Source organism: Haliotis asinina, chromosome 16 (genome assembly GCF_037392515.1).
Source record: "Haliotis asinina isolate JCU_RB_2024 chromosome 16, JCU_Hal_asi_v2, whole genome shotgun sequence".
Classification (NCBI taxonomy): Eukaryota; Metazoa; Mollusca; class Gastropoda; order Lepetellida; family Haliotidae; genus Haliotis; species Haliotis asinina.
In genome coordinates, this window is record NC_090295.1 from 28,258,964 (window position 1) to 28,331,052 (window position 72,089).

Consider the following 72,089-nt stretch of genomic DNA (forward strand, 5'->3'; position numbering starts at 1 on the left):
TGAAAGTCAACTTTGACACCCCAGGAAGGGTAATTCCGTGAAAGGGTAATGGTGGATATATCATGGTTTGGAAATAAGCATAAAGGTTAATCGGAGCTATAGGTTTTAAAACCAGCTGAAATGATAGAGGAGGTTTTCCTGGTGGAGTGCTAGATTGTCCAAACACCGTTTCGCGAAAGTCAACTTTGGCACCCCAGGAAGGGTAATCCCGTGAAAGAGTATTAGTGGATACATCATGGTTTGGAAATAGGTAAAAAGGTGAATCGGAGCTACAGGTTTTCAAACCACCTGAAATGATACAGGAGGGTTCCTGATGGAGTACTAGAGAGTGAAAACACAGTTTCATGAAAGTCAACTTTGACACCACAGGAAGGGTAGTTCTGTGAAAGGGTGATAGTGGATACATCAAGGTTAGCAAATACGCATAAAGATGATTCGGAGCTAGAGGTTTTGAAACCAGCTCAAATGATAGAGGAGGGTTCCTGATGGAGTGCTAGACGGTGAAAACAGTTTCATGAAAGTCAACTTTGGCACCCCAGGAAGGGTAATGCCGTGAAATTGTAATGGTGGATACATCATAGTTTGGAAATAAGCAGAAAGGTTGATCGGAGCTACAGATTTTCAAACCAGCTGAAATGATAGAGGAGGTCTCCTGATGGAGTGCTAGAGGGTGAAAACACAGTTTCATGAAAGTCAACTTTGACACGCCAGGAAGGGTAATTCCGTGAAAGGGTAATAGTGGATACATCATGGTTTGGAAATAAGCATAAAGGTTAATCGGAGCTATAGGTTTTAAAACCAGCTGAAATGATAGAGGAGGTTTTTCTGGTGGCGTGCTAGAGGGTCCAAACACAGTTTCGCGAAAGTCAACTTTGGCACCCCAGGAAGGGTAATCCCGTGAAAGAGTATTAGTGGATACATCATGGTTTGGAAATAGGTAAAAAGGTGAATCGGATCTACAGATTTTCAAACCAGCTGAAATAATAGAGGAAGGTTCCTGATGGAGTGCTAGAGGGTGAAAACAGTTTCATGAAAGTCAACTTTGGCACCCCAGGAAGGGTAATCCCGTGAAAGGATAATGGGGGATTCATCATAGTTTGGAAATAGGTAAAAAAGTGAATCCGAGCTACGGCTCTTAAAACCAGCTGAAATGATAGAGGAGGGTTCCTGATGGAGTGCTAGAGGGTCCAAACACAGTTTCGTGAAAGTCAACTTTGGCACCCCAGGAAGAGTAATCAATTGAAATGGTAATATGGGATACATCATGGTTTGGAAACACGTAAAAAATTGAATCGGAGCTACAGATTTTCAAACCACCTGAAATGATAGAGGAGGGTTCCTGATGGAGTGCTAGAGGGTCCAAACACAGTTTCATGAAAGTCAACTTTGGCACCCCACAATTGGTAACACCGTGAAAGAGTGATAGTGGATACATCATGGTTTGGAAATAGATAAAAAGGTGAATCGGAGCTACAGCTCTTAAAACCAGCTCAAATAATAGAGGAGGGTTCCTGATGGAGTGCTAGAGGGTCCAAACACAGTTTCATGAAAGTTTTCTTTGGCACCCCATGATTGGTAATACCGTGAAAGGGTAATAGTGGATACATCATGGTTTGGAAATAAGTAAAAAAGTGAATCCAAGCTTCGACTCTTAAAACCAGCTGAAATGATAGAGGAGGGTTCCTGATGGAGTGCTAGAGGGTCAAAACCCAGTTTCATGAAAGTCAACTTTGGCAGCCCAGGAATTGTAATCCAGTGAAAAGATAATAGTGGATACATCATGGTTTGGAAACACGTAAAAAATTGAATCGGAGCTACAGATTTTCAAACCACCTGAAATGATAGAGGAGGGTTCCTGATGGAGTGCTAGAGGGTCCAAACACAGTTTCATGAAAGTCAACTTTGGCACCCCAGGATTGGTGATACCGTGAGAGAGTGATAGTGGATACATCATGGTTTGAAAAAAGATGAAAAGGTGAATCGGAGCTATAGGTTTTTAAACCAGCTAAAATGATAGAGGATTGTTCCTGATGGAGTGCTAGAGGGTCCAAACACAGTTTCTTGAAAGTCAACTTTGGCACCCCAGGAAGGGTAGTCCCGTGAAAGGGTAATAGTGGATACATCATGGATTGCAAATAGGTGAATACGTGAATCGGATTTACAGCTCTTAAAACAAGCTGAAATGATAGAGGAGGGTTCCTGATGGAGTGCTAGAGGGTCCAAACACAGTTTCGTGAAAGCCAACTTTGGCGCCCCAGGAAGGGTAATCAATTGAAATGGTAATAGGGAATACATCATGGTTTGGAAATAGGTAAAAAGGTAAATCGGAGCTACAGATTTTCAGACCAGCTGAAATGATAGAGGAGAGTTCCTGATGGAGTGCTAGAGGGTCCAAACACAGTTTCGTGAAAGTCAACTTTGGCACCCCAGGAAGGGTAATCAATTGAAATGGTAATAGTGGATACATCATGGTTTGGAAATAGGTAAAAAGGTGAATCGGATCTACAGGTTTTCAAACCAGCTGAAATGATAGAGGAGGGTTCCTGATGGAGTGCTAGAGGGTGAAAACAGTTTGATGAAAGTCAAAATTGGCACCCCAGGAAGGGTAATCCCGTGATAAGATAATGGGGGATACATCATGGTTTGGAAATAGGTAAAAAATTGAATCGGAGCTACGGCTCTTAAAACAAGCTCAAATGATCGAGGAGGGTTCCTGATGGAGTGCTAGAGGGTCCAAACACAGTTTCGTGAAAGTCAACTCTGGCACCCCAGGAAGAGTAATCAATTGAAATGGTAATAGGGGATACATCATGGTTTGGAAATAGGTAAAAAATTGAATCGGAGCTACAGATTTTCAAACCAGCTCAAATGATAGAGGAGGGTTCCTGATGGAGTGCTAGAGGGTCCAAACACAGTTTCATGAAAGTCAACTTTAAAACCCAACAATTGGTAACACCGTGAAAGAGTGATAGTGGATACATCATGGTTTGGAAATAGATGAAAAGGTGAATCGGAGCTACAGCTCTTAAAACCAGCTCAAGTGATAGAGGAGGGTTCCTGATGGAGTGCTAGAGGGTCCAAACACAGTTTCATGAAAGTTTTCTTTGGCACCCCAGGATTGGTAATACCGTGAAAGGGTAATAGTGGATACATCATGGTTTGGAAATAAGTAAAAAAGTGAATCCAAGCTACGACTCTTAAAACCAGCTGAAATGATAGAGGAGGGTTCCTGATGGAGTGCTAGTGGGTCAAAACCCAGTTTCATGAAAGTCAACTTTGGCAGCCCAGGAATTGTAATCCAGTGAAAAGATAATAGTGGATACATCATGGTTTGGAAATACGTAAAAAATTGAATCGGAGCTACAGATTTTCAAACCACCTGAAATGATAGAGGAGGGTTACTGATAGAGTGCTAGAGGGTCCAAACACAGTTTCATGAAAGTCAACTTTGGCACCCCAGGATTGGTGATACCGTGAGAGAGTGATAGTGGATAGATCATGGATTGAAAATAGATAAAAAGGTGAATCGGAGCTACAGCTCTTCAAACCAGCTAAAATGATAGAGGATTGTTCCTGATGGAGTGCTAGAGGGTCCAAACACAGTTTCATGAAAGTCAACTTTGGCACCCCAGGAAGGGTAATCCCGTGAAAGGGTAATAGCGGATACATCATGGATTGCAAATAGGTGAATACGTGAATCGGATTTACAGCTCTTAAAACAAGCTGAAATGATAGAGGAGAGTTCCTGATGGAGTGCTAGAGGGTCCAAAAACAGTTTCGTGAAAGTCAACTTTGGCACCCCACGAAGGGTAATCCCGAGAAAGTGTAATAGCGGATACATCATGGTTTGGAAATAGGTAAAAAGGTGAATCGAAGCTACAGATTTTCAAACCAGCTGAAATGATAGAGGAGGGTTCCTGATGGAGTGCTAGAGGGTCCAAACACAGTTTCGTGAAAGTCAATTTTGGCACCCCATGAAGGGTAATCAATTGAAATGGCAATTGATGATACATGATGGTTTGGAAATAGGTAAAAAGGTGAATCGGAACTATAGGTTTTCGAACCAACTGAAATGATAGAAGAGGGTTCCTGATGGAGTGCTAGAGGGTCCAAACACAGTTTCGTGAAAGTCAACTTTGGCACCCCAGGAAGGGTAACCCTGTGAAAGGGTAATAGTGGATACATCATGGTTTGGAAATAGGTATAAAGGTGAATCGGAGCTACAGATTTTCTAACCAGCTGAAATGAAAGAGGTGGGTTCCTGATTGAGTGCTAGAGGGTTAAGACACTTTCCTGAAAGTCAACTTTGGTACCCCAGGAAGGGAAATGCCGTGAAAGGGTAATAGTGGATACATCATGGTTTGGAAATTGGTAAAAAGGTGAATCGGAGCTACAGATTTTCAAACCAGCTGAAATGATAGAGGAGGGCTCCTAAAGGAGTGCTACAGGGTGAAAACACAGTTTCATGAAAGTCAACTTTGACACCCCAGCAAGGGTAATTCCGTTAAAAGGTAATGGTGGATACATCATGTTTTGGAAATAGGTAAAAAGGTGAATCGGATCTACAGATTTTCAAACCAGCTGAAATGATAGAGGAGGGTTCCTGATGGAGTGCTAGAGAGTGAAAACAGTTTCATGAAAGTCAACTTTGGCACCCCAGGAAGGGTAATATCGTGAAAGGATAATGGGGGATACATCATGGTTTGGAAATAGGTAAAAAATTGAATCGGAGCTACCTCTCTTAAAACAAGCTCAAATGATAGAGGAGTGTGCCTGATGGAGTGCTAGAGGGTCCAAACACAGTTTCGTGAAAGTCAACTTTGGCACCCCAGGAAGAGTACTCAATTGAAAGGGTAATAGGGGACACATAATGGTTTGGAGATAGGTAAAAAGGTGAATCGGAGCTAGAGGTTTTAAAACCAGCTCAAATGATAGAGGATTGTTCCTGATGGAGTGCTAGAGGGTCCAAACACAGTTTCATGAAAGTCAACTTTGGCACCCCAGGAAGGTTAATCCCGTGAAAGGGTAATAGCGGATACATCATGGATTGCAAATAAGTGAAAACGTGAATCGGAGCTACAGCTCTTAAAACAAGCTGAAATGATAGAGGAGGGTTCCTGATGGAGTGCTAGAGGGTCCAAACACAGTTTCGTGAAAGTCAACTTTGGCACCCGAGGAAGAGTAATCAATTGAAATGGTAATAGGGGATACATCATGGTTTGGAAATAGGTAAAAAGGTAAATCGGAGCTACAGATTTTCAAACCAGCTGAAATGATGGAGGGGGGTTCCTGATGGAGTGCTAGAGGGTCCAAACACAGTTTCATGAAAGTCAACTTTGGCACCCCAGGAAGGGTAGTTCTGTGAAAGGGTAATGGTAGATACATCATGGTTTCCAAATAGGCATAAAGGTGAATCGGAGCTACAGATTTTCAGACCAGCTGAAATGATGGAGGGGGGTTCCTGATGGAGTGCTAGAGGGTCCAAACACAGTTTCATGAAAGTCAACTTTGGCACCCCAGGAAGGGTAATTCTGTGAAAGGGTAATGGTAGATACATCATGGTTTCCAAATAGGCATAAAGGTGAATCGGAGCTACAGATTTTCAGACCAGCTCAAGTGGTAAAGTAGGGTTCCTGATGGACTGCTCGAGGGTGAAAACAGTTTCATGAAAGTCAACTTTGGCACCCCAGGAAGGGTAAATCTGTGAAAGGGTAATGGTGGATACATCATGGTTTGGAAATAAGTAAAGAAGTGATTCGGAGATACGGCTCTTAAAACCACCTAAAATGATAGAGGAGGGTTCCTGATGGAGTGCTAGAGGGTCCAAACACAGTTTCGTGAAAGTCAACTTTGGCACCCCAGGAAGAGTACTCAATTGAAAGGGTAATAGGGGACACATAATGGTTTGGAGATAGGTAAAAAGGTGAATCGGAGCTAGAGGTTTTAAAACCAGCTCAAATGATAGAGGATTGTTCCTGATGGAGTGCTAGAGGGTCCAAACACAGTTTCATGAAAGTCAACTTTGGCACCCCAGGAAGGTTAATCCCGTGAAAGGGTAATAGCGGATACATCATGGATTGCAAATAAGTGAAAACGTGAATCGGAGCTACAGCTCTTAAAACAAGCTGAAATGATAGAGGAGGGTTCCTGATGGAGTGCTAGAGGGTCCAAACACAGTTTCGTGAAAGTCAACTTTGGCACCCCAGGAAGAGTAATCAATTGAAATGGTAATAGGGGATACATCATGGTTTGGAAATAGGTAAAAAGGTAAATCGGAGCTACAGATTTTCAAACCAGCTGAAATGATGGAGGGGGGTTCCTGATGGAGTGCTAGAGGGTCCAAACACAGTTTCATGAAAGTCAACTTTGGCACCCCAGGAAGGGTAGTTCTGTGAAAGGGTAATGGTAGATACATCATGGTTTCCAAATAGGCATAAAGGTGAATCGGAGCTACAGATTTTCAGACCAGCTGAAATGATGGAGGGGGGTTCCTGATGGAGTGCTAGAGGGTCCAAACACAGTTTCATGAAAGTCAACTTTGGCACCCCAGGAAGGGTAATTCTGTGAAAGGGTAATGGTAGATACATCATGGTTTCCAAATAGGCATAAAGGTGAATCGGAGCTACAGATTTTCAGACCAGCTCAAGTGGTAAGGTAGGGTTCCTGATGGACTGCTCGAGGGTGAAAACAGTTTCATGAAAGTCAACTTTGGCACCCCAGGAAGGGTAAATCTGTGAAAGGGTAATGGTGGATACATCATGGTTTGGAAATAAGTAAAGAAGTGATTCGGAGATACGGCTCTTAAAACCACCTAAAATGATAGAGGAGGTTTTCCTGGTGGAGTGCTAGAGGGTCCAAACACAGTTTCGCGAAAGTCAACTTTGGCACCCCAGGAAGGGTAATACCGTGAAAGGGTAATAGTGGATACATCATGGTTTGGAAATAAGTAAAAAAGTGAATCGGAGCTACAGATTTTCAAACCAGCTGAAACGATAGAGGAGGGTTCCTGATGGAGTACTAGAGGATGAAAACACAGTTTCATGAAAGTCAACTTTGGCACCACAGGAAGGGTAATTCAGTGAAATGGTGGTAGTGGATACATCATGTTTTGCAAACAGGCATAAAGGTTTTTCGGAGCTATAGGTTTTAACATCTCAAATGATAGAGAAGGGTTCCTGATGGAGTGCTAGAGGGTCCAAACACAGTTTCATGAAAGTCAACTTTGGCACCCCAGGAAGGGTCTTTCCGTGAAAGGGTGATGGTGGATACATCATAGTTTGGAAACAAGCATGAAGGTTCATCGGAGTTTTAGGTTTTAAAACCAGCTCAAATGATAGAGGATTGTTCCTGATGGAGTGCTAGTGGGTCCAAACACAGTTTCGTGAAACTCAACTTTGGCACCCCAGGAAGGGTGATCCCGTGAAAGGGTAGTTGGGGAGACATCAGAGTTTGGAAATAAACATAAAGGTTAATCGGATCTATAGGTTTTCAAACCTGCTCAAGTGATAGAGGAGTTTTAATGATGGAGTGCTAGAGGGTCGAAACAGTTTCATGAAAGTCAACTTTGGTACCCCAGGAAGGGTAATTCCGTGAAACGGTAATGGTGGATACATCATAGTTTGGAAAGAAACATGAAGGTTAATCGGATCTATAGGTTTTCAAACTAGCTGAAATGATAGAGAAGGGTTCCTGATGGAGTGCTAGAGGGTCCAAACAGTTTCATGAGAGGCAACTTTTGTACCGCAGGAAGGGTAATTCCGTGAAAGGGTAATGGTGGATACATCAGAGTTTGGAAAGAAACATGAAGGTTAATCGGATCTATAGGTTTACAAACCAGCTAAAATGATAGAGGAGGTTTCGTGATGGAGTGCTAGAGGGTCGAAACAGTTTCATGAAAGTCAACTTTGGTACCCCAGGACGGGTTATTCTGTGAAAGGGTAATAGTGGATACATCATGGTTAGCAAATAGGCATAAAGGTGAATCGGAGCTATAGGTTTTAAAACCACCTGAAATGATAGAGGAGGGTTCCTGATGGAGTGCTAGAGGGTGAAAACAGTTTCATGAAAGTCAACTTTGGCACCCCAGGAAGAAAAATTCCGTGAAAGGGTAATAGTGGATACATGATGGTTTGGAAATTAGGAAAAAGTTAAATCGGAGCTACAGATTTTCAAACCAGCTGAAATGAGAGAGGAAGGCTCCTGATGGACTGCTAGAGGGTGAAAACACAGTTTCATGAAAGTCAACTTTGACACCCCAGGAAGGGTAATTCCGTGAAAGGGTAATGGTGGATATATCATGGTTTGGAAATAAGCATAAAGGTTAATCGGAGCTATAGGTTTTAAAACCAGCTGAAATGATAGAGGAGGTTTTCCTGGTGGAGTGCTAGATTGTCCAAACACAGTTTCGCGAAAGTCAACTTTGGCACCCCAGGATTGGTGATACCGTGAGAGAGTGATAGTGGATAGATCATGGATTGAAAATAGATAAAAAGGTGAATCGGAGCTACAGCTCTTCAAACCAGCTAAAATGATAGAGGATTGTTCCTGATGGAGTGCTAGAGGGTCCAAACACAGTTTCATGAAAGTCAACTTTGGCACCCCAGGAAGGGTAATCCCGTGAAAGGGTAATAGCGGATACATCATGGATTGCAAATAGGTGAATACGTGAATCGGATTTACAGCTCTTAAAACAAGCTGAAATGATAGAGGAGAGTTCCTGATGGAGTGCTAGAGGGTCCAAAAACAGTTTCGTGAAAGTCAACTTTGGCACCCCACGAAGGGTAATCCCGAGAAAGTGTAATAGCGGATACATCATGGTTTGGAAATAGGTAAAAAGGTGAATCGAAGCTACAGATTTTCAAACCAGCTGAAATGATAGAGGAGGGTTCCTGATGGAGTGCTAGAGGGTCCAAACACAGTTTCGTGAAAGTCAATTTTGGCACCCCATGAAGGGTAATCAATTGAAATGGCAATTGATGATACATGATGGTTTGGAAATAGGTAAAAAGGTGAATCGGAACTATAGGTTTTCGAACCAACTGAAATGATAGAAGAGGGTTCCTGATGGAGTGCTAGAGGGTCCAAACACAGTTTCGTGAAAGTCAACTTTGGCACCCCAGGAAGGGTAACCCTGTGAAAGGGTAATAGTGGATACATCATGGTTTGGAAATAGGTATAAAGGTGAATCGGAGCTACAGATTTTCTAACCAGCTGAAATGAAAGAGGTGGGTTCCTGATTGAGTGCTAGAGGGTTAAGACACTTTCCTGAAAGTCAACTTTGGTACCCCAGGAAGGGAAATGCCGTGAAAGGGTAATAGTGGATACATCATGGTTTGGAAATTGGTAAAAAGGTGAATCGGAGCTACAGATTTTCAAACCAGCTGAAATGATAGAGGAGGGCTCCTAAAGGAGTGCTACAGGGTGAAAACACAGTTTCATGAAAGTCAACTTTGACACCCCAGCAAGGGTAATTCCGTTAAAAGGTAATGGTGGATACATCATGTTTTGGAAATAGGTAAAAAGGTGAATCGGATCTACAGATTTTCAAACCAGCTGAAATGATAGAGGAGGGTTCCTGATGGAGTGCTAGAGAGTGAAAACAGTTTCATGAAAGTCAACTTTGGCACCCCAGGAAGGGTAATATCGTGAAAGGATAATGGGGGATACATCATGGTTTGGAAATAGGTAAAAAATTGAATCGGAGCTACCTCTCTTAAAACAAGCTCAAATGATAGAGGAGTGTGCCTGATGGAGTGCTAGAGGGTCCAAACACAGTTTCGTGAAAGTCAACTTTGGCACCCCAGGAAGAGTACTCAATTGAAAGGGTAATAGGGGACACATAATGGTTTGGAGATAGGTAAAAAGGTGAATCGGAGCTAGAGGTTTTAAAACCAGCTCAAATGATAGAGGATTGTTCCTGATGGAGTGCTAGAGGGTCCAAACACAGTTTCATGAAAGTCAACTTTGGCACCCCAGGAAGGTTAATCCCGTGAAAGGGTAATAGCGGATACATCATGGATTGCAAATAAGTGAAAACGTGAATCGGAGCTACAGCTCTTAAAACAAGCTGAAATGATAGAGGAGGGTTCCTGATGGAGTGCTAGAGGGTCCAAACACAGTTTCGTGAAAGTCAACTTTGGCACCCGAGGAAGAGTAATCAATTGAAATGGTAATAGGGGATACATCATGGTTTGGAAATAGGTAAAAAGGTAAATCGGAGCTACAGATTTTCAAACCAGCTGAAATGATGGAGGGGGGTTCCTGATGGAGTGCTAGAGGGTCCAAACACAGTTTCATGAAAGTCAACTTTGGCACCCCAGGAAGGGTAGTTCTGTGAAAGGGTAATGGTAGATACATCATGGTTTCCAAATAGGCATAAAGGTGAATCGGAGCTACAGATTTTCAGACCAGCTGAAATGATGGAGGGGGGTTCCTGATGGAGTGCTAGAGGGTCCAAACACAGTTTCATGAAAGTCAACTTTGGCACCCCAGGAAGGGTAATTCTGTGAAAGGGTAATGGTAGATACATCATGGTTTCCAAATAGGCATAAAGGTGAATCGGAGCTACAGATTTTCAGACCAGCTCAAGTGGTAAAGTAGGGTTCCTGATGGACTGCTCGAGGGTGAAAACAGTTTCATGAAAGTCAACTTTGGCACCCCAGGAAGGGTAAATCTGTGAAAGGGTAATGGTGGATACATCATGGTTTGGAAATAAGTAAAGAAGTGATTCGGAGATACGGCTCTTAAAACCACCTAAAATGATAGAGGAGGGTTCCTGATGGAGTGCTAGAGGGTCCAAACACAGTTTCGTGAAAGTCAACTTTGGCACCCCAGGAAGAGTACTCAATTGAAAGGGTAATAGGGGACACATAATGGTTTGGAGATAGGTAAAAAGGTGAATCGGAGCTAGAGGTTTTAAAACCAGCTCAAATGATAGAGGATTGTTCCTGATGGAGTGCTAGAGGGTCCAAACACAGTTTCATGAAAGTCAACTTTGGCACCCCAGGAAGGTTAATCCCGTGAAAGGGTAATAGCGGATACATCATGGATTGCAAATAAGTGAAAACGTGAATCGGAGCTACAGCTCTTAAAACAAGCTGAAATGATAGAGGAGGGTTCCTGATGGAGTGCTAGAGGGTCCAAACACAGTTTCGTGAAAGTCAACTTTGGCACCCCAGGAAGAGTAATCAATTGAAATGGTAATAGGGGATACATCATGGTTTGGAAATAGGTAAAAAGGTAAATCGGAGCTACAGATTTTCAAACCAGCTGAAATGATGGAGGGGGGTTCCTGATGGAGTGCTAGAGGGTCCAAACACAGTTTCATGAAAGTCAACTTTGGCACCCCAGGAAGGGTAGTTCTGTGAAAGGGTAATGGTAGATACATCATGGTTTCCAAATAGGCATAAAGGTGAATCGGAGCTACAGATTTTCAGACCAGCTGAAATGATGGAGGGGGGTTCCTGATGGAGTGCTAGAGGGTCCAAACACAGTTTCATGAAAGTCAACTTTGGCACCCCAGGAAGGGTAATTCTGTGAAAGGGTAATGGTAGATACATCATGGTTTCCAAATAGGCATAAAGGTGAATCGGAGCTACAGATTTTCAGACCAGCTCAAGTGGTAAGGTAGGGTTCCTGATGGACTGCTCGAGGGTGAAAACAGTTTCATGAAAGTCAACTTTGGCACCCCAGGAAGGGTAAATCTGTGAAAGGGTAATGGTGGATACATCATGGTTTGGAAATAAGTAAAGAAGTGATTCGGAGATACGGCTCTTAAAACCACCTAAAATGATAGAGGAGGTTTTCCTGGTGGAGTGCTAGAGGGTCCAAACACAGTTTCGCGAAAGTCAACTTTGGCACCCCAGGAAGGGTAATACCGTGAAAGGGTAATAGTGGATACATCATGGTTTGGAAATAAGTAAAAAAGTGAATCGGAGCTACAGATTTTCAAACCAGCTGAAACGATAGAGGAGGGTTCCTGATGGAGTACGAGAGGATGAAAACACAGTTTCATGAAAGTCAACTTTGGCACCACAGGAAGGGTAATTCAGTGAAATGGTGGTAGTGGATACATCATGTTTTGCAAACAGGCATAAAGGTTTTTCGGAGCTATAGGTTTTAACATCTCAAATGATAGAGAAGGGTTCCTGATGGAGTGCTAGAGGGTCCAAACACAGTTTCATGAAAGTCAACTTTGGCACCCCAGGAAGGGTCTTTCCGTGAAAGGGTGATGGTGGATACATCATAGTTTGGAAACAAGCATGAAGGTTCATCGGAGTTTTAGGTTTTAAAACCAGCTCAAATGATAGAGGATTGTTCCTGATGGAGTGCTAGTGGGTCCAAACACAGTTTCGTGAAACTCAACTTTGGCACCCCAGGAAGGGTGATCCCGTGAAAGGGTAGTTGGGGAGACATCAGAGTTTGGAAATAAACATAAAGGTTAATCGGATCTATAGGTTTTCAAACCTGCTCAAGTGATAGAGGAGTTTTAATGATGGAGTGCTAGAGGGTCGAAACAGTTTCATGAAAGTCAACTTTGGTACCCCAGGAAGGGTAATTCCGTGAAACGGTAATGGTGGATACATCATAGTTTGGAAAGAAACATGAAGGTTAATCGGATCTATAGGTTTTCAAACTAGCTGAAATGATAGAGAAGGGTTCCTGATGGAGTGCTAGAGGGTCCAAACAGTTTCATGAGAGGCAACTTTTGTACCGCAGGAAGGGTAATTCCGTGAAAGGGTAATGGTGGATACATCAGAGTTTGGAAAGAAACATGAAGGTTAATCGGATCTATAGGTTTACAAACCAGCTAAAATGATAGAGGAGGTTTCGTGATGGAGTGCTAGAGGGTCGAAACAGTTTCATGAAAGTCAACTTTGGTACCCCAGGACGGGTTATTCTGTGAAAGGGTAATAGTGGATACATCATGGTTAGCAAATAGGCATAAAGGTGAATCGGAGCTATAGGTTTTAAAACCACCTGAAATGATAGAGGAGGGTTCCTGATGGAGTGCTAGAGGGTGAAAACAGTTTCATGAAAGTCAACTTTGGCACCCCAGGAAGAAAAATTCCGTGAAAGGGTAATAGTGGATACATGATGGTTTGGAAATTAGGAAAAAGTTAAATCGGAGCTACAGATTTTCAAACCAGCTGAAATGAGAGAGGAAGGCTCCTGATGGACTGCTAGAGGGTGAAAACACAGTTTCATGAAAGTCAACTTTGACACCCCAGGAAGGGTAATTCCGTGAAAGGGTAATGGTGGATATATCATGGTTTGGAAATAAGCATAAAGGTTAATCGGAGCTATAGGTTTTAAAACCAGCTGAAATGATAGAGGAGGTTTTCCTGGTGGAGTGCTAGATTGTCCAAACACAGTTTCGCGAAAGTCAACTTTGGCACCCCAGGAAGGGTAAACCCGTGAAAGAGTATTAGTGGATACATCATGGTTTGGAAATAGGTAAAAAGGTGAATCGGAGCTACAGATTTTCAAACCACCTGAAATGATACAGGAGGGTTCCTGATGGAGTACTAGAGAGTGAAAACACAGTTTCATGAAAGTCAACTTTGACACCACAGGAAGGGTAGTTCTGTGAAAGGGTTATAGTGGATACATCAAGGTTAGCAAATACGCATAAAGGTGATTCGGAGCTAGAGGTTTTGAAACCAGCTCAAATGATAGAGGAGGGTTCCTGATGGAGTGCTAGAGGGTGAAAACAGTTTCATATAAGTCAAATTTGGCACCCCAGGAAGGGTAATGCCGTGAAATTGTAATGGTGGATACATCATAGTTTGGAAATAAGCATAAAGGTTGATCGGAGCTACAGATTTTCAAACCAGCTCAAATGATAGAGGAGGTCTCCTGATGGAGTGCTAGAGGGTGAAAACACAGTTTCATGAAAGTCAACTTTGACACGCCAGGAACGGTAATCCCGTGAAAGGGTAATAGTGGATACATCATGGTTTGGAAATAAGCATAAAGGTTAATCGGAGCTATAGGTTTTAAAACCAGATGAAATGATAGAGGAGGTTTTTCTGGTGGAGTGCTAGAGGGTCCAAACACAGTTTCATGAAAGTCAACTTTGGCACCCCAGGAAGGGTCTTTCCGTGAAAGGGTGATGGTGGATACATCATAGTTTGGAAACAAGCATGAAGGTTCATCGGAGTTTTAGGTTTTAAAACCAGCTCAAATGATAGAGGATTGTTCCTGATGGAGTGCTAGTGGGTCCAAACACAGTTTCGTGAAACTCAACTTTGGCACCCCAGGAAGGGTGATCCCGTGAAAGGGTAGTTGGGGAGACATCAGAGTTTGGAAATAAACATAAAGGTTAATCGGATCTATAGGTTTTCAAACCTGCTCAAGTGATAGAGGAGTTTTAATGATGGAGTGCTAGAGGGTCGAAACAGTTTCATGAAAGTCAACTTTGGTACCCCAGGAAGGGTAATTCCGTGAAACGGTAATGGTGGATACATCATAGTTTGGAAAGAAACATGAAGGTTAATCGGATCTATAGGTTTTCAAACTAGCTGAAATGATAGAGAAGGGTTCCTGATGGAGTGCTAGAGGGTCCAAACAGTTTCATGAGAGGCAACTTTTGTACCGCAGGAAGGGTAATTCCGTGAAAGGGTAATGGTGGATACATCAGAGTTTGGAAAGAAACATGAAGGTTAATCGGATCTATAGGTTTACAAACCAGCTAAAATGATAGAGGAGGTTTCGTGATGGAGTGCTAGAGGGTCGAAACAGTTTCATGAAAGTCAACTTTGGTACCCCAGGACGGGTTATTCTGTGAAAGGGTAATAGTGGATACATCATGGTTAGCAAATAGGCATAAAGGTGAATCGGAGCTATAGGTTTTAAAACCACCTGAAATGATAGAGGAGGGTTCCTGATGGAGTGCTAGAGGGTGAAAACAGTTTCATGAAAGTCAACTTTGGCACCCCAGGAAGAAAAATTCCGTGAAAGGGTAATAGTGGATACATGATGGTTTGGAAATTAGGAAAAAGTTAAATCGGAGCTACAGATTTTCAAACCAGCTGAAATGAGAGAGGAAGGCTCCTGATGGACTGCTAGAGGGTGAAAACACAGTTTCATGAAAGTCAACTTTGACACCCCAGGAAGGGTAATTCCGTGAAAGGGTAATGGTGGATATATCATGGTTTGGAAATAAGCATAAAGGTTAATCGGAGCTATAGGTTTTAAAACCAGCTGAAATGATAGAGGAGGTTTTCCTGGTGGAGTGCTAGATTGTCCAAACACAGTTTCGCGAAAGTCAACTTTGGCACCCCAGGAAGGGTAAACCCGTGAAAGAGTATTAGTGGATACATCATGGTTTGGAAATAGGTAAAAAGGTGAATCGGAGCTACAGATTTTCAAACCACCTGAAATGATACAGGAGGGTTCCTGATGGAGTACTAGAGAGTGAAAACACAGTTTCATGAAAGTCAACTTTGACACCACAGGAAGGGTAGTTCTGTGAAAGGGTTATAGTGGATACATCAAGGTTAGCAAATACGCATAAAGGTGATTCGGAGCTAGAGGTTTTGAAACCAGCTCAAATGATAGAGGAGGGTTCCTGATGGAGTGCTAGAGGGTGAAAACAGTTTCATATAAGTCAAATTTGGCACCCCAGGAAGGGTAATGCCGTGAAATTGTAATGGTGGATACATCATAGTTTGGAAATAAGCATAAAGGTTGATCGGAGCTACAGATTTTCAAACCAGCTCAAATGATAGAGGAGGTCTCCTGATGGAGTGCTAGAGGGTGAAAACACAGTTTCATGAAAGTCAACTTTGACACGCCAGGAACGGTAATCCCGTGAAAGGGTAATAGTGGATACATCATGGTTTGGAAATAAGCATAAAGGTTAATCGGAGCTATAGGTTTTAAAACCAGATGAAATGATAGAGGAGGTTTTTCTGGTGGAGTGCTAGAGGGTCCAAACACAGTTGCGTGAAAGTCAACTTTGGCACCCCAGGAAGGGTAATCCCGTGAAAGAGTATTAGTGGATACATCATGGTTTGGAAATAGGTAAAAAGGTGAATCGGATCTACAGATTTTCAAACCAGCTGAAATAATAGAGGAACGTTCCTGATGGAGTGCTAGAGGGTGAAAACAGTTTCATGAAAGTCAACTTTGGCACCCCAGGAAGGGTAATCCCGTGAAAGGATAATGGGGGATTCAGCATAGTTTGGAAATAGGTAAAAAAGTGAATCCGAGCTACGGCTCTTAAAACCAGCTGAAATGATAGAGGAGGGTTCCTGATGGAGTGCTAGAGGGTCCAAACACAGTTTCGTGAAAGTCAACTTTGGCACCCCAGGAAGAGTAATCAATTGAAATGGTAATATGGGATACATCATGGTTTGGAAATAGGTAAAAAATTGAATCGGAGCTACAGATTTTCAAACCACCTGAAATGATAGAGGAGGGTTCCTGATGGAGTGCTAGAGGGTCCAAACACAGTTTCATGAAAGTCAACTTTGGCACCCCACAATTGGTAACACCGTGAAAGAGTGATAGTGGATACATCATGGTTTGGAAATAGATAAAAAGGTGAATCGGAGCTACAGCTCTTAAAACCAGCTCAAATAATAGAGGAGGGTTCCTGATGGAGTGCTAGAGGGTCCAAACACAGTTTCATGAAAGTTTTCTTTGGCACCCCATGATTGGTAACACCGTGAAAGGGTAATAGTGGATACATCATGGTTTGGAAATAAGTAAAAAAGTGAATCCAAGCTACGACTCTTAAAACCAGCTGAAATGATAGAGGAGGGTTCCTGATGGAGTGCTAGAGGGTCAAAACCCAGTTTCATGAAAGTCAACTTTGGCAGCCCAGGAATTGTAATCCAGTGAAAAGATAACAGTGGATACATCATGGTTTGGAAATACGTAAAAAATTGAATCGGAGCTACAGATTTTCAAACCACCTGAAATGATAGAGGAGGGTTCCTGATGGAGTGCTAGAGGGTCCAAACACAGTTTCATGAAAGTCAACTTTGGCACCCCAGGATTGGTGATACCGTGAGAGAGTGATAGTGGATACATCATGGTTTGAAAAAAGATAAAAAGGTGAATCGGAGCTATAGGTTTTTAAACCAGCTAAAATGATAGAGGATTGTTCCTGATGGAGTGCTAGAGGGTCCAAACACAGTTTCTTGAAAGTCAACTTTGGCACCCCAGGAAGGGTAGTCCCGTGAAAGGGTGATAGTGGATACATCATGGATTGCAAACAGGTGAATACGTGAATCGGATTTACAGCTCTTAAAACAAGCTGAAATGATACAGGAGGGTTCCTGATGGAGTGCTAGAGGGTCCAAACACAGTTTCGTGAAAGCCAACTTTGGCGCCCCAGGAAGAGTAATCAATTGAAATGGTAATAGGGAATACATCATGGTTTGGAAATAGGTAAAAAGGTAAATCGGAGCTACAGATTTTCAGACCAGCTGAAATGATAGAGGAGAGTTCCTGATGGAGTGCTAGAGGGTCCAAACACAGTTTCGTGAAAGTCAACTTTGGCACCCCAGGAAGGGTAATCAATTGAAATGGTAATAGTGGATACATCATGGTTTGGAAATAGGTAAAAAGGTGAATCGGATCTACAGGTTTTCAAACCAGCTGAAATGATAGAGGAGAGTTCCTGATGGAGTGCTAGAGGGTGAAAACAGTTTCATGAAAGTCAAAATTGGCACCCCAGGAAGGGTAATCCCGTGATAAGATAATGGGGGATACATCATGGTTTGGAAATAGGTAAAAAATTGAATCGGAGCTACGGCTCTTAAAACAAGCTCAAATGATAGAGGAGGGTTCCTGATGGAGTGCTAGAGGGTCCAAACACAGTTTCATGAAAGTCAACTCTGGCACCCCAGGAAGAGTAATCAATTGAAATGGTAATAGGGGATACATCATGGTTTGGAAATAGGTAAAAAATTGAATCGGAGCTACAGATTTTCAAACCGCCTGAAATGATAGAGGAGGGTTCCTGATGGAGTGCTAGAGGGTTCAAACACAGTTTCATAAAAGTCAACTTTAAAACCCAACAATTGGTAACACCGTGAAAGAGTGATAGTGGATACATCATGGTTTGGAAATAGATAAAAAGGTGAATCGGAGCTACAGCTCTTAAAACCAGCTCAAATGATAGAGGAGGGTTCCTGATGGAGTGCTAGAGGGTCCAAACACAGTTTCGTGAAAGTCAACTTTGGCACCCCAGGATTGGTGATACCGTGAGAGAGTGATAGTGGATACATCATGGTTTGAAAAAAGATAAAAAGGTGAATCGGAGCTATAGGTTTTTAAACCAGCTAAAATGATAGAGGACTGTTCCTGATGGAGTGCTAGAGGGTCCAAACACAGTTTCTTGAAAGTCAACTTTGGCACCCCAGGAAGGGTAGTCCCGTGAAAGGGTGATAGTGGATACATCATGGATTGCAAATAGGTGAATACGTGAATCGGATTTACAGCTCTTAAAACAAGCTGAAATGATAGAGGAGGGTTCCTGATGGAGTGCTAGAGGGTCCAAACACAGTTTCGTGAAAGCCAACTTTGGCGCCCCAGGAAGAGTAATCAATTGAAATGGTAATTGGGAATACATCATGGTTTGGAAATAGGTAAAAAGGTAAATCGGAGCTTCAGATTTTCAGACCAGCTGAAATGATAGAGGAGAGTTCCTGATGGAGTGCTAGAGGGTCCAAACACAGTTTCGTGAAAGTCAACTTTGGCACCCCAGGAAGGGTAATCAATTGAAATGGTAATAGTGGATACATCATGGTTTGGAAATAGGTAAAAAGGTGAATCGGATCTACAGGTTTTCAAACCAGCTGAAATGATAGAGGAGAGTTCCTGATGGAGTGCTAGAGGGTGAAAACAGTTTCATGAAAGTCAAAATTGGCACCCCAGGAAGGGTAATCCCGTGATAAGATAATGGGGGATACATCATGGTTTGGAAATAGGTAAAAAATTGAATCGGAGCTACGGCTCTTAAAACAAGCTCAAATGATAGAGGAGGGTTCCTGATGGAGTGCTAGAGAGTCCAAACACAGTTTCGTGAAAGTCAACTCTGGCACCCCAGGAAGAGTAATCAATTGAAATGGTAATTGGGGATACATCATGGTTTGGAAATAGGTAAAAAATTGAATCGGAGCTACAGATTTTCAAACCGCCTGAAATGATAGAGGAGGGTTCCTGATGGAGTGCTAGAGGGTTCAAACACAGTTTCATAAAAGTCAACTTTAAAACCCAACAATTGGTAACACCGTGAAAGAGTGATAGTGGATACATCATGGTTTGGAAATAGATAAAAAGGTGAATCGGAGCTACAGCTCTTAAAACCAGCTCAAATGATAGAGGAGGGTTCCTGATGGAGTGCTAGAGGGTCCAAACACAGTTTCATGAAAGTTTCTTTGGCACCCCAGGATTGGTAATACCGTGAAAGGGTAATAGTGGATACATCATGGTTTGGAAATAAGTAAAAAAGTGAATCCAAGCTACGACTCTTAAAACCAGCTGAAATGATAGAGGAGGGTTCCTGATGGAGTGCTAGTGGGTCAAAACCCAGTTTCATGAAAGTCAACTTTGGCAGCCCAGGAATTGTAATCCAGTGAAAAGATAATAGTGGATACATCATGGTTTGGAAATAGGTAAAAAGGTAAATCGGAGCTACAGATTTTCAAACCACCTGAAATGATAGAGGAGGGTTCCTGATGGAGTTCTAGAGGGTCCAAACACAGTTTCATGAAAGTCAACTTTGGCACCCCAGGATTGGTGATACCTTGAGAGAGTGATAGTGGATAGATCATGGATTGAAAATAGATAAAAAGGTGAATCGGAGCTACAGCTCTTCAAACCAGCTCAAATGATAGAGGAGGGTTCCTGATGGAGTGCTAGAGGGTCCAAACACAGTTTCATGAAAGTCAACTTTGGCACCCCAGGAAGGGTAATTCTGTGAAAGGGTAACAGTGGATACATCATGGTTTGGAAATAGGCTTAAAGGTGAATCGGAGCTATAGGTTTTATAACCAGCTAAAATGATAGAGGATTGTTCCTGATGGAGTGCTAGAGGGTCCAAACACAGTTTCTTGAAAGTCAACTTTGGCACCCCAGGAAGGGTAATCCCGTGAAAGGGTAATAGTGGATACATCATGGTTTGGAAATAAGTAAAAAAGTGAATCCAAGCTACGACTCTTAAAACCAGCTGAAATGATAGAGGAATGTTCCTGATGAAGTGCTAGAGGGTCAAAACCCAGTTTCATGAAAGTCAACTTTGGCACCCCAGGAATTGTAATCCAGTGAAAAGATAATAGTGGATACATCATGGTTTGGAAATACGTAAAAAATTGAATCGGAGCTACAGATTTTCAAACCACCTGAAATGATAGAGGAGGGTTCCTGATGGAGTTCTAGAGGGTCCAAACACAGTTTCATGAAAGTCAACTTTGGCACCCCAGGATTGGTGATACCTTGAGAGAGTGATAGTGGATAGATCATGGATTGAAAATAGATAAAAAGGTGAATCGGAGCTACAGCTCTTCAAACCAGCTCAAATGATAGAGGAGGGTTCCTGATGGAGTGCTAGAGGGTCCAAACACAGTTTCATGAAAGTCAACTTTGGCACCCCAGGAAGGGTAATTCTGTGAAAGGGTAACAGTGGATACATCATGGTTTGGAAATAGGCTTAAAGGTGAATCGGAGCTATAGGTTTTTTAACCAGCTAAAATGATAGAGGATTGTTCCTGATGGAGTGCTAGAGGGTCTAAACACAGTTTCTTGAAAGTCAACTTTGGCACCCCAGGAAGGGTAATCCCGTGAAAGGGTAATAGTGGATACATCATGGTTTGGAAATAAGTAAAAAAGTGAATCCAAGCTAAGACTCTTAAAACCAGCTGAAATGATAGAGGAATGTTCCTGATGAAGTGCTAGAGGGTCAAAACCCAGTTTCATGAAAGTCAACTTTGGCACCCCAGGAATTGTAATCCAGTGAAAAGATAATAGTGGATACATCATGGTTTGGAAATACGTAAAAAATTGAATCGGAGCTACAGATTTTCAAACCACCTGAAATGATAGAGGAGGGTTCCTGATGGAGTTCTAGAGGGTCCAAACACAGTTTCATGAAAGTCAACTTTGGCACCCCAGGAAGGGTAATTCTGTGAAAGGGTAACAGTGGATACATCATGGTTTGGAAATAGGCTTAAAGGTGAATCGGAGCTATAGGTTTTTTAACCAGCTAAAATGATAGAGGATTGTTCCTGATGGAGTGCTAGAGGGTCCAAACACAGTTTCTTGGAAGTCAACTTTGGCACCCCAGGAAGGTTAATCCCGTGAAAGGGTAATAGCGGATACATCATGGATTGCAAATAGGTGAAAACGTGAATCGGAGCTACAGCTATTAAAACAAGCTGAAATGATAGAGGAGGGTTCCTGATGGAGTGCTAGAGGGTCCAAACACAGTTTCGTGAAAGTCAACTTTCCCACCCCAGGAAGAGTAATCAATTGAAATGGTAATAGGGGATACATCATGGTTTGGAAATAGGTAAAAAGGTAAATCGGAGCTACAGATTTTCAAACCAGCTGAAATGATAGAGGAGAGTTCCTGATGGAGTGCTAGAGGGTCCAAACACAGTTTCGTGAAAATCAACTTTGGCACCCCAGGAAGGGTAATCAATTGAAATGGTAATAGTGGATAGATCATGGTTTGGAAATAGGTAAAAAGGTGAATCGGAGCTACGGCTCTTAAAACAAGCTCAAATGATAGAGGAAGGTTCCTGATGGAGTGCTAGAGGGTCCAAACACAGTTTCGTGAAAGTCAACTTTGGCACCCCAGGAAGGGTAATCCCAAAAAAAGGGTAATAGTGGATATATCATGGTTTCGTGAAAGTCAACTTTGGTAGATGTTGTGGTGTACATATGTATGTCGTTGGCGGTGCACCATGCATTGGTGGATGTTATGGTGTACTCATGTATGGCGGTTGTGGTGCACCATGCATTGGTGGATGTTGTGGTGTACTCATGTATGTCAGTGCCGGTGTGCCATGCATTGGTGGATGTGATGGTTATGTCTCATGTATGCCTCTGGCGGTGCACCATGCATTGGTGGATGTTGTGGTGTAGTAATGTATATCAGTAATGTGGTACCATTTATTGGTGGATGTGATGGTTGTGTCTCTTCTATGAGACTGGAGGTGCGCCATGCATTGGTGGATGTGATGGTGGTGTACTCATGTATGTCGGTGGAGGTGCCCCATGTCGGTGGTCGTGTGTCATCCATTGGTGGATGTGATGGTTTTCTCTCATGTATGCATGTGGTGGTGCTCCATGCATTGGTGGATGTTATGGTGTACTCATGTATGCCGGTGGTGCACCATGCATTGGTGGATGTTGTGGTGTACTCATGTATGTCAGTGCCGGTGTGCCATGCATTGGTGGATTTGATGGTTTTGTCTCATGTATGCCTGTGGAGGTGCACCATGCATTGGTGGATGTTGTGGTGTAGTCATATATATGAGTGGTTAGGTACCATTCATTGGTGGATGTGATGGTTGTGTCTCTTGTATGAGACTGGAGGTGCGCCATGCATTGGTGGATGTGATGGTGGTGTACTCATGTATGTCGGTGGAGGTGCCCCATGTCGGTGGGGGTGTGTCATCCATTGGTGGATGTGATGGTTTTCTCTCATGTATGCATGTGGTGGTGCTCCATGCATTGGTGGATGTGATGGTGTACTCGTGTATGCCGTTGGCGGTGCGCCATGCATTGGTGGATGTTGTGGTGTAGTAATGTATATCAGTAATGGGGTACCATTTATTGGTGGATGTGATGGTTGTGTCTCTTGTATGAGACTGGAGGTGCACCATGCATTGGTGGATGTGATGGTGGTGTACTCATGTATGTCGGTGGAGGTGCCCCATGTCGGTGGGGGTGTGTCATCCATTGGTGGATGTGATGGTTTTCTCTCATGTATGCATGTGGTGGTGCTCCATGCATTGGTGGATGTTATGGTGTACTCATGTATGCCGTTGGCGGTGCGCCATGCATTGGTGGATGTTGTGGTGTACTCATGTATGCCGGTGGTGCACCATCCATTGGTGGATGTTGTGGTGTACTCATGTATGTCAGTGCCGGTGTGCCATGCAGTGGTGGATGTGATGGTTATGTCTCATGTATGCCTGTGGAGGTGCACCATGCATTGGTGGATGTTGTGGTGTAGTCATGTATATCAGTGGTGGGGTACCATTCATTGGTGGATGTGATGGTTATGTCTCTTGTATGAGGCTGGAAGTGCACCATGCATTGGTGGATGTGATGGTGGTGTACTCATGTATGCCGTTGGTGGTGTGCCATGCATTGGTGGATGTTGTGGTGTGCTCATGGATGCCGGTGGTGGTGCACCATGGATTGCTGGATGTTGTGGTGTAGTGATGTACGTCAGTGGTGGTGTGCCATTCATTGGTGGATGTGATGGTTTTGTCTCTTGTATGAGGCTGGCGGTGCACCATGCATTGGTGGATGTTGTGGTGAACTCATGTATGCCGTTGGTGGTGCCCTATGCATTGGTGCATTTTGTGGTGTACTCATGTATGAAGGTGGCAGTGCGCGATGGATAGGTTGATGTTATGGTGTACTCATGTATGCCGGTGGTGGTGCGCCATGGATTGGTGGATGTTGTGGTGTAGTCATGTATATCAGTGGTGGGGTACCATTCATTGGTGGATGTGATGGTTATGTCTCTTGTATGAGGCTGGAGGTGCGCCATGCATTGGTGGATGTGATGGTTTTCTCTCATGTATGCATGTGGAGGTGCTCCATGCATTGGTGGATGTTATGGTGTACTCATGTATGCCGGTGGCGGTCCACCATGCATTGGTGGATGTTGTGGTGTACTCATGTATGCCGGTGGTGCTACACCATGCATTGGTGGATGTTGTGGTGTACTCATGTATGTCAGTGCCGGTGTGCCATGCATTGGTGGATGTGATGGTTATGTTTCATGTATGCCTCTGGCGGTGCACCATGCATTGGTGGATGTTGTGGTGTAGTCATGTATATCAGTGGTGGGGTACCATTTATTGGTGGATGTGATGGTTATGTCTCTTGTATGAGGCTGGAGGTGCCCCATGCATTGGTGGATGTGATGGTTATGTCTCATGTATGGCTGTGGCTTTGCACCATGCATTGGTGGATGTTGTGGTGTAGTCATGGACATCAGTGGTGGAGTACCATTCATTGGTTGATGTGATGGTTATGTCTCTTGTATGAGGCTGGAGGTGTGTCATGCATTGGTGGATGTGATGGTGGTGTACTCATGTATGTCGGTGGAGGTGCCCCAAGTCGGTGGGGGTGTGCCATGCATTTGTGGATGTGATGGTTTTCTCTCATGTATGCATGTGGCGGTGCACCATGCATTGGTGGATGTTGTGGTGTACTCATGTATACCAGTGGCGGTGTGCCATGCATTGGTGGATGTTATGGTGTACTCATGTATGCCGGTGGTGGTGCACCATGCATTGGTGGATGTTGTGGTGTACTCATGTATGTCAGTGCCGGTGTGCCATGCATTGGTGGATGTGATGGTTATGTTTCATGTATGCCTCTGGCGGTGCACCATGCATTGGTGGATGTTGTGGTGTAGTCATGTATATCAGTGGTGGGGTACCATTTATTGGTGGATGTGATGGTTATGTCTCTTGTATGAGGCTGGAGGTGCCCCATGCATTGGTGGATGTGATGGTTATGTCTCATGTATGGCTGTGGCTTTGCACCATGCATTGGTGGATGTTGTGGTGTAGTCATGGACATCAGTGGTGGGGTACCATTCATTGGTTGATGTGATGGTTATGTCTCTTGTATGAGGCTGGAGGTGTGTCATGCATTGGTGGATGTGATGGTGGTGTACTCATGTATGTCGGTGGAGGTGCCCCATGTCGGTGGGGGTGTGCCATGCATTGGTGGATGTGATGGTTATGTCTCTTGTATGAGGCTGGCTGTGCCCCATGCATTGGTGGATGTTGTGGTGTACTCATGTATGGCTGTGGCGGTGCGCCATGGATTGGTGGATGTTATGGTGTACTCATGCATGTCAGTGCCGGTGTACCATGCATTGGTGGATGTGATGGTTATGTCTCTTGTATGAGGCTGGCGGTGCCCCATGCATTGGTGGATGTTGTGGTGAACTCATGTATGCCGTTGGTAGTGCCCCATGCATAGGTTGATGTTGTGGTGTACTCATGTATGTCGGTGGTGGTGCGCCATGCATGGGTGGATGTTTTGGTGTCCCATGTAATGCCGGTGGTGGTGCACCATGTATTGGTGAATGTTATGGTGGTGTCTCATTTACATGTATTGTGGTGTACGATGTTGAGATGATCGTTTTTACTTTAAACAAAACGTAAACCAGTCTTAGTGAAATTAATGTTTCGAATCCACGTCATTTTATCTTGCAACTGAAAGTTTAAGTCTTAGAATTTTATTCAACTTAGGATAAAAGTTGTTTAACAAACGATTATAGATTCAAATCGTTATTACCAGTTTGTATTGCAAGGAGGTAAGCGCAACAGTTAGAACAGTGAAACAAGTGCACGTGCGGTACGTGATGAGCGTTAACTTAGACCAACCCAATTTCTCGACGTTTTATTTAATGTGCACCCCAAACCCCCGGTAATACAAACAAAGAAAGTGATTTGAAATTACGATCGTTTGTTTAACAACTTTCATCTTAAGTTGAATAAAATTCTCACAATTAAATGTTCAATTGGCAAGGTATAAAATTATAAGAAATTTGCCATCGTAATTTCATTTAATTCGATTTACGTTTTTGTTTAAAGAGACATTCATCGGTACGCTTTCGCGGCAAACGGACTGTAATCACGAATAACACGAGTGAGTCACGAAAGCGATGAGCAGTGATAAGCACATCACAATTTACAACATTCCCACCCACGGACGACAGTTTGTTTTAATTCAGTTACATTGAATGTTCCATACCCCTATGTCACTTTGGGTTTAACTTGTAATTTTAAATTTACAATGGGTTATACCTGTATTGTATTAGCCGTTGATTATGTTTTAGCTATATTGTCTTACATAAATAAATCTGTAATTAATAAAAGAAAAGTTTGTTTCGTTTTGTTTCAGTAATGAATATTATCAGGTCTTACTTGGCTCACGCTAAATAAGAAAACATGCCTCTGTGCAAACACTTGTGATTGAGGTGCTGTCAGTAGCTCTAATCCTTTGTTTCGGGTTCGGCGACTGGGATTAGGTTACGTAAGCGAGCGACCCGAAGCGAGCGACTGAAGCCCGCTTGGAGTTTGAGCACCCACCTATAGTGATGTGAAATATTCGTCGTGGGGACAGAAAGTCTTGAAATCCTGTAGAGGTAGGACGACTTCAAGGATTCTTCGGAAGGGCGACAGAGGACCATACAGGTAGGTGTTTCCATATCTATTTGGAAGAAAATATGCATTTTCATGGATATTTGTTTAATATACAGTGCACACTCATTCTCTCATAGTACACAGCCATTTAGGTATAGATGGGAAAGGTTGATACTGGTTTCTGCATGTAAACGGAGTGGTAGTGTAGCCTAGTTGTTCAAGTGTTGGCACGTCATGTTCAGTACCATTGTTCGAGTCCTCACTTAAATATTATGTCCAACGCACACTTATGGGGCAAGTCGTAGGAATATTCCCCAAAGCGGCAGAAAACCACACTTACTCGCTGTTGTTAATCCAATCTACAAACGCGAGAAATGTGATTACTAATGCTTATGCATGGCTCATTTCTTTCAGACGCAGGAACCCTGGCACACTCTGGATTTGGTGTTGTGTCACTCTAAACCCTTCCACCTGGACTTTAGTACACTGACTTTCCGAGGGTCCGATGGGATGAGCTTTTGTCTCATGGTGGCTCCATTGTGCGTCTGCTCTCCGCGTAGCTCCCTGCCGAGCGCACATGGAGTAGGTTCGGTGCTAGGGCCTGACTGTACAGTCAGGATGGTTGTTACAGCAACCCAGCTAGTTTAGGGTTGGCACACTCTGTGGCCCCAGTCTTTTCAGCACCCCCAGTAGACCCAATGCTGACTGCACTTGACTGGTAGATTAGGGGTTAGTGTAGATAGGGCCCCCTTCGTGCATGCCCTGTACGATGCTATCTATAGATAGTATAACTTAGTGTTAACCCACCATTCCGTCCTTCAATAGGTAGTTCGAGGCAAAGCAAGTCCCGGATGGTCACTTTGAAAGTCAGTGTACTGGCCACCTGCTGGTAAAGCATTCACTATTTCAGTTTAAAACTTCAATTAAATTTTGTTTTTCACGTCCCGACATATTTGCTTTGCATTTAAATGTAAGGGGATCGTCGAATAACCGAATGGTTAAAGCGTTCGCTCATGACGCTCCAAACAACCCTATTTCGATTTCCCATATCTGAATGATGTGTGAAGCATCTATTTGTAGTTACTCACCGTGATATAGCTAGTATATTGCTGAACGCGGTGTAAAAAGTACACTCATGCAGTCATAATCTGTGTGACAAGCATAAATTATGTAAGGTGTTCTTTGCCTTTTTAAGTAGAACCGTTGCTTACGCATGCAACTGTTCCTTTCAAACAATCTTTTGAATAAACCATAACATGCAATGCATCCTTGTTTATCATGACGTCTACTGCAAAATTACAACTTGAGTTTCATGTTTGAGATTTTACGTGTAAGCATATAAGTTGCATTTATGCACACAGTAAGTGCCAGCGATGTAAACTATATTCTCTTTACTGTTATGAGCAGGGATGCCATCTACCTGGGGGCGGAAATGGACCCTGAAGTCCCCCAGAGGCAGGACGACTGCCGAGAAGATATTCCGTGGACAGAAGTGGATCAAGGTCTCTTCTGGCGGCAGGACAACGACCACAAAGCCGTCAGACTACCAGGAAGGCAAGTTCTCCAAACTATCTTTTGAAGACAACATACAATATATTCTTGTTGACAATGACGTCATGAGCAAGTTACAACTTGTGTTTCAGGTTACAGCGTTTTCCTGACCAAAAAGCATATGCTTTTAATATTTATTATCCATGTAGTAAGTATCAGTGATATGAAACATTAACCTATTCGTTATCGTTACTATTAGGAACGTGGATACCATCGTCCTGGGGGCGGAAATGGACCCTGAAGTCCCCCAGAGGCAGGACGACTGCCAAGAAGATATTCCATGGATAGACGTGGACCATGGATTCTTCGGAGGGGTGACAGAGGACCAGACAGGCAGGTGTTTTCAACTCATTTTGGAAGAAAATATTTGCTTCATACAGTATGGTTCAAAATTATTGAGAATAGCTAAAGCATTTCATATTATTAAACGAGAACAAATCAGATAAAATTGAATGTATTGTGAAAGTGAACTGACCTATTCATGTTGTGTAGGTAACAATTTAATATTTTATCAAGTCTCCTTGAGCTTCACGGCACAGTCTAAGACGGGTAGGCATACTTCCTATCAGAGAGGTTAGTGTCTCGTGAGTTATGCTGTCCCAGTATCGGACCACTTCTCTCTTCATGTTTTCAATTTTTGTCAACCCCTTTTGATTCACACATTCCTTCATCATCCCCCAAATGTTCTCAATGGGATTTAAGTCAGGACTATATACAGGAAATGGTAATGCAGTCACATTTTTCTCCTGAAACCACTGCTTGGCATGTTTTGCGGTGTGTTTAGGATCATTATCTTGCTGCAAAATCCAGTCATTTCCATAACACACATGTGCACTTGGAAGGCGAAAATTATCTAATATGTTAGTGTAGCGTTGACTTGTCAGATTTCCCTCAAACACACACAGCGGGGTCGTTCCTAATAAGGATATCCCTCCCCATACATGAAACTTTGGGCTGTATTTAGGTCGTCGATACAACGGTGCTGACGCAGACTTTGTCCATATTTTCACATTATTGGGATATACCCATATTGAGCTTTCATCAGTAGAAATCACATTTTCCCAGTCAAAGTTTTCATGTGCCAAACACCACTGAACACGCCTGTCTTTATGTTCTTGTTTCATGAGAGGAGAAGGAATTCCAGTCTTTTTCTCCCATCCAAGATCAATCAAATTTCTTCTAACTGTAGATTTTGATACAACTGTTGATCCCCTTTCTATCATTTCATACCTGATGTTGGAGATGCTTGCCCTTTGCGTTTTAGACGCTAAAACTCCCAGCCGGACGCGATCTGAGAAGTCCAATTTTCTGGGTCTCCCTGCTCCTTTCTGGTGCCCAAAATCCTTTCCCTCTTTAAAATTCTTCCTAATCCTATACACAGTAGAAAGAGGAGTTCCTGTTCTCTCTGCCAATGTATTTACATCATCAATTCCTTGATAACACAACTCAAAAATCAACCTTCTTTTATCTTCTGCAGACATTGTTGACAGTGCTGAGGAAAATGACGTCTGCTACAAATTCAGGGGAGTTAACTCTAATTGTACTATACTCAGTAGGCCAAGATGAGTTACCTCCCTTATACCATTACTTAGTTTTAAGTATCAGTGAATCAGTTGAGGTGTTAGGATAGCTCAAAGTAAGAAGAAAAATTCTCAATAATTATGAACCAGACTATATATAGTGCACACTAATTCTCTCATACTATACAGCCATTTAGGAGTGAGTGAGTTTAGTTTTACGCCGCACTCAGCAATATTCAGCTATAAGGTGACGGTCTGTAAATAACCGAGTCTGGACAACACAATCCAGTGATCAACAACACGAGCATCGATCTGCGCAAATGGGAACCGATGACATGTTTCAACCAAGAAGTCAGCGAGTCTGACCACCCGATCCCGTTAGTCGCCTCTTACGACCAGCATAGTCACAGCCATTTAGGTATAGATGGGACAGGTTGATACTGGTTTCTGCATGTAAACGGAGTGGTAATGAAAACCACACTTACTCGCTGTTGTTAATACAATCTACATCCGAGAGAAATGTGATTACTGATGCTTATGCATGACTCATTTCTTTCAGACGCAGGAACCCTGGCACACTCTGGATTTGGTGTTGTGTCACTCTAAACCCTTCCACCTGGACTTTAGTACACTGACTTTCCGAGGGTCCGATGGGATGAGCTTTTGTCTCATGGTGGCTCCATTGTGCGTCTGCTCTCCGCGTAGCCCCCTGCCGAGCGCACATGGAGTAGGTTCGGTGCTAGGGCCTGACTGTACAGTCAGGATGGTTGTTACAGCAACCCAGCTAGTTTAGGGTTGGCACACTCTGTGGCCCCAGTCTTTTCAGCACCCCCAGTAGACCCAATGCTGACTGCACTTGACTGGTAGATTAGGGGTTAGTGTAGATAGGGCCCCCTTCGTGCATGCCCTGTACGATGCTATCTATAGATAGTATAACTTAGTGTTAATCCACCATTCCGTCCTTCAATAGGTAGTTCGAGGCAAAGCAAGTCCCGGATGGTCACTTTGAAAGTCAGTGTACTGGCCTGGCCACCTGCTGGTAAAGCATTCACTATTTCAGTTTAAAACTTAGATGAAATTTTGTTTTTCACGTCCCGATATATTTGCTTTGCATTTAAATGTAAGGGGATCGTCGAATAACCGAATGGTTAAAGCGTTCGCTCATGACGCTCCAAACAAACCTATTTCGATTTTCAAGATCTGAATGATGTGTGGAGCCGATATTTGTTGTTTCTCCCCGTGATATAGCTGCTATGCTGGTAAGACGACACTCATGCAGTCTTAATATGTGCTGGAAGTATAAATTATGATACATAATACTGTTTACTTTTATTAACAGAAGCCACTGTGTTCTTCCAAACGATCTTTTAAAGAAAACATAAAGTGCCTCCTTGTGTACAATGGCGTCTACTGCTAAGTCACAACTTGATTTTTGTGTTTGAGATATGTTCTCGTGGAATCATATGTTTTGCATTTATGCACACAGTACACATGATGTAAAATATGTTTACCTTTATTATCAGGAGCGTGGATGCCATCTACCTGGGGGCGGAAATAGACCCTGAAGTCCCCCAGAGGCAGGACGACTGCCGAGAAGATATTCCGTGGACAGAAGTGGATCAAGGTCTCTTCAGGAGCAGCATGTTGATGTTTTACTGTTCGGACAATTTGTGACAATGTACTCTGCGTGTCTACTACTGTAAACCCTCCAGTAGATTAGGTAGCGTTGCATACGTTGAGGGAACACGGTTCCAGAGTTTTTTTTCTCAAAAATGTTTTTTATCTCTGGTTTTACGTGTCGGGCTTCAGTTACCTTTGACCTTGTTCAAATCTCAAATTTGATCAAGATCAATTTAGACACACAATCTGCGACAACAACGTTGGTGTTTATGTTCGAGGATTTGGTACTGTTCCATGTTGGGAATGATGACATTAATAAAACATAATCCGCACAGCTGGTCCAATTGTACTTGTTTGTTTTGCTGTTTTGTTTGTGAAACTTGTGAACTCGAGAAGAATTGTTTTTGTCCATGGAAATCGGATGTACACGACTTTATCGCCTTGTAGGAGTGCTTGTTTTTAGCCATACACTGCCATGCACTGCTAAACACCGCCAACACAGAAACACATCCCGAAACAAGTCCAACGTTAAAACAATAGATCAATACACGGGGGTATTCTAATGTCTACAAACCAGAACTTACAATACAAAAGCCTATCAACATTACTAGATCACATCGCACAGACCTTTAGTTCAATGTATTTACTAAACAATCCAGTGGTGTCTGTAGATGAGACAAGACATTAAATGAAAAGCTCCCACCAACATCCAACAGTCTAGAATATTACATTGCGCAAGTAAACAACCAAGGGCATGTTTGCCAATCATATTCCTTTACCAGTTGACCATGGTTAGAGCATTTGTGATGGTCAGCGTATCCCTATTCTGGTGTTCTGATGTCGAGAGATGCTGCTCTCCATGGATTGGTTGAACTGACACAGAGTAAATGCAGTAAAGTCAGTATGCCATCAGAGAGAGATCTATATCAAAGCAGATAAACTGAACAAATTGTAAGCTTCTGAATGTATCAAAAGTGATTAACAGTTATCTGACAGACCATTTGAATAGCTACTACGAGAGCTTAGAGGCAGTTATCGATCGTGAAGCATAGTTTTCTAATACTTTGGATACTGCTATTTCATCAAATAGTTAAGGAATGTATAGCTTTTATTAACCATAACATTGAAGTTTGTTTTTTTCTAAACTGAGTTAAACATGTGACACCAAATGAATTGTTTGTTAGTTCTCTGCTCTGTATAGGCACTAAAACTACAATGGTGGCCATCTTGGCAGCCATTTTTGAATTCTGGGTAATATCAAGTTGTTCCATGTAGAAGTAAACAGGAAACAAAATCTCGTCTCAAAGAGTAAGCTGTGAAACATTATAATATCACGACATGACCATACAAAATCACCTGTTTTGTGCCCGAGTCACCACTCTAGAAGATACAAGTGTCAAAAAAACATAAAAAGTATCAACATTGGCCGTAAATGGACACATTCGGTGTTAATTTTTGTGTAAATGTAACTGCCGAGAAGACAATTCAAAATGGCGGTCATTTTCATTATTTTCAAAAGCAAATATATGTCACAAAACATATACACCCTTTAGCAATACACAAAAGTCACAATGACAGTTATCAGATTGATATTAGTAAAACTATCCATGATTAACTTTGAGATGTTGTCGGCCAGCAAACCAAATGTCATGAAAATGCTCACAGACCTCCACCACATAAAATGGCCTGTGAAAACCTGAGTATTAAAGGCCTTTTCATGAGCCAAAGACATCATACTAACTGAAGATAGTGTCAAAAAAAAGTCAGTACTGGGGAGACTACGACATCAGATTTTTCAGCTGCCTCCTCCTGTACTACTTCAATACCCTTGGATACAGCAAAGGGGTTCACCTTTTACGGTGTCTTGTCAGGAGTCTCAATCACAAGGAAAAGAGGCCAATACTCAATCGATGCAGAAGGTCTGTATCAGTAGGGTCAATTTCAAGTGGACATTTTTGGCTTTTGGGCGGAATTTCATAGGTGTAAGCCATGGTTAGTGTAATATGGTTCATCATCCGAGCCACCCACCCACCACGGAGTATCACAAGGACAATGCTAAAAGCATGTGGGTCTCCAACTTACAGCACCAAGGATACCCGGATGATCTACTCCAGCAGAATAATTAATAGTAATATTTCTACCAGATTGGCCCATGAGCCATATTAACTACGAGGTCGAAAATATCGGGGTTCATATTTTTCATACGACGACCTAGGGGAAAATATTACTTTCGCATGGTGAGGTGATGTCGAGAGCAATGCAAGGACGCCACGTCTCCTCTATAACGTTGCGTTCTAAATGAGGCCATTGTGGAAAACCAGCCCATATTTGAAAGTTGAGTTTGATAATAGATAGGCACACGCGTGCCTAAATATCTGTATATCCTTAGCTTCCGTTCGGGAAATACCAACATTCCAAATTGTGTCGTAAACATAGTTTCACATTAATTAGCAACAGCCTTATCAATAATAAACGTATTGCATCGTGCTTACGTCAACTTTCAGGGTGTACTGCACTCTGTAGACAGGTGTATGTTGGCACCCCAGAAAGGGTAATCCCGAGAAAGGTGAATCGGAGCTACAGATTTTCAAACCAGCTGAAATGATAGAGGAGAGTTCCTGATTGAGTGCTAGAGGCTGAAGACAGTTTCATGAAAGTCAACTTTGGCACCCCAGGAAGGGAAATGCCGTGAAAGGGTAATAGTGGATACATCATGGTTTGGAAATTGGTAAAAAGGTAAATCGGAGCTACAGATTTTCAAACCAGCTGAAATAATGGAGGAGGGTTCCTGATGGAGTGCTAGAGGGTCCAAACACAGTTTCGTGAAAGACAACTTTGGCAGCCCAGGAAGGGTAATCAATTGAAAGGGTAATAGGGGATACATCATGGTTTGGAAACAGGTAAAAAGGTGAATCTGAGCTACAGATTTTCAAACTAGCTGAAATGATAGAGGAGGGTTCCTGATGGAGTGCTAGAGGGTCCAAACACAGTTTCATGAAAGTCAACCTTGGCACCCCAGGAAGGGTATTTGTTTCAAAGGGTGATAGTGGATACATCATGGTTTGAAAATTGGAACAAAGGTGAATCGGAGCTATAGGTTTCAAAACCAGCTGAAATGATAGAGGAGGGTTCCTGATGCAGTGCTAGAGGGTCCAAACACAGTTTCATGAAAGTCAACTTTGGCAGCCCAAGAAGGGTAATCAATTGAAGTGGCAATAGGGGATACATCATGGTTTGGAAATAGGTAAAAAGGTAAATCGGAGCTATAGATTTTCGAACCAAATGAAATGATAGAGGAGGGTTCCTGATGGAATGCTAGAGGGTCCAAACACAGTTTCGTGAAAGTCAACTTTGGCAGCCCAGGAAGGGTAATCAATTGAAGTGGCAATAGGGAATACATCTTGGTTTGGAAATAGGTAAAAAAGTGAATCTGGGCTACAGCTCTTAAAACCAGCTGAAATGATAGAGGAGGGTACCTGATGGAATGGTAAAGGGTCCAAACACAGTTTCGTGAAAGTCAACTTTGGCACCCCAGGAAGGGTAATCCCGTTAAAGTGTAATAGTGGATACATCTTGGTTTGGAAATAGGTAAAAAGGTGAATCGGAGCTACAGATTTTCAAACCAGCTGAAATGATAGAGGAGGGTTCCTGATGGAGTGCTAGAGGGTCCAAACACAGTTTCGTGAAAGTCAACTTTGACAGCCCAGGAAGGGTAATCAATTGAAGTGGCAATAGGGAATACATCATGGTTTGGAAATAGGTATAAAGGTGAACCGGAGCTATAGGTTTTCGAACCGACTGAAACGATAGAGGAGGGTTCCTGATGGAATGCTAGAGGGTCCAAACACAGTTTCGTGAAAGTCAACTTTGGCACCCCAGGAAGGGTAATTCTGTGAAAGGGTAATAGGGGATACATCATGGTTTGGAAATAGGTAAAAAGGTGAATCGGAGCTACAGATTTTCAAACCAGCTGAAATGATAGAGGAGGGTTTTTGATGGAGTGCTAGAGGGTGAAGACAGTTTCATGAAAGTCACCTTTGGCACCCCAGGAAGGGAAATGCCGTGAAAGGGTAATAGTGGATACATCATGGTTTGGAAATTGGTAAAAAGGTAAATAGGAGCTACAGATTTTCAAACCAGCTAAAATAATGGAGGAGGGTTCCTGATGGAGTGCTAGAGGGTCCAAACACAGTTTCATGAAAGTCAACTTTGACACCCCAGGAAGGGTAATCAATTGAAATGGTGATAGGGGATACATCATGGTTTGGAAATAGGTAAAAAGGTGAATCGAAGCTACAGCTCTTAAAACCAGCTGAAGTGATAGAGGAGGGTTCCTGATGGAGTGCTAGAGGGTCCAAACACAGTTTCGTGAAAGTCAACTTTGGCACCCCAGGAAGGGTAATCAATTGAAGTGGCAATAGGGGATACATCATGGTTTGGAAATAGGTAAAAAGGTAAATCGGAGCTATAGATTTTCGAACCAAATGAAATGATAGAGGAGGGTTCCTGATGGAATGCTAGAGGGTCCAAACACAGTTTCGTGAAAGTCAACTTTGGCACCCCAGGAAGGGTAATTCTGTGAAAGGGTAATAGGGGATACATCATGGTTTGGAAATAGGTAAAAAGGTGAATCGGAGCTACAGATTTTCAAACCAGCTGAAATGATAGAGGAGGGTTCCTGATGGAGTGCTAGAGTGTGAAGACAGTTTCATGAAAGTCAACTTTGGCACCCCAGGAAGGGAAATGCCGTGAAAGGGTAATAGTGGATACATCATGGTTTGGAAATTGGTAAAAAGGTAAATCGGAGCTACAGATTTTCAAACCAGCTGAAATAATGGAGGAGGGTTCCTGATGGAGTGCTAGAGGGTCAAAACACAGTTTCGTGAAAGTAAACTTTGGCAGCCCAGGAAGGGTAATCAATTGAAAGGGTAATAGGGGATACATCATGGTTTGGAAATAGGTAAAAAGGTGAATCTGAGCTACAGATTTTAAAACCAGCTGAAATGATAGAGGAGGGTTCCTGATGGAGTGCTATAGGGTCCAAACACAGTTTCATGAAAGTCAACTTTGGCACCCCAGGAAGGGTATTTGTTTCAAAGGGTGATAGTGGATACATCATGGTTTGAAAATTGGTACAAATGTGAATCGGAGCTATAGGTTTCAAAACCAGCTGAAATGATAGAGGAGGGTTTCTGATGGAGTGCTAGAGGGTGAAGACAGTTTCATGAAAGTCACCTTTGGCACCCCAGGAAGGGTAATCACGTCAAAGGGTAATAGGGGATACATCCTGGTTTGGAAATAGGTAAAAAAGTGAATCTGGGCTGCAGCTCTTAAAACCAACTGAAATGATAGAGGAGTGTACCTGATGGAATGGTAGAGGGTCCAAACACAGTTTCGTGAAAGTCAACTTTGGCACCCCAGGAAGGGTAATCCCGTGAAAGTGTAATAGTGGATACATCATGGTTTGGAAATAGGTAAAAAGGTGAATCGGAGCTACAGATTTTCAAACCAGCTGAAATGATAGAGGAGGGTTCCTGATGGAGTGCTAGAGGGTCCAAACACAGTTTCGTGAAAGTCAACTTTGGCACCCCAGGAAGGGTAATCAATTGAAGTGGCAATAGGGGATACATCATGGTTTGGAAATAGGTAAAAAGGTAAATCGGAGCTATAGATTTTCGAACCAAATGAAATGATAGAGGAGGGTTCCTGATGGAATGCTAGAGGGTCCAAACACAGTTTCGTGAAAGTCAACTTTGGCACCCCAGGAAGGGTAATTCTGTGAAAGGGTAATAGGGGATACATCATGGTTTGGAAATAGGTAAAAAGGTGAATCGGAGCTACAGATTTTCAAACCAGCTGAAATGATAGAGGAGGGTTCCTGATTGAGTGCTAGAGGGTCCAAACACAGTTTCGAGAAAGTCAACTTTGGCAGCCCAGGAAGGGTAATCAATTGAAGTGGCAATAGGGGATACATCATGGTTTGGAAATAGGTAAAAAGGTGAACCGGAGCTATAGGTTTTCGAACCAACTGAAATGATAAAGGAGGGTTCCTGATGGAGTGCTAGAGCGTGAAAACACAGTTTCGTGAAAGTCAACTTTGGCAGCCCAGGAAGGGTAATCAATTGAAGTGGCAATAGGGGATACATCATGGTTTGGAAATAGGTCAAAAAGGTGAATCGGAGCTACAGATTTTCAAACCAGCTGAAATGATAGAGGAGGGTTTCTGATGGAGTGCTAGAGGGTGAAGACAGTTTCATGAAAGTCACCTTTGGCAGCCCAGGAAGGGAAATGCCGTGAAAGGGGAATAGTGGATACATCATGGTTTGGAAATTGGTAAAAAGGTAAATCGGAGCTACAGATTTTCAAACCAGCTAAAATTATGGAGGAGGGTTCCTGATGGAGTGCTAGAGGATCCAAACACAGTTTCGTGAAAGTCAGCTTTGGCACCCCAGGAAGGGTAATCCCGTGAAAGTGTAATAGTGGATACATCATGGTTTGGAAATAGGTAAAAAGGTAAATCGGAGCTATAGATTTTCGAACCAAATGAAATGATAGAGGAGGGTTCCTGATTGAATGCTAGAGGGTCCAAACACAGTTTCGTGAAAGTCAACTTTGGCAGCCCAGGAAGGGTAATCAATTGAAGTGGCAATAGGGAATACATCTTGGTTTGGAAATAGGTAAAAAAGTGAATCTGGGCTACAGCTCTTAAAACCAGCTGAAATGATAGAGGAGGGTACCTGATGGAATGGTAAAGGGTCCAAACACAGTTTCGTGAAAGTCAACTTTGGCACCCCAGGAAGGGTAATCCCGTTAAAGTGTAATAGTGGATACATCTTGGTTTGGAAATAGGTAAAAAGGTGAATCGGAGCTACAGATTTTCAAACCAGCTGAAATGATAGAGGAGGGTTCCTGATGGAGTGCTAGAGGGTCCAAACACAGTTTCGTGAAAGTCAACTTTGGCACCCCAGGAAGGGTAATCAATTGAAGTGGCAATAGGGAATACATCATGGTTTGGAAATAGGTATAAAGGTGAACCGGAGCTATAGGTTTTCGAACCGACTGAAACGATAGAGGAGGGTTCCTGATGGAATGCTAGAGGGTCCAAACACAGTTTCGTGAAAGTCAACTTTGGCACCCCAGGAAGGGTAATTCTGTGAAAGGGTAATAGGGGATACATCATGGTTTGGAAATAGGTAAAAAGGTGAATCGGAGCTACAGATTTTCAAACCAGCTGAAATGATAGAGGAGGGTTTTTGATGGAGTGCTAGAGTTTGAAGACAGTTTCATGAAAGTCACCTTTGGCACCCCAGGAAGGGAAATGCCGTGAAAGGGTAATAGTGGATACATCATGGTTTGGAAATTGGTAAAAAGGTAAATAGGAGCTACAGATTTTCAAACCAGCTAAAATAATGGAGGAGGGTTCCTGATGGAGTGCTAGAGGGTCCAAACACAGTTTCATGAAAGTCAACTTTGACACCCCAGGAAGGGTAATCAATTGAAATGGTGATAGGGGATACATCATGGTTTGGAAATAGGTAAAAAGGTGAATCGAAGCTACAGCTCTTAAAACCAGCTGAAATGATAGAGGAGGGTTCCTGATGGAGTGCTAGAGGGTCCAAACACAGTTTCGTGAAAGTCAACTTTGGCACCCCAGGAAGGGTAATCAATTGAAGTGGCAATAGGGGATACATCATGGTTTGGAAATAGGTAAAAAGGTAAATCGGAGCTATAGATTTTCGAACCAAATGAAATGATAGAGGAGGGTTCCTGATGGAATGCTAGAGGGTCCAAACACAGTTTCGTGAAAGTCAACTTTGGCACCCCAGGAAGGGTAATTCTGTGAAAGGGTAATAGGGGATACATCATGGTTTGGAAATAGGTAAAAAGGTGAATCGGAGCTACAGATTTTCAAACCAGCTGAAATGATAGAGGAGGGTTCCTGATGGAGTGCTAGAGTGTGAAGACAGTTTCATGAAAGTCAACTTTGGCACCCCAGGAAGGGAAATGCCGTGAAAGGGTAATAGTGGATACATCATGGTTTGGAAATTGGTAAAAAGGTAAATCGGAGCTACAGATTTTCAAACCAGCTGAAATAATGGAGGAGGGTTCCTGATGGAGTGCTAGAGGGTCAAAACACAGTTTCGTGAAAGTAAACTTTGGCAGCCCAGGAAGGGTAATCAATTGAAAGGGTAATAGGGGATACATCATGGTTTGGAAATAGGTAAAAAGGTAAATCGGAGCTACAGATTTTCAAACCAGCTGAAATGATAGAGGAGGGTTCCTGATGGAGTGCTATAGGGTCCAAACACAGTTTCATGAAAGTCAACTTTGGCACCCCAGGAAGGGTATTTGTTTCAAAGGGTGATAGTGGATACATCATGGTTTGAAAATTGGTACAAATGTGAATCGGAGCAATAGGTTTCAAAACCAGCTGAAATGATAGAGGAGGGTTTCTGATGGAGTGCTAGAGGGTGAAGACAGTTTCATGAAAGTCACCTTTGGCACCCCAGGAAGGGTAATCACGTCAAAGGGTAATAGGGGATACATCCTGGTTTGGAAATAGGTAAAAAAGTGAATCTGGGCTGCAGCTCTTAAAACCAACTGAAATGATAGAGGAGTGTACCTGATGGAATGGTAGAGGGTCCAAACACAGTTTCGTGAAAGTCAACTTTGGCACCCCAGGAAGGGTAATCCCGTGAAAGTGTAATAGTGGATACATCATGGTTTGGAAATAGGTAAAAAGGTGAATCGGAGCTACAGATTTTCAAACCAGCTGAAATGATAGAGGAGGGTTCCTGATTGAGTGCTAGAGGGTCCAAACACAGTTTCGAGAAAGTCAACTTTGGCAGCCCAGGAAGGGTAATCAATTGAAGTGGCAATAGGGGATACATCATGGTTTGGAAATAGGTAAAAAGGTGAACCGGAGCTATAGGTTTTCGAACCAACTGAAATGATAAAGGAGGGTTCCTGATGGAGTGCTAGAGCGTGAAAACACAGTTTCGTGAAAGTCAACTTTGGCAGCCCAGGAAGGGTAATCAATTGAAGTGGCAATAGGGGATACATCATGGTTTGGAAATAGGTCAAAAAGGTGAATCGGAGCTACAGATTTTCAAACCAGCTGAAATGATAGAGGAGGGTTTCTGATGGAGTGCTAGAGGGTGAAGACAGTTTCATGAAAGTCACCTTTGGCAGCCCAGGAAGGGAAATGCCGTGAAAGGGTAATAGTGGATACATCATGGTTTGGAAATTGGTAAAAAGGTAAATCGGAGCTACAGATTTTCAAACCAGCTAAAATTATGGAGGAGGGTTCCTGATGGAGTGCTAGAGGATCCAAACACAGTTTCGTGAAAGTCAACTTTGGCACCCCAGGAAGGGTAATCCCGTGAAAGTGTAATAGTGGATACATCATGGTTTGGAAATAGGTAAAAAGGTGAATCGGAGCTACAGATTTTCAAACCAGCTGAAATGATAGAGGAGGGTTCCTGATTGAGTGCTAGAGGGTCCAAACACAGTTTCGAGAAAGTCAACTTTGGCAGCCCAGGAAGGGTAATCAATTGAAGTGGCAATAGGGGATACATCATGGTTTGGAAATAGGTAAAAAGGTGAACCGGAGCTATAGGTTTTCGAACCAACTGAAATGATAAAGGAGGGTTCCTGATGGAGTGCTAGAGCGTGAAAACACAGTTTCGTGAAAGTCAACTTTGGCAGCCCATGAAGGGTAATCAATTGAAGTGGCAATAGGGGATACATCATGGTTTGGAAATAGGTAAAAAGGTGAATCGGAGCTACAGATTTTCAAACCAGCTGAAATGATAGAGGAGGGTTTCTGATGGAGTGCTAGAGGGTGAAGACAGTTTCATGAAAGTCACCTTTGGCAGCCCAGGAAGGGAAATGCCGTGAGAGGGTAATAGTGGATACATCATGGTTTGGAAATTGGTAAAAAGGTAAATCGGAGCTACAGATTTTCAAACCAGCTAAAATAATGGAGGAGGGTTCCTGATGGAGTGCTAGAGGATCCAAACACAGTTTCGTGAAAGTCAACTTTGGCACCCCAGGAAGGGTAATCCCGTGAAAGTGTAATAGTGGATACATCATGGTTTGGAAATAGGTAAAAAGGTGAATCGGAGCTACAGATTTTCAAACCAGCTGAAATGATAAAGGAGGGTTCCTGATTGAGTGCTAGAGGGTCCAAACACAGTTTCGTGAAAGTCAACTTTGGCAGCCCAGGAAGGGTAATCAATTGAAGTGGCAATAGGGGATACATCATGGTTTGGAAATAGGTAAAAAGGTGAACCGGAGCTATAGCTTTTCGAACCAACTGAAATGATAAAGGAGGGTTCCTGATGGAGTGCTAGAGCGTGAAAACACAGTTTCGTGAAAGTCAACTTTGGCACCCAGGAAGGGTAATCAATTGAAATGGCAATAGGGGATACATCATGGTTTGGAAATAGGTAAAAAGGTGAATCGGAGCTACAGATTTTCAAACCAGCTAAAATAATGGAGGAGGGTTCCTGATGGAGTGCTAGAGGATCCAAACACAGTTTCGTGAAAGTCAACTTTGGCACCCCAGGAAGGGTAATCCCGTGAAAGTGTAATAGTGGATACATCATGGTTTGGAAATAGGTAAAAAGGTGAATCGGAGCTACAGATTTTCAAACCAGCTGAAATGATAGAGGAGGGTTCCTGATTGAGTGCTAGAGGGTCCAAACACAGTTTCGTGAAAGTCAACTTTGACACCCCAGGAAGGGTAATCAATTGAAGTGGCAATAGGGGATACATCATGGTTTGGAAATAGGTAAAAAGGTGAACCGGAGCTATAGGTTTTCGAACCAACTGAAATGATAAAGGAGGGTTCCTGATGGAATGCTAGAGGGTCCAAACACAGTTTCGTGAAAGTCAACTTTGGCACCCCAGGAAGGGTAATTCTGTGAAAGGGTAATAGGGGATACATCATGGTTTGGAAATAGGTAAAAAGGTGAATCGGAGCTACAGAGTTTCAAACCAGCTGAAATGATAGAGGAGGGTTCCTGATGGAGTGCTAGATGGTCCAAACACAGTTTCGTGAAAGTCAACTTTGGCAGCCCAGGAAGGGTAATCAATTGAAGTGGCAATAGGGAATACATCATGGTTTGGAAATAGGTAAAAAGGTGAACCGGAGCTATAGGTTTTCGAACCGACTGAAATGATAGAGGAGGGCTCCTGATGAAATGCTAGAGGGTGCAAACACAGTTTCGTGAAAGTCAACTTTGGCACCCCAGGAAGGGTAATTCTGTGAAAGGGTAATAGGGGATACATCATGGTTTGGAAATAGGTAAAAAGGTGAATCGGAGCTACAGATTTTCAAACCAGCTGAAATGATAGAGGAGGGTTTCTGATGGAGTGCTAGAGGGTGAAGACAGTTTCATGAAAGTCACCTTTGGCAGCCCAGGAAGGGAAATGCCGTGAAAGGGTAATAGTGGATACATCATGGTTTGGAAATTGGTAAAAAGGTAAATCGGAGCTACAGATTTTCAAACCAGCTAAAATAATGGAGGAGGGTTCCTGATGGAGTGCTAGAGGGCCCAAACACAGTTTCATGAAAGTCAACTTTGACACCCCAGGAAGGGTAATCAATTGAAAGGGTAATAGGGGATACATCATGGTTTGGAAATAGGTAAAAAGGTGAATCGAAGCTACAGCTCTTAAAACCAGCTGAAATGATAGAGGAGGGTTCCTGATGGAGTGCTAGAGGGTCCAAACACAGTTTCATGAAAGTCAACTTTGACACCACAGGAAGGGTATTTGTTTCAAAGGGTGATAGTGGATACATCATGGTTTGAAAATTGGTACAAATGTGAATCGGAGCTATAGGTTTCAAAACCAGCTGAAATGATAGAGGAGGGTTCCTGATGGAGTGCTAGAGGGTCAAAACACAGTTTCATGAAAGTCAACTTTGGCACCCCAGGAAGGGTAATCAATTGAAAGTGTGATAGGGGATACATCATGGTTTGGAAATAGGTAAAAAGGTGAATCGAAGCTACAGCTCTTAAAACCAGCTGAAATGATAGAGGAGGGTTCCTGATGGAGTGCTAGAGGGTCCAAACACAGTTTCATGAAAGTCAACTTTGACACCCCAGGAAGGGTATTTGTTTCAAAGGGTGATAGTGGATACGTCATGGTTTGAAAATGGGTACAAATGTGAATCGGAGCTATAGGTTTCAAAACCAGCTGAAATGATAGAGGAGGGTTCCTGATGGAGTGCTAGAGGGTCAAAACACAGTTTCGTGAAAGTCAACTTTGGCACCCCAGGAAGGGTAATCACGTGAAAGGGTAATACGGGATACATCATGGTTTGGAAATAGGTAAAAAAGTGAATTTGGGCTGCAGCTCTTAAAACCAGCTGAAATGATAGAGGAGGGTACCTGATGGAATGGTAGAGGGTCCAAACACAGTTTCGTGAAAGTCAACTTTGGCACCCCAGGAAGGGTAATCCCGTGAAAGTGTAATAGTGGATACATTATGGTTTGGAAATAGGTAAAAAGGTGAATCGGAGCTACAGATTTTCAAACCAGCTGAAATGATAGAGGAGGGTTCCTGATTGAGTGCTAGAGGGTCCAAACACAGTTTCGTGAAAGTCAACTTTGGCACCCCAGGAAGGGTAATCCCGTGAAAGTGTAATAGTGGATACATCATGGTTTGGAAATAGGTAAAAAGGTGAATCGGAGCTACAGATTTTCAAACCAGCTGAAATGATAGAGGAGGGTTCCTGATTGAGTGCTAGAGGGTCCAAACACAGTTTCGAGAAAGTCAACTTTGGCAGCCCAGGAAGGGTAATCAATTGAAGTGGCAATAGGGGATACATCATGGTTTGGAAATAGGTAAAAAGGTGAACCGGAGCTATAGGTTTTCGAACCAACTGAAATGATAAAGGAGGGTTCCTGATGGAGTGCTAGAGCGTGAAAACACAGTTTCGTGAAAGTCAACTTTGGCAGCCCATGAAGGGTAATCAATTGAAGTGGCAATAGGGGATACATCATGGTTTGGAAATAGGTAAAAAGGTGAATCGGAGCTACAGATTTTCAAACCAGCTGAAATGATAGAGGAGGGTTTCTGATGGAGTGCTAGAGGGTGAAGACAGTTTCATGAAAGTCACCTTTGGCAGCCCAGGAAGGGAAATGCCGTGAAAGGGTAATAGTGGATACATCATGGTTTGGAAATTGGTAAAAAGGTAAATCGGAGCTACAGATTTTCAAACCAGCTAAAATAATGGAGGAGGGTTCCTGATTGAGTGCTAGAGGATCCAAACACAGTTTCGTGAAAGTCAACTTTGGCACCCCAGGAAGGGTAATCCCGTGAAAGTGTAATAGTGGATACATCATGGTTTGGAAATAGGTAAAAAGGTGAATCGGAGCTACAGATTTTCAAACCAGCTGAAATGATAAAGGAGGGTTCCTGATTGAGTGCTAGAGGGTCCAAACACAGTTTCGTGAAAGTCAACTTTGGCAGCCCAGGAAGGGTAATCAATTGAAGTGGCAATAGGGGATACATCATGGTTTGGAAATAGGTAAAAAGGTGAACCGGAGCTATAGGTTTTCGAACCAACTGAAATGATAAAGGAGGGTTCCTGATGGAGTGCTAGAGCGTGAAAACACAGTTTCGTGAAAGTCAACTTTGGCACCCAGGAAGGGTAATCAATTGAAGTGGCAATAGGGGATACATCATGGTTTGGAAATAGGTAAAAAGGTGAATCGGAGCTACAGATTTTCAAACCAGCTGAAATGATAGAGGAGGGTTTCTGATGGAGTGCTAGAGGGTGAAGACAGTTTCATGAAAGTCACCTTTGGCAGCCCAGGAAGGGAAATGCCGTGAAAGGGTAATAGTGGATACATCATGGTTTGGAAATTGGTAAAAAGGTAAATCGGAGCTACAGATTTTCAAACCAGCTAAAAAAATGGAGGAGGGTTCCTGATGGAGTGCTAGAGGATCCAAACACAGTTTCGTGAAAGTCAACTTTGACACCCCAGGAAGGGTAATCAATTGAAGTGGCAATAGGGGATACATCATGGTTTGGAAATAGGTAAAAAGGTGAACCGGAGCTACAGATTTTCAAACCAGCTGAAATGATAGAGGAGGGTTTCTGATGGAGTGCTAGAGGGTGAAGACAGTTTCGTGAAAGTCAACTTTGGCACCCCAGGAAGGGTAATCCCGTGAAAGTGTAATAGTGGATACATCATGGTTTGGAAATAGGTAAAAAGGTGAGTCGGAGCTACAGATTTTCAAACCAGCTGAAATGATAGAGGAGGGTTCCTGATTGAGTGCTAGAGGGTCCAAACACAGTTTCGTGAAAGTCAACTTTGACACCCCAGGAAGGGTAATCAATTGAAGTGGCAATAGGGGATACATCATGGTTTGGAAATAGGTAAAAAGGTGAACCGGAGCTATAGGTTTTCGAACCAACTGAAATGATAAAGGAGGGTTCCTGATGGAATGCTAGAGGGTCCAAACACAGTTTCGTGAAAGTCAACTTTGGCACCCCAGGAAGGGTAATTCTGTGAAAGGGTAATAGGGGATACATCATGGTTTGGAAATAGGTAAAAAGGTGAATCGGAGCTACAGAGTTTCAAACCAGCTGAAATGATAGAGGAGGGTTCCTGATGGAGTGCTAGAGGCCCAAACACAGTTTCGTGAAAGTCAACTTTGGCAGCCCAGGAAGGGTAATCAATTGAAGTGGCAATAGGGAATACATCATGGTTTGGAAATAGGTAAAAAGGTGAACCGGAGCTATAGGTTTTCGAACCGACTGAAATGATAGAGGAGGGCTCCTGATGAAATGCTAGAGGGTGCAAACACAGTTTCGTGAAAGTCAACTTTGGCACCCCAGGAAGGGTAATTCTGTGAAAGGGTAATAGGGGATACATCATGGTTTGGAAATAGGTAAAAAGGTGAATCGGAGCTACAGATTTTCAAACCAGCTGAAATGATAGAGGAGGGTTTCTGATGGAGTGCTAGAGGGTGAAGACAGTTTCATGAAAGTCACCTTTGGCAGCCCAGGAAGGGAAATGCCGTGAAAGGGTAATAGTGGATACATCATGGTTTGGAAATTGGTAAAAAGGTAAATCGGAGCTACAGATTTTCAAACCAGCTAAAATAATGGAGGAGGGTTCCTGATGGAGTGCTAGAGGGCCCAAACACAGTTTCATGAAAGTCAACTTTGACACCCCAGGAAGGGTAATCAATTGAAAGGGTAATAGGGGATACATCATGGTTTGGAAATAGGTAAAAAGGTGAATCGAAGCTACAGCTCTTAAAACCAGCTGAAATGATAGAGGAGGGTTCCTGATGGAGTGCTAGAGGGTCCAAACACAGTTTCATGAAAGTCAACTTTGACACCACAGGAAGGGTATTTGTTTCAAAGGGTGATAGTGGATACATCATGGTTTGAAAATTGGTACAAATGTGAATCGGAGCTATAGGTTTCAAAACCAGCTGAAATGATAGAGGAGGGTTCCTGATGGAGTGCTAGAGGGTCAAAACACAGTTTCGTGAAAGTCAACTTTGGCACCCCAGGAAGGGTAATCACGTGAAAGGGTAATACGGGATACATCATTGTTTGGAAATAGGTAAAAAAGTGAATTTGGGCTGCAGCTCTTAAAACCAGCTGAAATGATAGAGGAGGGTACCTGATGGAATGGTAGAGGGTCCAAACACAGTTTCGTGAAAGTCAACTTTGGCACCCCAGGAAGGGTAATCCCGTGAAAGTGTAATAGTGGATACATTATGGTTTGGAAATAGGTAAAAAGGTGAATCGGAGCTACAGATTTTCAAACCAGCTGAAATGATAGAGGAGGGTTCCTGATTGAGTGCTAGAGGGTCCAAACACAGTTTCGTGAAAGTCAACTTTGGCACCCCAGGAAGGGTAATCCCGTGAAAGTGTAATAGTGGATACATCATGGTTTGGAAATAGGTAAAAAGGTGAATCGGAGCTACAGATTTTCAAACCAGCTGAAATGATAGAGGATGGTTCCTGATTGAGTGCTAGAGGGTCCAAACACAGTTTCGAGAAAGTCAACTTTGGCAGCCCAGGAAGGGTAATCAATTGAAGTGGCAATAGGGGATACATCATGGTTTGGAAATAGGTAAAAAGGTGAACCGGAGCTATAGGTTTTCGAACCAACTGAAATGATAAAGGAGGGTTCCTGATGGAGTGCTAGAGCGTGAAAACACAGTTTCGTGAAAGTCAACTTTGGCAGCCCATGAAGGGTAATCAATTGAAGTGGCAATAGGGGATACATCATGGTTTGGAAATAGGTAAAAAGGTGAATCGGAGCTACAGATTTTCAAACCAGCTGAAATGATAGAGGAGGGTTTCTGATGGAGTGCTAGAGGGTGAAGACAGTTTCATGAAAGTCACCTTTGGCAGCCCAGGAAGGGAAATGCCGTGAAAGGGTAATAGTGGATACATCATGGTTTGGAAATTGGTAAAAAGGTAAATCGGAGCTACAGATTTTCAAACCAGCTAAAATAATGGAGGAGGGTTCCTGATTGAGTGCTAGAGGATCCAAACACAGTTTCGTGAAAGTCAACTTTGGCACCCCAGGAAGGGTAATCCCGTGAAAGTGTAATAGTGGATACATCATGGTTTGGAAATAGGTAAAAAGGTGAATCGGAGCTACAGATTTTCAAACCAGCTGAAATGATAAAGGAGGGTTCCTGATTGAGTGCTAGAGGGTCCAAACACAGTTTCGTGAAAGTCAACTTTGGCAGCCCAGGAAGGGTAATCAATTGAAGTGGCAATAGGGGATACATCATGGTTTGGAAATAGGTAAAAAGGTGAACCGGAGCTATAGGTTTTCGAACCAACTGAAATGATAAAGGAGGGTTCCTGATGGAGTGCTAGAGCGTGAAAACACAGTTTCGTGAAAGTCAACTTTGGCACCCAGGAAGGGTAATCAATTGAAATGGCAATAGGGGATACATCATGGTTTGGAAAAAGGTAAAAAGGTGAATCGGAGCTACAGATTTTCAAACCAGCTGAAATGATAGAGGAGGGTTTCTGATGGAGTGCTAGAGGGTGAAGACAGTTTCATGAAAGTCACCTTTGGCAGCCCAGGAAGGGAAATGCCGTGAAAGGGTAATAGTGGATACATCATGGTTTGGAAATTGGTAAAAAGGTAAATCGGAGCTACAGATTTTCAAACCAGCTAAAAAAATGGAGGAGGGTTCCTGATGGAGTGCTAGAGGATCCAAACACAGTTTCGTGAAAGTCAACTTTGGCACCCCAGGAAGGGTAATCCCGTGAAAGTGTAATAGTGGATACATCATGGTTTGGAAATAGGTAAAAAGGTGAATCGGAGCTACAGATTTTCAAACCAGCTGAAATGATAGAGGAGGGTTCCTGATTGAGTGCTAGAGGGTCCAAACACAGTTTCGTGAAAGTCAACTTTGACACCCCAGGAAGGGTAATCAATTGAAGTGGCAATAGGGGATACATCATGGTTTGGAAATAGGTAAAAAGGTGAACCGGAGCTATAGGTTTTCGAACCAACTGAAATGATAAAGGAGGGTTCCTGATGGAATGCTAGAGGGTCCAAACACAGTTTCGTGAAAGTCAACTTTGGCACCCCAGGAAGGGTAATTCTGTGAAAGGGTAATAGGGGATACATCATGGTTTGGAAATAGGTAAAAAGGTGAATCGGAGCTACAGAGTTTCAAACCAGCTGAAATGATAGAGGAGGGTTCCTGATGGAGTGCTAGAGGGTCCAAACACAGTTTCGTGAAAGTCAACTTTGGCAGCCCAGGAAGGGTAATCAATTGAAGTGGCAATAGGGAATACATCATGGTTTGGAAATAGGTAAAAAGGTGAACCGGAGCTATAGGTTTTCGAACCGACTGAAATGATAGAGGAGGGCTCCTGATGAAATGCTAGAGGGTGCAAACACAGTTTCGTGAAAGTCAACTTTGGCACCCCAGGAAGGGTAATTCTGTGAAAGGGTAATAGGGGATACATCATGGTTTGGAAATAGGTAAAAAGGTGAATCGGAGCTACAGATTTTCAAACCAGCTGAAATGATAGAGGAGGGTTTCTGATGGAGTGCTAGAGGGTGAAGACAGTTTCATGAAAGTCACCTTTGGCAGCCCAGGAAGGGAAATGCCGTGAAAGGGTAATAGTGGATACATCATGGTTTGGAAATTGGTAAAAAGGTAAATCGGAGCTACAGATTTTCAAACCAGCTAAAATAATGGAGGAGGGTTCCTGATGGAGTGCTAGAGGATCCAAACACAGTTTCGTGAATGTCAACTTTGGCACCCCAGGAAGGGTAATCCCGTGAAAGTGTAATAGTGGATACATCATGGTTTGGAAATAGGTAAAAAGGTGAATCGGAGCTACAGATTTTCAAACCAGCTGAAATGATAAAGGAGGGTTCCTGATTGAGTGCTAGAGGGTCCAAACACAGTTTCGTGAAAGTCAACTTTGGCAGCCCAGGAAGGGTAATCAATTGAAGTGGCAATAGGGGATACATCATGGTTTGGAAATAGGTAAAAAGGTGAACCGGAGCTATAGGTTTTCGAACCAACTGAAATGATAAAGGAGGGTTCCTGATGGAGTGCTAGAGCGTGAAAACACAGTTTCGTGAAAGTCAACTTTGGCACCCAGGAAGGGTAATCAATTGAAATGGCAATAGGGGATACATCATGGTTTGGAAAAAGGTAAAAAGGTGAATCGGAGCTACAGATTTTCAAACCAGCTGAAATGATAGAGGAGGGTTTCTGATGGAGTGCTAGAGGGTGAAGACAGTTTCATGAAAGTCACCTTTGGCAGCCCAGGAAGGGAAATGCCGTGAAAGGGTAATAGTGGATACATCATGGTTTGGAAATTGGTAAAAAGGTAAATCGGAGCTACAGATTTTCAAACCAGCTAAAAAAATGGAGGAGGGTTCCTGATGGAGTGCTAGAGGATCCAAACACAGTTTCGTGAAAGTCAACTTTGGCACCCCAGGAAGGGTAATCCCGTGAAAGTGTAATAGTGGATACATCATGGTTTGGAAATAGGTAAAAAGGTGAATCGGAGCTACAGATTTTCAAACCAGCTGAAATGATAGAGGAGGGTTCCTGATTGAGTGCTAGAGGGTCCAAACACAGTTTCGTGAAAGTCAACTTTGACACCCCAGGAAGGGTAATCAATTGAAGTGGCAATAGGGGATACATCATGGTTTGGAAATAGGTAAAAAGGTGAACCGGAGCTATAGGTTTTCGAACCAACTGAAATGATAAAGGAGGGTTCCTGATGGAATGCTAGAGGGTCCAAACACAGTTTCGTGAAAGTCAACTTTGGCACCCCAGGAAGGGTAATTCTGTGAAAGGGTAATAGGGGATACATCATGGTTTGGAAATAGGTAAAAAGGTGAATCGGAGCTACAGAGTTTCAAACCAGCTGAAATGATAGAGGAGGGTTCCTGATGGAGTGCTAGAGGGTCCAAACACAGTTTCGTGAAAGTCAACTTTGGCAGCCCAGGAAGGGTAATCAATTGAAGTGGCAATAGGGAATACATCATGGTTTGGAAATAGGTAAAAAGGTGAACCGGAGCTATAGGTTTTCGAACCGACTGAAATGATAGAGGAGGGCTCCTGATGAAATGCTAGAGGGTGCAAACACAGTTTCGTGAAAGTCAACTTTGGCACCCCAGGAAGGGTAATTCTGTGAAAGGGTAATAGGGGATACATCATGGTTTGGAAATAGGTAAAAAGGTGAATCGGAGCTACAGATTTTCAAACCAGCTGAAATGATAGAGGAGGGTTTCTGATGGAGTGCTAGAGGGTGAAGACAGTTTCATGAAAGTCACCTTTGGCAGCCCAGGAAGGGAAATGCCGTGAAAGGGTAATAGTGGATACATCATGGTTTGGAAATTGGTAAAAAGGTAAGTCGGAGCTACAGATTTTCAAACCAGCTAAAATAATGGAGGAGGGTTCCTGATGGAGTGCTAGAGGGCCCAAACACAGTTTCATGAAAGTCAACTTTGACACCCCAGGAAGGGTAATCAATTGAAAGGGTAATAGGGGATACATCATGGTTTGGAAATAGGTAAAAAGGTGAATCGAAGCTACAGCTCTTTAAACCAGCTGAAATGATAGAGGAGGGTTCCTGATGGAGTGCTAGAGGGTCCAAACACAGTTTCATGAAAGTCAACTTTGACACCACAGGAAGGGTATTTGTTTCAAAGGGTGATACTGGATACATCATGGTTTGAAAATTGGTACAAATGTGAATCGGAGCTATAGGTTTCAAAACCAGCTGAAATGATAGAGGAGGGTTCCTGATGGAGTGCTAGAGGGTCAAAACACAGTTTCATGAAAGTCAACTTTGGCACCCCAGGAAGGGTAATCAATTGAAAGGGTGATAGGGGATACATCATGGTTTGGAAATAGGTAAAAAGGTGAATCGAAGCTACAGCTCTTAAAACCAGCTGAAATGATAGAGGAGGGTTCCTGATGGAGTGCTAGAGGGTCCAAACACAGTTTCATGAAAGTCAACTTTGACACCCCAGGAAGGGTATTTGTTTCAAAGGGTGATAGTGGATACGTCATGGTTTGAAAATTGGTACAAATGTGAATCGGAGCTATATGTTTCAAAACCAGCTGAAATGATAGAGGAGGGTTCCTGATGGAGTGCTAGAGGGTCAAAACACAGTTTCGTGAAAGTCAACTTTGGCACCCCAGGAAGGGTAATCACGTGAAAGGGTAATACGGGATACATCATGGTTTGGAAATAGGTAAAAAAGTGAATTTGGGCTGCAGCTCTTAAAACCAGCTGAAATGATAGAGGAGGGTACCTGATGGAATGGTAGAGGGTCCAAACACAGTTTCGTGAAAGTCAACTTTGGCACCCCAGGAAGGGTAATCCCGTGAAAGTGTAATAGTGGATACATTATGGTTTGGAAATAGGTAAAAAGGTGAATCGGAGCTACAGATTTTCAAACCAGCTGAAATGATAGAGGAGGGTTCCTGATTGAGTGCTAGAGGGTCCAAACACAGTTTCGTGAAAGTCAACTTTGGCAGCCCAGGAAGGGTAATCAATTGAAGTGGCAATAGGGGATACATCATGGTTTGGAAATAGGTAAAAAGGTGAACCGGAGCTATAGGTTTTCGAACCAACTGAAATGATAAACGAGGGTTCCTGATGGAATGTTAGAGGGTCCAAACACAGTTTCGTGAAAGTCAACTTTAGCACCCCAGGAAGGGTAATTCTGTGAAAGGGTAATAGGGGATACAACATGGTTTTGAAATAAGTAAAAAGGTGAATCGGAGCTACAGAGATTCAAACCAGCTGAAATGATAGAGGAGGGTTCCTGATAGAGTGCTAGAGGCTGAAGACAGTTTCATGAAAGTCAACTTTGGCACCCCAGGAAGGGAAATGCCGTGAAAGGGTAATAGTGGATACATCATGGTTTGGAAATAGGTAAAAAGGTGAATCGAAGCTACAGCTCTTAAAACCAGCTGAAATGATAGAGGAGGGTTCCTGATGGAGTGCTAGAGGGTCCAAACACAGTTTCATGAAAGTCAACTTTGACACCCCAGGAAGGGTATTTGTTTCAAAGGGTGATAGTGGATACGTCATGGTTTGAAAATTGGTACAAATGTGAATCGGAGCTATAGGTTTCAAAACCAGCTGAAATGATAGAGGAGGGTTCCTGATGGAGTGCTAGAGGGTCAAAACACAGTTTCATGAAAGTCAACTTTGGCACCCCAGGAAGGGTAATCAATTGAAAGGGTGATAGGGGATACATCATGGTTTGGAAATAGGTAAAAAGGTGAATCGAAGCTACAACTCTTAAAACCAGCTGAAATGATAGAGGAGGGTTCCTGATGGAGTGCTAGAGGGTCCAAACACAGTTTCATGAAAGTCAACTTTGACACCCCAGGAAGGGTATTTGTTTCAAAGGGTGATAGTGGATACGTCATGGTTTGAAAATTGGTACAAATGTGAATCGGAGCTATAGGTTTCAAAACCAGCTGAAATGATAGAGGAGGGTTCCTGATGGAGTGCTAGAGGGTCAAAACACAGTTTCGTGAAAGTCAACTTTGGCACCCCAGGAAGGGTAATCACGTGAAAGGGTAATACGGGATACATCATGGTTTGGAAATAGGTAAAAAAGTGAATTTGGGCTGCAGCTCTTAAAACCAGCTGAAATGATAGAGGAGGGTACCTGATGGAATGGTAGAGGGTCCAAACACAGTTTCGTGAAAGTCAACTTTGGCACCCCAGGAAGGGTAATCCCGTGAAAGTGTAATAGTGGATACATTATGGTTTGGAAATAGGTAAAAAGGTGAATCGGAGCTACAGATTTTCAAACCAGCTGAAATGATAGAGGAGGGTTCCTGATTGAGTGCTAGAGGGTCCAAACACAGTTTCGTGAAAGTCAACTTTGGCACCCCAGGAAGGGTAATCCCGTGAAAGTGTAATAGTGGATACATCATGGTTTGGAAATAGGTAAAAAGGTGAATCGGAGCTACAGATTTTCAAACCAGCTGAAATGATAGAGGAGGGTTCCTGATTGAGTGCTAGAGGGTCCAAACACAGTTTCGAGAAAGTCAACTTTGGCAGCCCAGGAAGGGTAATCAATTGAAGTGGCAATAGGGGATACATCATGGTTTGGAAATAGGTAAAAAGGTGAACCGGAGCTATAGGTTTTCGAACCAACTGAAATGATAAAGGAGGGTTCCTGATGGAGTGCTAGAGCGTGAAAACACAGTTTCGTGAAAGTCAACTTTGGCAGCCCATGAAGGGTAATCAATTGAAGTGGCAATAGGGGATACATCATGGTTTGGAAATAGGTAAAAAGGTGAATCGGAGCTACAGATTTTCAAACCAGCTGAAATGATAGAGGAGGGTTTCTGATGGAGTGCTAGAGGGTGAAGACAGTTTCATGAAAGTCACCTTTGGCAGCCCAGGAAGGGAAATGCCGTGAAAGGGTAATAGTGGATACATCATGGTTTGGAAATTGGTAAAAAGGTAAATCGGAGCTACAGATTTTCAAACCAGCTAAAATAATGGAGGAGGGTTCCTGATGGAGTGCTAGAGGATCCAAACACAGTTTCGTGAAAGTCAACTTTGGCACCCCAGGAAGGGTAATCCCGTGAAAGTGTAATAGTGGATACATCATGGTTTGGAAATAGGTAAAAAGGTGAATCGGAGCTACAGATTTTCAAACCAGCTGAAATGATAAAGGAGGGTTCCTGATTGAGTGCTAGAGGGTCCAAACACAGTTTCGTGAAAGTCAACTTTGGCAGCCCAGGAAGGGTAATCAATTGAAGTGGCAATAGGGGATACATCATGGTTTGGAAATAGGTAAAAAGGTGAACCGGAGCTATAGGTTTTCGAACCAACTGAAATGATAAAGGAGGGTTCCTGATGGAGTGCTAGAGCGTGAAAACACAGTTTCGTGAAAGTCAACTTTGGCACCCAGGAAGGGTAATCAATTGAAATGGCAATAGGGGATACATCATGGTTTGGAAAAAGGTAAAAAGGTGAATCGGAGCTACAGATTTTCAAACCAGCTGAAATGATAGAGGAGGGTTTCTGATGGAGTGCTAGAGGGTGAAGACAGTTTCATGAAAGTCACCTTTGGCAGCCCAGGAAGGGAAATGCCGTGAAAGGGTAATAGTGGATACATCATGATTTGGAAATTGGTAAAAAGGTAAATCGGAGCTACAGATTTTCAAACCAGCTAAAAAAATGGAGGAGGGTTCCTGATGGAGTGCTAGAGGATCCAAACACAGTTTCGTGAAAGTCAACTTTGGCACCCCAGGAAGGGTAATCCCGTGAAAGTGTAATAGTGGATACATCATGGTTTGGAAATAGGTAAAAAGGTGAATCGGAGCTACAGATTTTCAAACCAGCTGAAATGATAGAGGAGGGTTCCTGATTGAGTGCTAGAGGGTCCAAACACAGTTTCGTGAAAGTCAACTTTGACACCCCAGGAAGGGTAATCAATTGAAGTGGCAATAGGGGATACATCATGGTTTGGAAATAGGTAAAAAGGTGAACCGGAGCTATAGGTTTTCGAACCAACTGAAATGATAAAGGAGGGTTCCTGATGGAATGCTAGAGGGTCCAAACACAGTTTCGTGAAAGTCAACTTTGGCACCCCAGGAAGGGTAATTCTGTGAAAGGGTAATAGGGGATACATCATGGTTTGGAAATAGGTAAAAAGGTGAATCGGAGCTACAGAGTTTCAAACCAGCTGAAATGATAGAGGAGGGTTCCTGATGGAGTGCTAGAGGGTCCAAACACAGTTTCGTGAAAGTCAACTTTGGCAGCCCAGGAAGGGTAATCAATTGAAGTGGCAATAGGGAATACATCATGGTTTGGAAATAGGTAAAAAGGTGAACCGGAGCTATAGGTTTTCGAACCGACTGAAATGATAGAGGAGGGCTCCTGATGAAATGCTAGAGGGTGCAAACACAGTTTCGTGAAAGTCAACTTTGGCACCCCAGGAAGGGTAATTCTGTGAAAGGGTAATAGGGGATACATCATGGTTTGGAAATAGGTAAAAAGGTGAATCGGAGCTACAGATTTTCAAACCAGCTGAAATGATAGAGGAGGGTTTCTGATGGAGTGCTAGAGGGTGAAGACAGTTTCATGAAAGTCACCTTTGGCAGCCCAGGAAGGGAAATGCCGTGAAAGGGTAATAGTGGATACATCATGGTTTGGAAATTGGTAAAAAGGTAAATCGGAGCTACAGATTTTCAAACCAGCTAAAATAATGGAGGAGGGTTCCTGATGGAGTGCTAGAGGGCCCAAACACAGTTTCATGAAAGTCAACTTTGACACCCCAGGAAGGGTAATCAATTGAAAGGGTAATAGGGGATACATCATGGTTTGGAAATAGGTAAAAAGGTGAATCGAAGCTACAGCTCTTTAAACCAGCTGAAATGATAGAGGAGGGTTCCTGATGGAGTGCTAGAGGGTCCAAACACAGTTTCATGAAAGTCAACTTTGACACCCCAGGAAGGGTATTTGTTTCAAAGGGTGATACTGGATACATCATGGTTTGAAAATTGGTACAAATGTGAATCGGAGCTATAGGTTTCAAAACCAGCTGAAATGATAGAGGAGGGTTCCTGATGGAGTGCTAGAGGGTCAAAACACAGTTTCATGAAAGTCAACTTTGGCACCCCAGGAAGGGTAATCAATTGAAAGGGTGATAGGGGATACATCATGGTTTGGAAATAGGTAAAAAGGTGAATCGAAGCTACAGCTCTTAAAACCAGCTGAAATGATAGAGGAGGGTTCCTGATGGAGTGCTAGAGGGTCCAAACACAGTTTCATGAAAGTCAACTTTGACACCCCAGGAAGGGTATTTGTTTCAAAGGGTGATAGTGGATACGTCATGGTTTGAAAATTGGTACAAATGTGAATCGGAGCTATAGGTTTCAAAACCAGCTGAAATGATAGAGGAGGGTTCCTGATGGAGTGCTAGAGGGTCAAAACACAGTTTCGTGAAAGTCAACTTTGGCACCCCAGGAAGGGTAATCACGTGAAAGGGTAATACGGGATACATCATGGTTTGGAAATAGGTAAAAAAGTGAATTTGGGCTGCAGCTCTTAAAACCAGCTGAAATGATAGAGGAGGGTACCTGATGGAATGGTAGAGGGTCCAAACACAGTTTCGTGAAAGTCAACTTTGGCACCCCAGGAAGGGTAATCCCGTGAAAGTGTAATAGTGGATACATTATGGTTTGGAAATAGGTAAAAAGGTGAATCGGAGCTACAGATTTTCAAACCAGCTGAAATGATAGAGGAGGGTTCCTGATTGAGTGCTAGAGGGTCCAAACACAGTTTCGTGAAAGTCAACTTTGGCAGCCCAGGAAGGGTAATCAATTGAAGTGGCAATAGGGGATACATCATGGTTTGGAAATAGGTAAAAAGGTGAACCGGAGCTATAGGTTTTCGAACCAACTGAAATGATAAACGAGGGTTCCTGATGGAATGTTAGAGGGTCCAAACACAGTTTCGTGAAAGTCAACTTTAGCACCCCAGGAAGGGTAATTCTGTGAAAGGGTAATAGGGGATACATCATGGTTTTGAAATAAGTAAAAAGGTGAATCGGAGCTACAGAGATTCAAACCAGCTGAAATGATAGAGGAGGGTTCCTGATAGAGTGCTAGAGGCTGAAGACAGTTTCATGAAAGTCAACTTTGGCACCCCAGGAAGGGAAATGCCGTGAAAGGGTAATAGTGGATACATCATGGTTTGGAAATAGGTAAAAAGGTGAATCGAAGCTACAGCTCTTAAAACCAGCTGAAATGATAGAGGAGGGTTCCTGATGGAGTGCTAGAGGGTCCAAACACAGTTTCATGAAAGTCAACTTTGACACCCCAGGAAGGGTTTTTGTTTCAAAGGGTGATAGTGGATACGTCATGGTTTGAAAATTGGTACAAATGTGAATCGGAGCTATAGGTTTCAAAACCAGCTGAAATGATAGAGGAGGGTTCCTGATGGAGTGCTAGAGGGTCAAAACACAGTTTCGTGAAAGTCAACTTTGGCACCCCAGGAAGGGTAATCACGTGAAAGGGTAATACGGGATACATCATGGTTTGGAAATAGGTAAAAAAGTGAATTTGGGCTGCAGCTCTTAAAACCAGCTGAAATGATAGAGGAGGGTACCTGATGGAATGGTAGAGGGTCCAAACACAGTTTCGTGAAAGTCAACTTTGGCACCCTAGGAAGGGTAATCCCGTGAAAGTGTAATAGTGGATACATTATGGTTTGGAAATAGGTAAAAAGGTGAATCGGAGCTACAGATTTTCAAACCAGCTGAAATGATAGAGGAGGGTTCCTGATTGAGTGCTAGAGGGTCCAAACACAGTTTCGTGAAAGTCAACTTTGGCAGCCCAGGAAGGGTAATCAATTGAAGTGGCAATAGGGGATACATCATGGTTTGGAAATAGGTAAAAAGGTGAACCGGAGCTATAGGTTTTCGAACCAACTGAAATGATAAACGAGGGTTCCTGATGGAATGTTAGAGGGTCCAAACACAGTTTCGTGAAAGTCAACTTTAGCACCCCAGGAAGGGTAATTCTGTGAAAGGGTAATAGGGGATACATCATGGTTTTGAAATAAGTAAAAAGGTGAATCGGAGCTACAGAGATTCAAACCAGCTGAAATGATAGAGGAGGGTTCCTAATAGAGTGCTAGAGGCTGAAGACAGTTTCATGAAAGTCAACTTTGGCACCCCAGGAAGGGAAATGCCGTGAAAGGGTAATAGTGGATACATCATGGTTTGGAAATTGGTAAAAAGGTAAATCGGAGCTACAGATTTTCAAACCAGCTGAAATAATGGAGGAGGGTTCCTGATGGAGTGCTAGAGGTTCCAAACACAGTTTCGTGAAAGTCAACGTTGGCACCCCAGGAAGGGTAATCAATTGAAGGGGTAATAGGGGATACATCATGTTTTGGAAATAGGTAAAAAGGTGAATCGGAGCTACAGATTTTCAAACCAGCTGAAATGATAGAGGAGGGTTCCTGATGGAGTGCTAGAGGGTCAAAACACAGTTTCATGAAAGTCAACTTTGGCAGCCCAGGAAGGGTAATCACGTGAAAGGGTAATAGGGGATACATCATGGTTTGGAAATAGGTAAAAAGGTAAATCGGAGCTACAGATTTTCAAATCAGCTGAAATGATAGAGGAGGGTTCCTGATGGAGTGCTAGAGGGTCCAAACACAGTTTCGTGAAAGTCAACTTTGGCAGCCCAGGAAGGGTAATCAATTGAAGTGGCAATAGGGGATACATCATGGTTTGGAAATAGGTAAAAAGGTGAACCGGAGCTATAGGTTTTCGAACCAACTGAAATGATAAACGAGGGTTCCTGATGGAATGCTAGAGGGTCCAAACACAGTTTCGTGAAAGTCAACTTTAGCACCCCAGGAAGGGTAATTCTGTGAAAGGGTAATAGGGGATACATCATGGTTTGGAAATAAGTAAAAAGGTGAATCGGAGCTACAGAGATTCAAACCAGCTGAAATGATAGAGGAGGGTTCCTGATAGAGTGCTAGAGGCTGAAGACAGTTTCATGAAAGTCAACTTTGGCACCCCAGGAAGGGAAATGCCGTGAAAGGGTAATAGTGGATACATCATGGTTTGGAAATTGGTAAAAAGGTAAATCGGAGCTACAGATTTTCAAACCAGCTGAAATAATGGAGGAGGGTTCCTGATGGAGTGCTAGAGGGTCCAAACACAGTTTCGTGAAAGTCAACGTTGGCACCCCAGGAAGGGTAATCAATTGAAAGGGTAATAGGGGATACATCATGTTTTGGAAATAGGTAAAAAGGTGAATCGGAGCTACAGATTTTCAAACCAGCTGAAATGATAGAGGAGGGTTCCTGATGGAGTGCTAGAGGGTCAAAACACAGTTTCATGAAAGTCAACTTTGGCAGCCCAGGAAGGGTAATCACGTGAAAGGGTAATAGGGGATACATCATGGTTTGGAAATAGGTAAAAAGGTAAATCGGAGCTACAGATTTTCAAATCAGCTGAAATGATAGAGGAGGGTTCCTGATGGAGTGCTAGAGGATCCAAAAACAGTTTCGTGAAAGTCAACTTTGGCACCCCAGGAAGGGTAATTCTGTGAAAGGGTGATAGTGGATACATCATGGTTTGAAAATAGGCATAAAGGTGAATCAGAGCTATAGGTTTTTAAACCAGCTGAAATGATAGAGGAGGGTTCCTGATGGAGTGCTAGAGGGTAAAAACAGTTTCATGAAAGTCAACTTTGCCACACCAGGAAGGGTAATCCCGTGAAAGGATAATGGGGGATACATCATGGTTTGGAAATACTTAAAAAAGTGAATCGGAGCAACAGCTCTTAAAACGAGCTCAAATGACAGAGGAGTGCTCCTAATCGAGTGCTAGTGGGTCAAAACACAGTTTCATGAAAGTCATCTTTGGCACCCCACTAAGGGTAATTCTGTGAAAGGGTGATAGTGGATACATCATGGTTTGGAAATAATCATAAAGGTGAATCGGAGCTACAAATTTTCAAGCCAGCTGAAATGATAGAGGAGGGTTCCTGATTGAGTGCTAGAGGGTCATAACACAGTTTCATGAAAGTGAAATTTGGCACCCCAGGAAGGGTATTTGTTTGAAACGGTGATAGTGGATACATCATTTTTTGAAAAAAGGTACAAAGGTGAATCGGAGCTATAGGTTTCAAAACCTGCTGAAATGATAGAGGAGGGTTCCTGATGGAGTGCTAGAGGTTCAAAACACAGTTTCATGAAAGTCAACTTTGGCACCCGAAGAAGGGTAATCACGTGAAATTGTAATAGAGGATACATCATGGTTTGGAAATAGGTAGAAAAGTGAATCGAAACTACGGCTCTTAAAAACAGTAGAAATGATAGAGGAGGGTTCCTGATGGAGTGCTAGAGGGTCCAAACACAGTTTCGTGAAAGTCAACTTTGGCACCCCAGGAAGGGTAATCCCGTGAAAGGATAATGGGGGATACATCATGGTTTGGAAATACTTTAAAAAGTGAATCGGAGCAACAGCTCTTAAAACGAGCTCAAATGACAGAGGAGTGCTCCTAATCGAGTGCTAGTGGGTCAAAACACAGTTTCATGAAAGTCATCTTTGGCACCCCACTAAGGGTAATTCTGTGAAAGGGTGATAGTGGATACATCATGGTTTGGAAATAATCATAAAGGTGAATCGGAGCTGCAAATTTTCAAGCCAGCTGAAATGATAGAGGAGGGTTCCTGATTGAGTGCTAGAGGGTCCAAACACAGTTTCGTGAAAGTCAACTTTGGCACCCCAGGAAGGGTAATCCCGTGAAAGTGTAATAGTGGATACATTATGGTTTGGAAATAGGTAAAAAGGTGAATCGGAGCTACAGATTTTCAAACCAGCTGAAATGATAGAGGAGGGTTCCTGATTGAGTGCTAGAGGGTCCAAACACAGTTTCGTGAAAGTCAACTTTGGCAGCCCAGGAAGGGTAATCAATTGAAGTGGCAATAGGGGATACATCATGGTTTGGAAATAGGTAAAAAGGTGAACCGGAGCTATAGGTTTTCGAACCAACTGAAATGATAAACGAGGGTTCCTGATGGAATGTTAGAGGGTCCAAACACAGTTTCGTGAAAGTCAACTTTAGCACCCCAGGAAGGGTAATTCTGTGAAAGGGTAATAGGGGATACATCATGGTTTGGAAATAAGTAAAAAGGTGAATCGGAGCTACAGAGATTCAAACCAGCTGAAATGATAGAGGAGGGTTCCTGATAGAGTGCTAGAGGCTGAAGACAGTTTCATGAAAGTCAACTTTGGCACCCCAGGAAGGGAAATGCCGTGAAAGGGTAATAGTGGATACATCATGGTTTGGAAATAGGTAAAAAGGTGAATCGAAGCTACAGCTCTTAAAACCAGCTGAAATGATAGAGGAGGGTTCCTGATGGAGTGCTAGAGGGTCCAAACACAGTTTCATGAAAGTCAACTTTGACACCCCAGGAAGGGTATTTGTTTCAAAGGGTGATAGTGGATACGTCATGGTTTGAAAATTGGTACAAATGTGAATCGGAGCTATAGGTTTCAAAACCAGCTGAAATGATAGAGGAGGGTTCCTGATGGAGTGCTAGAGGGTCAAAACACAGTTTCGTGAAAGTCAACTTTGGCACCCCAGGAAGGGTAATCACGTGAAAGGGTAATACGGGATACATCATGGTTTGGAAATAGGTAAAAAAGTGAATTTGGGCTGCAGCTCTTAAAACCAGCTGAAATGATAGAGGAGGGTACCTGATGGAATGGTAGAGGGTCCAAACACAGTTTCGTGAAAGTCAACTTTGGCACCCCAGGAAGGGTAATCCCGTGAAAGTGTAATAGTGGATACATTATGGTTTGGAAATAGGTAAAAAGGTGAATCGGAGCTACAGATTTTCAAACCAGCTGAAATGATAGAGGAGGGTTCCTGATTGAGTGCTAGAGGGTCCAAACACAGTTTCGTGAAAGTCAACTTTGGCAGCCCAGGAAGGGTAATCAATTGAAGTGGCAATAGGGGATACATCATGGTTTGGAAATAGGTAAAAAGGTGAACCGGAGCTATAGGTTTTCGAACCAACTGAAATGATAAACGAGGGTTCCTGATGGAATGTTAGAGGGTCCAAACACAGTTTCGTGAAAGTCAACTTTAGCACCCCAGGAAGGGTAATTCTGTGAAAGGGTAATAGGGGATACATCATGGTTTGGAAATAAGTAAAAAGGTGAATCGGAGCTACAGAGATTCAAACCAGCTGAAATGATAGAGGAGGGTTCCTGATAGAGTGCTAGAGGCTGAAGACAGTTTCATGAAAGTCAACTTTGGCACCCCAGGAAGGGAAATGCCGTGAAAGGGTAATAGTGGATACATCATGGTTTGGAAATTGGTAAAAAGGTAATTCGGAGCTACAGATTTTCAAACCAGCTGAAATAATGGAGGAGGGTTCCTGATGGAGTTCTAGAGGGTCCAAACACAGTTTCGTGAAAGTTAACTTTGGCACCCCAGGAAGGGTAATCAGTTGAAATGGCAATAGGGGATACATCATGGTTTGGAAATAGGTAAATAGGTGAATCGGAGCTATAGGTTTTCGAACCAGCTGAAATGATAGAGGAGGGTTCCTGATGGAGTGCTAGAGGGTCCAAACACAGTTTCGTGAAAGTCAACTTTGGCACCCCAGGAAGGGTAATCAGTTGAAATGGCAATAGGGGATACATCATGGTTTGGAAATAGGTAAAAAGGTGAATCGTTGCTATCGGTTTTCGAACCAGCTGAAATGATGGAGGAGGGTTCCTGATGGAGTGCTAGAGGGTCCAAACACAGCTTCGTAAAAGTCAACTTTGCCACCTCAGGAAGGGTAAATCTGTGAAAGGGTAATAGGGGATACATCATGGTTTGGAAATAAGTAAAAAGGTGAATCGGAGCTACAGATTTTCAAACCAGCTGAAATGATAGAGGAGGGTTCCTGATGGAGTGCTGGAGGGTGAAGACAGTTTAATGAAAGTCAACTTTGGCACCCCAGGAAGGGAAATGCCGTGAAAGGGTAATAGTGGATACATCATGGTTTGGAAATTGGTAAAAAGGTAATTCGAAGCTACAGATTTTCAAACCAGCTGAAATAATGGAGGAGGGTTCCTGATGGAGTGCTAGAGGGTCCAAACACAGTTTCGTGAAAGTCAACTTTGGCACCCCAGGAAGGGTAATCAGTTGAAAGGGTAATAGGGGATACATCATGGTTTGGAAATAGGTAAAAAGGTAAATCTGAGCTACAAATTTTCAAACCAGCTCAAATGATAGAGGAGGGTTCCTGATGGAGTGCTAGAGGGAGAAAACAGTTTCATGAAAGTCAACTTTGGCACCCCAGGAAGGGTAATGCCGTTAAAGGGTGATAGTGGATACATCATCGTTTGGAAATTAGTAAAAAGGTAAATCGGAGCTCCAGATTTTCAAACCAGCTGAAATGACAGAGGAGGGTTCCTGATGGAGTGCTAGAGGGTCCAAACACACTTTCGTGAATGTCAACTTTGCCACCTCAGGAAGGGTAATTCTGTGAAAGGGTAATAGGGGATACATCATGGTTTGGAAATAGGTAAAAAGGTGAATCGGAGCTACAGATTTTCAAACCAGCTGAAATGATAGAGGAGGGTTCCTGATGGAGTGCTGGAGGGTGAAGACAGTTTAATGAAAGTCAACTTTGGCACCCCAGGAAGGGAAATGCCGTGAAAGGGTAATAGTGGATACATCATGGTTTGGAAATTGGTAAAAAGGTAATTCGGAGCTACAGATTTTCAAACCAGCTGAAATAATGGAGGAGGGTTCCTGGTGGAGTGCTAGAGGATGAAAACAGTTTCATGAAAGTCAACTTTGGCACCCCAGGAAGGGTAATCAGTTGAAAGGGTAATAGGGGATACATCATGGTTTGGAAATAGGTAAAAAGGTAAATCTGAGCTACAAATTTTCAAACCAGCTGAAATGATAGAGGAGGGTTCCTGATGGAGTGCTAGAGGGTCCAAACACAGTTTCGTGAAAGTCAACTTTGGCACCCGAGGAAGGGTAATGAATTGAAATGGTAATAGGGGATACATCATGGTTTGGAAATAGGTAAAAAGGTGAATCGAAGGTACAGCTCTTAAAAACCAGCTGAAATGATAGAGGAGGGTTCCTGATGGAGTGCTAGAGGGTCCAAACACAGTTTCGTGAAAGTTAAATTTGGCACCCCACGAAGGGTAATCCCAAAAAAGTGTAATACTGGATACATCATGGTTTGGAAATAGGTAAAAAGGTGAGTCGAAGCTAGAGGTTTTCGAACTAGCTGAAATGATGTAGGAGGGTTCCAGATGGAGTGCTAGAGGGTCCAAACACAGTTTCGTGAAAGTCAACTTTGGCAACCCAGGAAGGGAAATGCCGTGAAAGGGTAATAGTGGATACATCATGGTTTGGAAATTGGTAAAAAGGTAAATCGGAGCTACATATTTTCAAACCAGCTGAAATAATGGAGGAGGGTTCCTGATGGAGTGCTAGAGGGTCCAAACACAGTTTCGTGAAAGTTAACTTTGGCACCCCAGGAAGGGTAATCAGTTGAAATGGCAATAGGGGATACATCATGGTTTGGAAATAGGTAAAAAGGTGAATCGGAGCTATAGGTTTTCGAACCAGCTGAAATGATAGAAGAGGGTTCCTGATGGAGTGCTAGAGGGTGAAAACAGTTTCATGAAAGTCAACTTTGGCACCCCAGGAAGGGAAATGCCGTTAAAGGGTGATAGTGGATACATCATCGTTTGGAAATTAGTAAAAAGGTAAATCGGAGCTCCAGATTTTCAAACCAGCTGAAATGACAGAGGAGGGTTCCTGATGGAGTGCTAGAGGGTCCAAACACACTTTCGTGAATGTCAACTTTGGCACCGAAGGAAGGGTAATCCCAAAAAAGTGTAATACTGGATACATCATGGTTTGGAAATAGTTAAAAGGGGAGTCGAAGCTACAGATTTTCAAACCAGCTGAAATGATAGAGGAGGGTTCCTGATGGAGTGCTAGAGGGTCCAAACACAGTTTCGTGAAAATCAACTTTGGCACCCCAGGAAGGGTAATCCCAAAAAAGTGTAATACTGGATACATCATGGTTTGGAAATAGGTAAAAAGGTGAGTCGAAGCTAGAGGTTTTCGAACCAGCTGAAATGATAGAGGAGGGTTCCTGATGGAGTGCTAGAGGGTCCAAACACAGTTTCGTGAAAGTCAACTTTGGCACCCCAGGAAGGGAAATGCCTAGAAAGGCTAATAGTGGATACATCATGGTTTGGAAATTGGTAAAAAGGTAATTCGGAGCTACAGATTTTCAAACCAGCTGAAATAATGGAGGAGGGTTCCTGATGGAGTTCTAGAGGGTCCAAACACAGTTTCGTGAAAGTTAACTTTGGCACCCCAGGAAGGGTAATCAGTTGAAATGGCAATAGGGGATACATCATGGTTTGGAAATAGGTAAATAGGTGAATCGGAGCTATAGGTTTTCGAACCAGCTGAAATGATAGAGGAGGGTTCCTGATGGAGTGCTAGAGGGTCCAAACACAGTTTCGTGAAAGTCAACTTTGGCACCCCAGGAAGGGTAATCAGTTGAAATGGCAATAGGGGATACATCATGGTTTGGAAATAGGTAAAAAGGTGAATCGTTGCTATCGGTTTTCGAACCAGCTGAAATGATGGAGGAGGGTTCCTGATGGAGTGCTAGAGGGTCCAAACACAGCTTCGTAAAAGTCAACTTTGCCACCTCAGGAAGGGTAAATCTGTGAAAGGGTAATAGGGGATACATCATGGTTTGGAAATAAGTAAAAAGGTGAATCGGAGCTACAGATTTTCAAACCAGCTGAAATGATAGAGGAGGGTTCCTGATGGAGTGCTGGAGGGTGAAGACAGTTTAATGAAAGTCAACTTTGGCACCCCAGGAAGGGAAATGCCGTGAAAGGGTAATAGTGGATACATCATGGTTTGGAAATTGGTAAAAAGGTAATTCGAAGCTACAGATTTTCAAACCAGCTGAAATAATGGAGGAGGGTTCCTGATGGAGTGCTAGAGGGTCCAAACACAGTTTCGTGAAAGTCAACTTTGGCACCCCAGGAAGGGTAATCAGTTGAAAGGGTAATAGGGGATACATCATGGTTTGGAAATAGGTAAAAAGGTAAATCTGAGCTACAAATTTTCAAACCAGCTCAAATGATAGAGGAGGGTTCCTGATGGAGTGCTAGAGGGAGAAAACAGTTTCATGAAAGTCAACTTTGGCACCCCAGGAAGGGTAATGCCGTTAAAGGGTGATAGTGGATACATCATCGTTTGGAAATTAGTAAAAAGGTAAATCGGAGCTCCAGATTTTCAAACCAGCTGAAATGACAGAGGAGGGTTCCTGATGGAGTGCTAGAGGGTCCAAACACACTTTCGTGAATGTCAACTTTGCCACCTCAGGAAGGGTAATTCTGTGAAAGGGTAATAGGGGATACATCATGGTTTGGAAATAGGTAAAAAGGTGAATCGGAGCTACAGATTTTCAAACCAGCTGAAATGATAGAGGAGGGTTCCTGATGGAGTGCTGGAGGGTGAAGACAGTTTAATGAAAGTCAACTTTGGCACCCCAGGAAGGGAAATGCCGTGAAAGGGTAATAGTGGATACATCATGGTTTGGAAATTGGTAAAAAGGTAATTCGGAGCTACAGATTTTCAAACCAGCTGAAATAATGGAGGAGGGTTCCTGGTGGAGTGCTAGAGGATGAAAACAGTTTCATGAAAGTCAACTTTGGCACCCCAGGAAGGGTAATCAGTTGAAAGGGTAATAGGGGATACATCATGGTTTGGAAATAGGTAAAAAGGTAAATCTGAGCTACAAATTTTCAAACCAGCTGAAATGATAGAGGAGGGTTCCTGATGGAGTGCTAGAGGGTCCAAACACAGTTTCGTGAAAGTCAACTTTGGCACCCGAGGAAGGGTAATGAATTGAAATGGTAATAGGGGATACATCATGGTTTGGAAATAGGTAAAAAGGTGAATCGAAGGTACAGCTCTTAAAAACCAGCTGAAATGATAGAGGAGGGTTCCTGATGGAGTGCTAGAGGGTCCAAACACAGTTTCGTGAAAGTTAAATTTGGCACCCCACGAAGGGTAATCCCAAAAAAGTGTAATACTGGATACATCATGGTTTGGAAATAGGTAAAAAGGTGAGTCGAAGCTAGAGGTTTTCGAACTAGCTGAAATGATGTAGGAGGGTTCCAGATGGAGTGCTAGAGGGTCCAAACACAGTTTCGTGAAAGTCAACTTTGGCAACCCAGGAAGGGAAATGCCGTGAAAGGGTAATAGTGGATACATCATGGTTTGGAAATTGGTAAAAAGGTAAATCGGAGCTACATATTTTCAAACCAGCTGAAATAATGGAGGAGGGTTCCTGATGGAGTGCTAGAGGGTCCAAACACAGTTTCGTGAAAGTTAACTTTGGCACCCCAGGAAGGGTAATCAGTTGAAATGGCAATAGGGGATACATCATGGTTTGGAAATAGGTAAAAAGGTGAATCGGAGCTATAGGTTTTCGAACCAGCTGAAATGATAGAAGAGGGTTCCTGATGGAGTGCTAGAGGGTGAAAACAGTTTCATGAAAGTCAACTTTGGCACCCCAGGAAGGGAAATGCCGTTAAAGGGTGATAGTGGATACATCATCGTTTGGAAATTAGTAAAAAGGTAAATCGGAGCTCCAGATTTTCAAACCAGCTGAAATGACAGAGGAGGGTTCCTGATGGAGTGCTAGAGGGTCCAAACACACTTTCGTGAATGTCAACTTTGGCACCGAAGGAAGGGTAATCCCAAAAAAGTGTAATACTGGATACATCATGGTTTGGAAATAGTTAAAAGGGGAGTCGAAGCTACAGATTTTCAAACCAGCTGAAATGATAGAGGAGGGTTCCTGATGGAGTGCTAGAGGGTCCAAACACAGTTTCGTGAAAATCAACTTTGGCACCCCAGGAAGGGTAATCCCAAAAAAGTGTAATACTGGATACATCATGGTTTGGAAATAGGTAAAAAGGTGAGTCGAAGCTAGAGGTTTTCGAACCAGCTGAAATGATAGAGGAGGGTTCCTGATGGAGTGCTAGAGGGTCCAAACACAGTTTCGTGAAAGTCAACTTTGGCACCCCAGGAAGGGAAATGCCTAGAAAGGCTAATAGTGGATACATCATGGTTTGGAAATTGGTAAAAAGGTAAATCGGAGCTACAGATTTTCAACCCAGCTGAAGTAATGGAGGAGGGTTCCTGATGGAGTGCTAGAGGGTCCAAACACAGTTTCGTGAAAGTCAACTTTGGCACCCCAGGAAGGGTAATCAGTTGAAAGGGTAATAGGGGATACATCATGGTTTGGAAATAGGTAAAAAGGTAAATCTGAGCTACAGATTTTCAAACCAGCTGAAATGATAGAGGAGGGTTCCTGATGGAGTGCTAGAGGGTCCAAACACAGTTTCGTCAAAGTCAACTTTGGCACCCGAGGAAGGGTAATGAATTGAAATGGTAATAGGGGATACATCATGGTTTGGAAGTAGGTAAAAAGGTGAATCGAAGGTACAGCTCTTAAAACCCGCTGAAATGATAGAGGAGGGTTCCTGATGGAGTGCTAGAGGGTCCAAACACAGTTTCGTGAAAGTCAACTTTGGCACCCCAGGAAGGGTAGTCCCGTGAAAGGGTAAAAGTGGATACATCTTGGTTTGGAAATAGGTAAAAAGGTGAATCGGAGCTACTGATTTTCAAACCAGCTGAAATGATAGAGGAGGGTTCCTGATAAAGTGCTAGAGGGTCAAAACACAGTTTCGTGAAAGTCAACTTTGGCACCCCAGGAAGGGAAATGCCGTGAAAGGGTTATAGTGGATGCATCATGGTTTGGAAATTGGTACAAATGTAAGTCGGAGCTACAGATTTTCAAACCAGCTCAAATGATGGAGGAGGGTTCCTGATGAAGTGCTAGAGGGTCCAAACACAGTTTCGTGAAAGTCAACTTTGGCACCCCAGGAAAGGTTATCCCGTGAGAGGGTAATAGTGGATACATCATGGTTTCCAATTAGGCATAAAGGTGAATCGGAGCTACAGATTTTCAAACCAGCTGAAATGATGGATGTGGGTTCCTGATGGAGTGCTAGAGGGTCCAAACACAGTTTCATGAAAGTCAACTTTGGAACCCCATGAAGGGTAATTCTGTGAAAGGGTAATTTTAGATACATAATGGTTTCCAAGTAGGCATCAAGGTGAATCGGAGCTACAGATTTTCAAACCAGCTCAAGTGGTAGAGGAGGGTTCCTGATGGAGTGCTAGAGGGTCAAAACATAGTTTCATGAAAGTCAACTTTGGCACCCCAGGATTGGTAATCCCGTGAAAGGGTAATAGGGTTTACATCATGGTTTGGAAATAGATGAAAAGGTGAATCTGAGCTACAGATTTTTATACCAGCTGAAATGATAGAGGAGGGTTTCTGATGGAGTGCTAGAGGGTCCAAACACAGTTTTATGAAAGTCAACTTTGGCACCCCAGGAAGGGTAATCCCTTGAAAGGGTAGTAGTGGATACATCATGGTTTGGAAATAGGTAAAAAAGTGAAACGAAACTACGGCTCTTAAAAACAGCTGAAATGATAGAGGAGGGTTCCTGATGGAGTACTAGAGGGTCCAAACACAGTTTCATGAAAGTCAACTTTTGCACAACAGGAATAATGACTGTGTGAAATGTTGACGGTGGATACATCATATTTTAGAATTAGGTAAAAAAGTGAATCGAAACTACAGCTCTTAAAACCAGCTGAAATGATAGAGGATCGTTTGTGATGGAGTGCTCGAGGGTCCCAACACAGTTTCATGAAAGTCAACTTTTGCACAACAGGAAGGATTACTCTGTGAAAGGTTGATAGTTGATACACCATGGTTTAGAAATAGGTAAAAAAGTGAATCGAAACTACGGCTCTTAAAAACAGCTGAAATGATAGAGGAGGGTTCCTGATGGAGTGCTAGAGGTTCCAAACACAGTTTCATGAAAGTCAACTTTGGCACCCCAGGAAGGGTAATTCTGTGAAAAGTTAATAGTGGATACATCATGGTTTCCAAATAGGCATCAAGGTGAATCGGAGCTACAGATTTTCAAACCAGCTCAAGTGGTAGAGGAGGGTTCCTGATGGAGTGCTAGAGGGTGGAAACAGTTTCATGAAAGTCAACTTTGGCACCCCAGGAAGGGTAATGTCGCAAAAGGGTGATAGTGGATACATCATGGTTTGGAAATTAGTAAAAAGGTAAATCGGAGCTCCAGATTTTCAAACCAGCTCAAATGATAGAGGAGGGTTCCTGATGGAGTGCTATAGGGTCCAAACACAGTTTCGTGAAAGTCAACTTTGGCACCCCAGGAAGGGTGATTACGTGAAAGGGTAATGGTGGATACATCATGGTTAGGAAATAGGTGAAAAGGTGAATCTGAGCTACAGCTCTTAAAACCAGCTGAAATGATAGAGGAGGGTTCCTGATGGAGTGGTAGAGGGTCAAAACATAGTTTAATGAAAGTCAACTTTGGCACCCCAGGATTGGTAATCCCGTGAAAGGGTGATAGGGCTTACATCATGGTTTGGAAATAGGTGAAAAGGGGAATCTGAGCTACAGATTTTCAAACCAGCTGAAATAATAGAGGAGGGTTTCTGATGGAGTTCTAGAGGGTCGAAACACAGTTTTATGAAAGTCAACTTTGGCACCCCAGGAAGGGTAATCCCGTGAAAGGGTAATAGTGGATACATCATTGTTTGGAAATAGGTAAAAAAGTGAATCGAAGCTATAGGTTTTAAAACCAACTGAAATGATAGAGGAGGGTTCCTGATGGAGTGCTAGAGGGTCCAAACACAGTTTCGTGAAAGTCAACTTTGGCACCCCAGGAAGGGTAATGAATTGAAATGGTAATAGGGGATACATCATGGTTTGGAAATATGTATAAAGGTGAATAGAAGGTACAGCTCTTAAAATCCAATGAAATGATAGAGGAGGGTTCCTGATGGAGTGCTAGAGGGTCCAAACACAGTTTCGTGAAAGTCAACTTTGGCACCCCAGGAAGGGTAGTCCCGTGAAAGGGTAAAAGTGGATACATCATGGTTTGGAAATAGGTGAAAAGGTGAATCGGAGCTACAGATTTTCAAACCAGCTGAAATGATAGAGGAGGGTTCCTGATGGAGTGCTAGAGGGTCCAAACACAGTTTCGTGAAAGTCAACTTTGGCACCCCAGGAAGGGTAATTCTGTGAAATGGTGATAGGGGATACATCATGGTTTGGAAATAGGTGAAAAGGTGAATCGGATCTACAGCTCTTAAAACCAGCTGAAATGATAGAGGAGGGTTCCTGATGGAGTGGTAGAGGGTCAAAACATAGTTTCATGAAAGTCAACTTTGGCACCCCAGGATTGGTAATCCCGTGAAAGGGTAATAGGGCTTACATCATGGTTTGGAAATAGGTGAAAAGGGTAATCTGAGCTACAGATTTTCAAACCAGCTGAAATAATAGAGGAGGGTTTCTGATGGAGTGCTAGAGGGTCCAAACACAGTTTTATGAAAGTCAACTTTGGCACCCCAGGAAGGGTACTTGTGTGAAAGGGTAATAGTGGATACATCATGGTTTGGAAAGAGGTAAAAAAGTGAATCGAAGGTATAGGTTTTAAAACCAGCTGAAATGATAGAGGGGGGTTCCTGATGGAGTGCTAGAGGGTGAAGACAGTTTCATGAAAGTCAACTTTGGCACCCCAGGAAGGGAAATGCCGTGAAAGGGTAATAGTGGATACATCATGGTTTGGAAATAGGTAAAAAGGTGAAACTGAGCTACAGATTTTCAAACCAGCTGAAATGATAGAGGAGGGATCCTGATTGAGTGGTAGAGGGTCCAAACACAGTTTCGTGAAAGTCAACTTTGGCACCCCAGGAAGGGTAATGAATTGAAATGGTAATAGGGGATACATCATGGTTTGGAAATATGTATAAAGGTGAATCGAAGGTACAGCTCTTAAAATCC